Genomic DNA, 69575 nt, shown 5'->3' with positions numbered 1-69575 from the left:
GCTCAACCATTGCTCAACCATTTTTTTTTTTTTTTTTTTATAACAGAAGTACTAGAGGGTTACTTTTACGATACGTTAATGGTTGGAAGCTGTTCCTGCACTCCGCAAGATAAGGATTAAGGCCTAAGGATTAAGGCAAGTAGCGGGTAATGATTGGAGCCAAAGGTTATCTTCCTTCCAGGTTTACACGCTGTTTTGCCGGGAAAAACCATTACTGCATGCTATTTTAATGGCACCCAGTCCTTAGCTAGAGACCGATCGCCACGTCTGTCTTCATAAAAAGACATAATGAAAATAATTGATGGCCAGAGAATTGTTTAGAAATGCTATTTCAATGTGATTCATGTTGAAATTTATTAGCTTCCTTCTCCAATACTTCAATATTGAAAACTCCTTTTTTTATTATTTTTTCAGAATGCATTAGCTGGAAGACCCTAAACTAAAAGAAAGAGACAGAGATACACATAGGAGAACAAGGTGTACGTAGGTGTGCTTTCGTGGATGGTAATGGCTATTAGCCGAATACATATATTGCTGCTCTATCCGTTGACTAATTAAGCAAAAGATGCAACGAGATGTGTCGTGAAAGCCTGCAGCCTTCGGGTGGATGGAAGTGGGAACTCAGCAAAAGTGGGAGTGGGGATACAAATCAAGGGCTGTGAGGGCGAGGATTGGGGTAGGCATAGTGGTGAAGAGGAGGAGGAGCTGTGGCATTGAGAAGGCCGTGGGGAGGTAGAGGCGGAGGAGGGCATTGATAACACTTTGTGAACAGCCCAAAAGTGTCAATCTGGTGTATGAAATTTGTCATGCTTGCCCACCCTCCAAACCCAAACCCTACCACCAGCACCCACACCACCACAAACACATTCATCGTGTACGTCCCTACCCATCTCCCTACGTATTTCGGTGGCTGCTCCACTGCATTCTGCATCACAACATTTCATGACAAAACTGTTATACTATAATACAGTTCATAAATTTTCACTATCTAAAAATAAAGAATAATTATTCTGTAGCTTTACTGCACAATACTACTGTACATAATGTGTACGGTAGAGATAAGGCATCCGTAAGAGACAAGAGCTGCAGAGTTACAGTTCGAGATTTTTTTGGGTAACTCTCCTTCCCTGACATGGGGAATCAGATATGAACAGATATTCTGGATCATAGTTGCAGCACGAATCCCGTGCCAGCGTGCCTTTATACGTCGTCCAGGCTAGTATCTGTAATTTTCTTTCGTGGATTTAGTAAACAAAAGTCGAAGATAAATATGATGATTAAAGTCCCAAATTTTTTTTTCCGTTTCGGAGAATGGGCCGGGACCGATCTGCTAGACGATGATGTTACGCTACCGATCTGCGTTCCTTATTCTTTACACTTTTCGTCTCCAAATGATGATAATATTTAATGAGTTATTAACAGATAAAATCCTAAAATGTTCAGTCAAACATCTGGCACAACGCTTCCTGAAAAAATACTTTCTCAGATGTTCTAAAGTTTTGAATGTAATGTTTTGGGTGTTGTGTATATCAGCAAGAGTTATAAAGTATGGAGATATACCTCTCGGGCAGCGGCTGATTTGAAGGTGAAGATGTGGGCCAGAGCAGGGATGATATAGACTGTGAAGCTGACGAGGAGTGATCCAACGGTGGAGTTGATGGGACCAAAGAATGGGAAGACGATAGCCAGGAACCATATGGGGATGACCACAGGCAACCTTGCTGCTGCACGCTTGCACAGGCTCTTGCACTCATGCATTCCTATTGCTTTCTCCCACACAAAGTACAAGGGCGTGCATGCAAACCCAAATGTTATAAACTGCACACATCCCACAAATATTACCATTATACGTCTTTTCTATCTCAGAAAAATTAATGCACATCATCTGTAAGTAATAAATTTAGACATAACAGGACCAAATTCGATTGATTAAACATAATTAGCAGTTGATGGATAATATAATTGAAGATGTGTATGTAAAGGGGAATGTGGTGGGCAATAATACCTGATGGATAAGCATTAAAATGACAGCCATGTCTCTGGAGGGTGATCTAGGGAGCAGAGCAAAAGCGTTGGAGTGATTGAGAAGCATATCTCCAAATGCCCAATACACTGCTGCTGCGGAGGGAAGCGTCAGTGTCAGCACATACAGTGTAGCCAGCAAGTATATGGCCTTGAACTTCTGAGGCTTCCACATTGCATGCATGATTTCCCTGACCCACCAAAATTTACCAGATTCAAACTTTTTTTCTCAAATAATAATAATAATTTTCTTTTGGTGTCGTATAAACTTTATTGTTCAAGCATAAGGCTATATAGGCCTCAACAAAGTTACTACGGCTATACATGTTAAGGTAAGGATCATCTATGGAAGGGAAAGGTCCACTAGATTTAAGAATATCTCAGAGTCATCTACTTAACAGAGTTTCAAAGCCCATGAGGATAAGGGACCCTATTTCCATATAATCTGGGTGATTTTATCAAATCTCTTTAATTATTTTTGGTACAGATCTAGAAAATGCTGGTCAAGCTGGAGCCCTCTTGGCCTCTTCTGATGATAAAAGCAAAAGAAAAGGGAGAGACAGTATTAATCACAGGAAAAAGGAAGACAAGGGTTCCCAAAAATAAAATGACACTGCCTCCCACGCCTTAGAAGTTCGATTCTTTGTTCTAAATTGTTATGACAAATGCGAATATTTGGGAATTAACAAGTTTCGAGATTGCCCTCTAATTCACATGATGCCCAGATCATGTCTACAGAACGTTGGTTTAGTCACTTTCAAAATGACGTCAAGCCGTTGTTGCATATTCTAGTTTTTATCTATTTTATATCTTCGCCAATCCACGACTCGGTCAAAACAAATTGCATGGTGAGAAGCAAGATACATGAGCAGAGCAGATTCGTAAATAATTTAAAAGACACCATTTTTTCTGTTTTTATAAATCAGAGCTTGTCTTACACAGTGACAGCATGTCCCCCGAATGTGTAGAGAATGTTTGTTGCCCCCGTGAAGTATAGCACCAGCTTGGTTGGACCCGAATGCGTAACACCCTCAATCTATAGAAGAAAGCACACATGAGCTCCTAATTACTATAAAACCTTCATGCTTTTTGAGTTGATCTGCCTTCAACTATTGCAGTAAAATAATGGCATGATTGATGCAGTATGAGCTAATTGAACTTTCTTAGATTGTAAAATGGGGAATGATACCTGGCCATGGAGGAGGGAGGCAATGGTGAGGTACCAAGCAGTGTAGGTGGTCATTATGAGGCCTAAAAAGGACCAGATTCTGTAGTTGCGGAATGAAGGGATAAAGACAGTGGTAGCACAACAAGCACCGAATATGTAGGTCCAAGTCCTCTTGTCCAGATTATCATTTATGTAATAGATGTTGCTGCATATCATTAAAAAGATGGTGCGGTTGCTGAGATTGATGAGATTTTTCTGGTTCTTTTGTTTCTTTGATAAAATTAAGATACAGATAAAGCTAGGGCCAGAATTTGTACCTTGCACAGGCTATGAGTTGAATGACAGATCCAAAGAGAAGAAAAGTGCAGTTAAATGCCAATCCCACGTTCCTCCAGTGTTTTCCGAGAAGTCCATCAAGAACCTCAAACCACTACATGTTAATTAAGAACATGGAACTTGTGTGAGAAACTTGAGACCGGTGAACATAATATTGTAAAATAAGATGGAAGATTTTCTCTCTTTATGTCAAATTGTTGAAGAGTGAAACCTGGATAACATGGTTCCTGAAATCAACTTTTTCTCTTTCTTTTCTGGTCCTGTATTCTACATAGAGTACGCTAATGAGATATGCTGTCCAGCTTCCCATTAACCCGTAGAAGAGCTGAAAAATAATGCCGGACAGCATTCCCAGCTGAGAAAATGAGTATGGCAAGGTGAGCAGAACTTGAGCCACCTGACACATGCAAACAAACAGACCCCAAAAACCATTAGGAAACTAAGACAAGCACAAGAACGTATGAGTACCTATTCGCTTGCTGTTTGTACAAGGAGAAACAAAGATAATGAACCTGGTTTGAAGCACAGCTAAACCAAGCATCATATACAGAACCGCCATGCCAAAAGAACTTAGATAGCTTGGTTTTCACATCCTCGGGCTTCCCTTCAGTCTCCATTTCCACATAATTGCCTACTATCATAGTCTCCACCACCTTATCCGATGCCATATCCATCACACACAAACTCTCTTTCTCTCTCTATCTTCCACGCTTATTCTCTATTATTATACCACTGTTACTTCTTTCTCCTCTGTCTATAACGGTGAATAGTGGGAATGCAATGAGGGAGTGAGATTCGAAATGGGGAATGGAGAGGGGCTTCTACTTCTAGTGGTATATATACAAGACACGCGGGGTTCTCGAAGGGTGGGAAAGACTGTTTGAAAGGTATTTTAGAGTAGTTTTGGGAAGCGAGTGAATCCGCTTTTGTTTGTGGAGGCACTGGAGGGCTTTGACGAAATCCACTGGTTCTCGAGCCCTTTTCTGTAATTAAAATAACTTTGTTGTTCAACTTATAATAATGGAGCAATTTAATTTATAATAATTATAGCAAAATTATTAATCACTGATTTTAGTCCTTCTTAAAAAAATATGTCACACTGATTTTTAAATTAAAATAAAATTAGAATACCCAAAAAAACATTACAAAAGTTGAAACAAAAATAAAGTAAAAAAAAAAATATATATATATATATATATATTTCATGTTAACCCTGAGTTGTAAGACTCAAAACATCTTAGGAGAAGAACCCTTCCTTTGCCAAGAACTTCCGTCAACCTTGATCACCCAAGATTAGGGAAACAACCATATACCTAGAATGGCTCGGAGCATCCACAAACCTTAGCCTAGGGCTGAAAATCGAACTTAGATTTCGGTCCAAAATCAAAATCGAACCAACCAAATTTTCATTTGTATAAAACGTCGAATCGATTGACTAAGTGGGAGAAAGCGTTATCGTTTTATATAAAATTAAAATATCGTTTTATTTTTTAACTTAAGTGAGTTAAACATAATCGTTTTATATAAAATTAAAATTAAAATGCATAATATATTGATAGGTTAACTAGTTCAAACTAGAACCAAACTGGTTGATGTTGATTTCTATAAATTTAGACTACCGGCCGACTGATTCTCCACCAATTTCAACCGATTCCCAAACACAGTGGCTAGTTTCGATTGATTATGGCATAACCTGTTCAGCCCTAATAGGCTTGGCCAACTTGAGTTGGGGAGCATGTAGCCATTTTATAAGCTTAAGTTTTCATTAACGTATATAGTCTATAATTTTTTTTAAAAATAATATATAGTTTATTATTTGAGCTTTTATAACGTTTTTATTTTACTTTTGAGTTATTTTAATTTTTATATTATTAGATTTTCTTAGTTTTTACCCATGTCAGCATTGTCAGACGGAGAGAACATTTTTTTTAAACATAAACCCCAAGGATTAAAAAATATCTATAAATACAAGAGCCCTTTTTTTAAGAAGGCATGAACCAAAAACTAATGATTAATTTCCTTAATAACCAAATAGGGAGCATGAGCAGCCCGTCCGCACGAGCGGGTCTCCCGTTTCCCGAGCCGATTAAATTTACCATTTTTTTTGTCTTCCTATTTCCTAATCCATCTCCTGTTTTTTGGCCGGCATGCCTTCTCAATTTACTCAATTTGACGAGGAATGTTACGTATAATTAAGAAATTTGCAGTCGTTTTAAAAAAGAGTGAGATTTATTATTAAAAAATTAATTTATTTTTATGTAAGTCTTGTATTTATTCATTTTTTTTGAAATTAATGTTTACGCACTTACGACTGTAATTATCATTTTTCTTAACTTGAATGACTTTTTTTTTTTTTTTTTTAAGAGAGATCAATACATTACGTGAGTTCTACAACATTTAATACAATCTGCATTTGAAAAGGATCTTAATTAATTCAAACTTTAGGCACGTGTCATCTTGTATTGTGACACAAATTGGCTAAACTCCTGTAACCCCGCAGTCAGTCACCTGTAAGCCATACATTTGACAATTTCATCAACATACTCCTACATCCACTCACCTTATACGAGTATCGAAGTGAAAGATTTGACATTATTTGGAAAGTTATATGTGGGGGACATTATGGTTTTAATCGAACAGTTTGTAAAAAAAAAACAAGTTTTGTAGAAGAACAAGGTGGAAGTTAGTGGGGGGAGGAAGGATAAAAAAGAAAATGTTGAGCAAGGGAAGATGTGAAGGAAATTATAACAAAGTAGACCACATGATTACACCCAAACGGGGCGTGGTCGCTTTTACTAGAAAGAACTAAGAAGAAAGCTGCTTTTATCACATGGCCTATGTTTTCTCCCATACCCAAAACCCCCATTTCCAAGTTCTTGCACACTATATATGTTACTTTATTCACTTGAAACAGATATGTTAATCCCCAACACACACTATAACATTCATAAGAAGCTATTTAGATCATTGTTAGACCATGTGCCTTTGGAAATCGCCACCTCTCTGATCCCTTTATTTCTTTTTGTTTTGTATTTTTCTTCTTCATTGAGAATCTTTTCACCTCTTCTTGAATCTAAGGGTCATTGGAACTTCTCTGTTCTCTGGCAGAGATATGTGACCAAATCTCTTTAATTGTTAGAATTGATATTGAATGAGTAAAATAAGATCTTCTCGAAGCTTTTTAAATAAGTGATGATTTCTAGTGATTTTAAAGTAAATTCGGGTTTTCTGAGTATCGAAGATAAAGACCAAATCCATATTATCATTTTGATCAAGCTAAAATTCATGTTCTAGAAAGACTACCTCTGATTTTAACGGGGTTAGATGAGCAATATTACATGTTTTTGGTGATAAAAGTTAAAATAAAGAGTAGATGAAATAAATACATGCAAAATTAGCAAAACTCCAAACATGAGGGGCATGCATCGATGCTAGCTAATTGAAAGGCGCCTAGGATTATTCACCACTCTTTTATTGATGTCTTTTTGTCTGGGTCTTCTTTTTGAATATGAGCAAGTCACCTAGAGAGATTATTGATTATCTTTCACCTCATGATGATGATAAACCATAATGGCTTTGTCTTCTTATAAATTAAGAAAACTTTTTAGTACTGTATTAACTGATATTATGAGAAAAGCATGACTTCACCATCCAAGCAGCACTGTTTTGGTGTAGTGCAACAATACTCATGGGATTTGATCGACTCATACAGACCTTTGATAGTGATTATTACTTTAATGCTTACCGTTGGATCAACTGAGAATGTTCTTTTCAAAGTCAGGTAAAGTTTGTAGCTGCTGGATGCATTTGATCATCAACTCAATTTCCCTGTTGTGCAGGTTTGGAAGCAACTTCAAAGCAAATGATGTCTCTACTGAAATATCCATCAGTAGTTTTGATGACTGATTTTCTCATTACACCTACATCTTATTATAACACAAAATTAATGTTAATCACTTTACTGTCGGTAGAGGTGTCTCTCTTAGCAACATTGCTTAGTAGGTCACCTTGTCTGCTATTTAGTTCTGTAATAAACCAGGATTGCACACAAAGCAAGGGAAGGGTAATTTAGCTGTAACTATATTTCCGGACAAAGCATGTTAAGTGCTACATATTGTCTGTTTGATCTATATTAGGAGTACTTAAGGTGGGGAGGGACACGTTGGATTTTGATCATTTTGATTAAGAAAGAACAGGATCTTCAAAAATGTTACCACTCGCAATTATTAGGAAAACAGAGACAAGCAACTAATTAATGATCCAGCACGAAGCAAGGTAAAGGTTTTTGCACGCCAGCTCTGTTGCAGGTTGAACTGTCATAGATCACGCTGGCTAACTCATCCTGTGACTTGGGGTGGGGATTCAAGATCTCTGTTTTTGTTAACAGCTTGTTTTCTTTGGAGCAGAAGATCATCATACTGCTCATCACTCATCATCAGATTCAAATCCACACTCAATGATTTGAATACCAAATGAAACAAGACATTGAGTTTAGAAAAGCTCATTAACTTCCTCTCCTACCTTTATTTTTAGCTAAATCTGGTGAAAGACCTGCTTATAGGATTGTTTGATACAGATTACCTTGGCAATGATTAAAGCTCCATACTGGCTAGAACTTTTGCTGTTCTTTCATCTCATATCATGTTGAGTCAGTTTTTATGCATCTTTTTGGTGTTGATCAGGATCACCTTTCTCTTGTGGGACTAAAGTGGCCTGCATGGGATTGAAAACCAGCATTGACTTGAATTGCAAAAACACAAAGTGGGACCTTTGGTCTTAAGCTTTGCATCAATTCATGGTTGTCAACTCCATTAACTGAGACTTGGCTGCCTATTTTTATTGATGCAATATAATTGACTTTGGAGAAATCTATCCTCAAACACCATCATGCTGGTTTGCCTTTATGCCCCTCCATGCTGAGAGCAATTTCCTGGTCCAAAGAATCCTATTCTAAAAGGAGAAATATCTTTCTACTTTAGTACGCTTTAGATCACACCACTAAAGCTGCATTTGGACATTGCAAAACATGAAAAAGAGCATATAGTACTATAGGCATGCTTTACCCACTAAAAAGGACCCATTTCCTTGTAACAAGCAATCCATTCATGCAAATTCCATACTTACAAGTGATACAACATTCAAGGTTAAAGAAAAAAAAAAAAAAAAAAACAATATGTTGACACAATGATAAGTTATCTATGATTTCACAAACAATTTTGACAGATGAAAAGGTTTATTTAAGGATCATATATGGTAATGATAGTTGTCTATTGAATTGCAGCAACAGAAGCCAACTTAAGTTTAAACCCTGAGAAACATAATCATTTACTAAATGTGCTCAGAAATTTTGCTAAAAAACCAAATTATCACTAATGTGTGATCAAGGCAGATGAATTTTCCTAAATGTATATTTGCGGTGTCTGATGTGGCAAAGCAAGCTCGAGTGTGCCTAAGTTGCAATGATTAGTTATAAATACTAATACAAAATTCCAGAGTTGGGGAGCCTAACATTATAAATTGGGCCTGTGAGATTGTTGGGCATCGGTTTTGTGTTATGTTTGGGCTATCCAACCGAAGATTGTCCATTCTCAAGTCCCAAGTCCCAAATACCAAGTTGTATGTCACATCAAAGATCATTGAGATAGGTATGGGTGCCCTGTGCGAGGAAGCAGGCCTTAGTTTACATGAGAGGCAAGGCTCTCCATGCAGGGCTAAATTAGGCTAAAATACGTGATGGAATGACTTCTTTTCAAGCTGGATCCTCCTCACCTGCCATCCCTGAGTTTGTCTGTAAACTAAGGCCGATGAGGATGCCTAATATAAGTGGAGTAAATTGTCAATGAGTGGCAGCCCTGCATATGTGTCTACATTTAAGAAAGAAGATTAAAAAAAAAAAAAAAAAATGAGAGTCTACTGCCTTAATACATACAGCTTCTATTAGGAAGTAGCACATGACATTGGATTCATGTTAAAGTGAACTACATGTCAAGATCTGGTCGGGACATGAAGAAAGAACTTTTGTTTTTTGTTTTGTTTTTGTTTCCATCTCAACACTACTGCCAGAGAGGTGCTGGTGCAGGATTTATTTGCTAGAAAAGAAAGATGAATAGAGGGGACAAAAGAAAGAGATAAAGGAGTCTCGTTGTCTCAAAAAACAGCAGAATAGTTAAAACCTCATCCACATTTTCACTTTCCCAAACGTATTTTAGCACTTGCCATTTTTGGCTGGTAGGTTGGTGTCGGTAGTTCGATGCATTTACGTCGATCCTATCGCTTTGTGCAAGACCGGAAGAAACTCGGAAACGATGTTAGATTTGGAGATGGAGTATCTTTTGATGATATTTCATCTGTCTGATCTTTAATCAAAGTGTCACGCGCGCACAGTACTTTTCATCTGTCTATAAATAGAGCTTGGATGGACTCATGTCACAAGTATTCTCGTGGGCCTCACTCACTCACAATTTAATTTAATTAAATTGAATAAAACATAGAATCAATATTCCAATTCAAAATATATACTCTAATATTATGTGAAATTACTATTTAAGTTAAAAATAAATAAATTTAATAATTTATATTATATTATAAAAAATATGGACAATAAAACTCATTAGTTGGAGCCAGATGCCAGATACATTGATTAACTTAAAAGAAACCCATCGTCGTTTCTAAAGGGATAAGAGGAGATGTTCATGAGTGTCTTCCCCTGGGAAAGAAAACAAAAGCAAATTCACTTCACTTTTCAATCCTAATATCTAGCTTTTTAATGATCGCTAACAGATAAATCGTTCACTTTCTCTGTGAAAATCATTTTAATGGTGTCCTCAATCGTGGGGCATGGGCCATGGACCCCCTAATGATGTGAATTTCAATAATAACGATCATGCATCATTCGGCCCAAGAGGGTGGACGGAAGTGGAGCCAATTTTTCCTTTTTTTTTAAAGACTTATTGCCTATTGGCGGAAAATAATAACCCTGTTTTTTGTTTATTAAAATATATCAAATTCAAGCTTGTAAAAAAAATGCAGAAAATAAATGATGTTATTGATTTATATATATATATATATATATATATATATAGGTATCATCCTCATCATCTTACGGCTACGTTTTAATGTTGACATAAGTTGAGTTGAGTTATAAATAGTAATATTTTGTGAGTTCTATTAAAATATGTTTAACCTTTTTTTAAGTTGATACGAGAAATCCGAGTATAAGTGAGAGACGAATCTAAAAAGGATCGTGGTATTTATTATGGATTATATAATGATAAATTAATTCATAATAAAATTTTATAGAGAATTAGTATGATTTTATACTCAATAAAAAAATTAATATTTCAGCCATAGTACCTCTCTTCATCCACCATTTTCCTTTTTCTTATTTTACTAATTTGTTGACATTTATAAACATCAATAATTATGGAGTATAGATTTGATTTATTTTTTAGAAGAGTATAAATTTGATTTTGAAAGTGAAACATATGAAAGTATAAACAGACGAGTTTAGTAAAACCAAGAATAATATAATGCTTTGAAATTAAAAAACAAAAATACAAACAAAAATATTTGTGAGAATTTGATATGCAATTAAAAACAAACTTGACAAAAAATGAATCATTTTATAATGAATAATGTTACATATAATTGTGAAATACGTAAATATTATATAATTATTTTAAAAAATAATAAAAATTATTATTAAAAAATTATTATTTTTTTATATTTATTTATTTTTTTAAAAATAATTTCACGAGCCTTACATGCTCACTACAATCATCATTTTTCTTTTATAATCACCCAAAACAAAATAAATGCCATGTTTTAAACTTGACTGTTCTTGATGTAGAATGTCAAAAATCATCTACAGTGAAAATTAAGATCCGTCCAGAATCCAGATACAAAATTCAAATTATCTGCAGTGAAAAGGCTGAAAGGTTTCAATGATTAAAAATAAAGAATTATTAGGTTCAAAGTTGATAAATGAATGCATATGATGAAACTATTTTATAATAAAATAAATACAACGTAATATAATATGACATGATTAAGAAAATATTAAATTGATAAGAAAGGATATAATAGATCTCGTTTGGATTAAAAGTTAAGACGAGATGAAAGTTAAAAATTAAATAAAATATTATTTTAATATTATTATTATTTTTAAAATTTAAAATATATAAATTATTTATTATATTTTATATAATTTTTTTAAAATATAATAATAAAATAAAATGAAACTAATTGATGGCCTAAAAAAGCACGAAAATGCTAATGCATTTCTGAAAAGTTTAAGGAATAGTTCAGTAATAATATATAATCATGTTCCTACAGATGAGATCAAAAACTCAAAGGTGAACGAAACAGAGGGGAATCTATTAAAACTATTCATCTAAAATTAGAACTCAGAGGTACAATTATATTAGATTAGGCAGATCAGAGAGAGAGAGAGAGAGAGAGAGAGCGCTGCAATTACAGTATGAGGCATGCCTTCTTGGCTGCTCTCCCCAAGTATCACCCTTGTCGATTTGCGTTACAGGCATTGAATCCAAAAACCATCACTTCACTATTGCGTTACTTGTAACTGCTCTCAAGTCTCACCCTACCATCCGTGCTACCAAACTGGGATTGGCATCTGGCATTGTCCTAATCTTTTACCTTATTCCTCCTCTTTTTGGCACAATCACCGCTAAAACCACACCACATCCGGAACCATCACGCGACCCAACCACCCATCATCCTTCCTTCTTTCCTAAAGAAAAACCTACCGTATGGATCATATCTTCTGCTGCACTTCCACTCTCAATATTCTCAGTCTTCTTGTTCTGCTTTTCACCACTAGAGGTATGTTTGATGGGTTTTCTATGCAGTCATCTGGGTCTATCTCACATTTTACTCTTTTTGCTTCGTTTTTTTTTTTTTTTTTAAATGTTTTTAACGATTTTACACTTAAAAAAAATCTGTGTTTGCATGCGTGCCAGGCGTTTCAGGTGCTACATTCACGTTTGTGAACAGATGTGATTATACTGTGTGGCCGGGCATTCTCGCAAATGCAGGCAGCCCCAGGCTCGATAGCACTGGATTCGAGCTCCCAAAGGATAGTTCCCGTTCCTTCCAAGCCCCCACCGGCTGGTCCGGCCGGTTCTGGGGTCGGACGAATTGTAATTTCGACGGATCCGGGTCAGGGTCGTGCCTCACTGGCGACTGCGGCTCCGGACAAGTCGAGTGCAATGGACTCGGAGCCGCCCCTCCCGCCACTCTTGCCGAGTTTACGCTCGGGTCCGGTGGGCAGGATTTCTACGACGTCAGCTTGGTGGACGGGTACAACCTCCCCATGATCGTTGAAGGTACCGGCGGGTCGGGGGCATGCGATTCGACCGGATGCGTCTCTGATCTGAACCAACAATGCCCCTCGGAGCTGAGGGTCGGGGACGGTAGCGCCTGTAAGAGCGCGTGCGAGGCGTTCGGGAGCCCCGAGTACTGTTGCATCGGCGAGTATGGCACGCCCGCTTCTTGTAGGCCGTCAGTGTACTCGGAGATGTTCAAGGCCGCGTGTCCGAGATCGTATAGCTACGCGTACGATGATGCTACGAGTACGTTCACCTGTACCGGTGTCGATTATACGCTGACGTTTTGCCCTTCGTCTCCAAGGTAAAGGATACATACTCTTTAGTTTCCGAGTTTCAAAAGCTTTTATTTTATCAATATTCTGTATTTTCCTCGTCTGAGAGGAGTTGTTTCAATCTATCTTTCAAATACCGACGAATTTTATCTCCAAGTTTCTATTTTTAAGTTTGCTACTTCTGAAAGTAGATTGGTGTTTGTTGGCAATGCCCAAAGATCTTGCCCCTTTTTCTTTGTTTGGTTTTAGCGTGTGGGGTTGGTGGGATAGTGGCAATGCCATAATGCCAAAGATTTGCCTTTTTAATGATTCGATTTAGCATTTCTTCCTTATTATATAATCAGATCTTCAGGGCTTTAAATGAGGTTGTTTAGATGCCTTCAGTGTAAAATCTTTTCAATTCACTCTGGTCAGTCTCGACTGATATATATATTTAATTCTTCAACTGCAAGAGTAATTATTGTATCTCCTAATCTCTGCTGTGCAGTCAGAAATCTTCAAGAGATCCAACCCCAACGGCAACAACATCAGCAACCTCTCAGGGGTCCGGGTCAGGATATTACTCTGTTTCGGGTTCAGGGTCAGGTGAAGGAGGATCGGATACCGGTTCAGGGTATTCGGTTTCTGGTTCAGGTTCAGGGTCAGGAGAAGCCATGATCGCAGATGGGTCATGGTTAGCTGGTTTGGCCATGGGAGACTCACCAAGAGCACTTTCTCCTTCAACCTTCCAATCTGCTTTAATAGCCTCGGCTACTTTGTCTCTTACCCTCTCATTGCATTTTTTGTAGCCCCTCTTAAATGAGCTTGACCTCGAGTCATGGATTTTGCTATGCTGTGCTGAGTGTGTCTCAGATTTGCAGCCTTTTGCTGGGAAAGCTGACAGATTCCTCCAGATTGTAAAACATCCAATTCTACTCCGAGGGTCCCCCCAAGAAAAAAGTTCGACGTTATATATACTGGAAGTGCTTGTATTTATATCTATTTATATCTAATGCTCATTTCCTTTTCCTTTCGAACTCAAGCTTTTTAAGGACCTGCAATCATTAACAGACCCAATAGGCGAGTGCCACGTAGAGCCCACAAAAGGAAAAATATGTGCTGCGTGACAGAGGAATCCAAGCCAATGAATCTCCCTCTCTCCCCCTTCATTTTCTTGCTGCCTCTTTTATATGAATCCGAAAAAATTGAGATTAAGGGAATGAGTTGGGGATAATAAAATATTATTAAAATATTATTTTTTAATATTATTATTATTTTAAGATTTAAAAAAATTAAATTATTTATTATATTTTGTATTAAAATTTGAAAAAATTATAATGATAAGTTGAGAGTAATTAAATATCCAAACAAACCTAAGCCTCTTGGTTCCCATCATTCTCTGTGCTGATGGAGGATAATCGAAGCTTTGCTGGAGCCTTGTCGCCAGTTTGTCAACGGTGGAGTGAGATTAGAGAGTGAGAGAGATCGAGGGAAAGACTTACCCGATTCGATGAAGGCCACTTGCGGCGGTGGCATGCGACGGTGATAAACTCCAGGGCTCACGAAAATCACAGCTGCAACGGAGATGCATATATTAAAATCCATTTTCCTTAAAATCAAAACTTGTGGCCTAATGAATCTCAAAGGATTTCGGTCGAGCTCCTCTCTCTCTCTCTCTCTCCTTCGATCACTGCCAACCCCTTCCTGTCATTATAAAAAATAATCACCATAACTACAATAATCCCAAGATCCCCCCTGAAATTATATCCAGCCCCCAACTACTACCCATTTTGATTTCAAGAAGCTCCAAAAGCACAGAGAACAGAGTTTATTTTTTCACTTTATAGAGCTTTGTTTGCTTTAACGAAATCATATTCACTGACTATCTGTTTTGGTTTCAAGAAGCTGCAAGAGCACTGAGGACAGATTCTATTTTCAGTTTGAAAAGGTTTGTATGCATTAAAGAAATCATTTTTGTTTGTTTTAGTCAAGTTCGACTACAATGATTTTCTTTGTATTTAGGAATGTGCGCCTTGACAACTTTGTTGGATATTGATGTTTTATGGACCAGAAGGGGTGCGCCGGTCTGGTCGTTTTCCGTCAAAGGAAGGGAGGGGGCAAGGGTGGGTGTTTCCTGGGATATATATCTGCCCAAAATACCCTTACTATGGTGTGAGCAGATGTAGACTCTATTTTTGTGAAATGCTAAAGTGGCAGTTTCTTATTGGTGTCCGTTAAACTGATGGACCTGCACAAAGAGGAACTGAAACAAAAAATAAAAAACAAAACAAATCAGAGAGGTTGGCTGTTTTTTGGTTGTGAATCTTTGTCGTAAAGAGAGGAAAGAAAAAGGTGTTTGACTATTGAAAGTGTGTCATGTGAATTCATGAGTAGGAGAGATAACTGTGTGGCCTTGCGGGCGTTGCAAGTTTTATTTTGCTTTGGCTTTTTGTCTTTAAGCCGTTGAAGAAGGGAATTTCTTGAGGACTATTGTGTCAGCTTATCATTTCAGCTTGGCTTTTTGGTCTGGTTAATCGATTGCTATAATTCGTGTCATCTCTCTCTTCCTCTCCCTAACCCATGCCCAAAGTAGCAAACACGCCTCTATCTATAGTTTTTTTCAAAAGAAAAATACTACATTTCTCTGCGTATTTTGGGGATGTTGGGAATTGCTTCACCCGTTTATTAGCATATACTTGAGGAACTTGGATACAGTTTGGGTCAAATTGAAACCACAGACACAATGTCTGTCGATTTACTTTGCTGGAGGTAGACGATTATGCCTTTTGTTTTTAGGGGAATATATGCATATTTACTATTCTAAAATATACTTCTCTTGTGTGTAAAATGTCTTGTTTCTACCTTACTGAGTCCAAGCAAGAGTAAAGAAGGGTTTTATTGATTTACATAGATCAGGAGTGGTTAGATTGTGTTGGTGTAATAAGAAATCTTAATTCACATTTTAGCACAAGACATAGATCAAACAAAAGTTTCGGATTCTCAATCACATCGAAATCATAATTTCAAAGACTAATCAGTTTTCGTGAATCGTGATCTATATTTATTAGGATATTTATTAGGCTGGATTCCATTATCCCACTACCAATATATTTATTAATATAATAAATAGTAATTTTCACAAGAATCACCATGATAGCATGTTTTTCATTTCATCAGAAACCACAAGTTTTCTAACCCAATTTCTATTGCAAATACCGTATTGGTGCGTGTATATAATAGGCTTTAACAGAAATTTTATTGTTTTCATGCCAAACATACTGATCAATACTATTTTTTTGGTTTACAATCGAATGTTATAGTGCTTAGTTTCATCTGCTCGACCAAGCGAGATCGTTGAATTTGCACTTCTGTTTCCATATCTAACACTTATTTCGTACTCTCCTAAGAAGCCATAAAAGCTATAAGAACCATGCTCATCTGTCTCACCCTCAATCTTCCCAGTTTGCCACTCTTTCAGGAGCTTGTCAACCACGTCTCCAGCCGGCAGATTTTGAAAATTATGGTCAGTCAAGCACATTTGGTAACACCCATAGGGATGGAGCGCAGTCCAAAGCATTATCCCATTCACTGAAGGATGCGAAAAACCTTCTCTCAATACTTCTTCTAAGTAAATGGCCTGCACTCAGAAAGATCAATATTATATCAGTGGCAGAGACGTTAGTTGATGCATATCAATATCTCCTCAAGTTCTTGCCCGAACACGAGAGAATCTTTTCCCCCGGGCCCTTATGGGTAATGCTATAACAGCTACCGTGCGTAGTTTAACATGAGAGAGTAACAAGAGGCTAGTTCACCTGTTGTTCTTTATCAAGTGCATTGCTAATATCCACCTCAGTAAGCCATATGGGAAGCCCTAGCGTGGCCAACTTGTCCAAAATAGCTCTCATTAGTGGAGGGTTTGGTACCGTAAAGTGGCTCTCTAGACCAATTCCATTCATCGAAACACCACCTTGTTTGAGTTCTCTCAGCCTTGAGATGTAGGTATCAACAGTGGAATTCACATCGCTGCAGCCCTCGACCACATTAAACTCGTTCATAAACAGTGTTGCCAAAGGGTCAGACTGGTGTGCTATCTCATAGAAATGCAATGTGGCATTAGTGCCAAGGCGTTGCTCGTAGAAATCGAAGTGCAGCATCTCATTGCTGACATCCCAGTGAATGAATTCTTCACTGTATTTGTTCAGCAGACTCTGTATGCGTGAGTTGACAGCTGATTGTAATTCAGGACCCGTGAGGTTAAGAACCCATGCTGGAGTGTATTTTGGGTCCTCCCAGAATATGTTGTGGCCTCTAGCCATGATTTGGTTAGCTCGAACAAATCCCACCATTTGGTCTGCAATGGTGTAGTTGACCTTCCCTTGCTTTGGCTCTGTGGCATACCACTTGAGTTCATTTTCAAACACTGCTGCATTGAATCGCTTAGTAAACCAATTCTGGAAAAACATGAAGGATTTCTGTTAGAGGAAAGAATTGGATCTAATCAGTTTTAAATACAAGAACTTTGCATATAATATAGTTTATGAATCATACTTGATATGGCAGATTTCCGAGAATGGTCTTAGCTATTGCAGATCCAAAAGGGAAATCTTTTGATACTTGTTCTATGTTAATAGCTGCCCCTTGCAACCGTTCTCCGTGTTCATCTGAGACATGGACTGTCACGGCACGCTTCCTTTGCTGGAAAACAGATGTTGCCCTTAAAGGTTGATAGAATAATTCATTCCATCAATGAGAACCATTTTTATTGTCAAAACTCCATCGGCTCATTTTATTCTTCAACATATATGCTATCACTAAGTCAGTCCATTAAAATCACTTTATCAATTGGAATGTGCTATGCTTACACTGTTAATCATATATTGCTGATTTGTACTCCATTGCTCCCTGGTAAATGGCTGTATTGAATTGCTTGCAATTGCTATGTTGATATCCCTATTGTCCGAACTCTGCAGAACCAAAACAAATAAAAAGTTTCATTTCATGAAGTACTAAAGCAGGGCGACAACTTGTTCAATAGCCATTTACCTGAAGGAACAGGATAGATAATTGAGATGTTGAACTCAGAACAAATCCACCCTTGAGAAATGACCAGCATCCACACTTGGCCAAAACAGTCCCTATACAGTCATAGCTCGTGTCTTCTGTCTTCAGGCTTGCCCTTAAGAGAGCTGACTCTGCACCTTCTATCTTGACCCAACCTATTAAGCAACAAACAAAGCAAATAAACTGGTGTGACATGCAAGTAATTTCCAACCCACCAAAAAAACCTTTAGGTGATGACTTAAATAACAGCCATTCCATGACTTACTATACTAGCCGTGAGACTGGGACTGCAATTTGACATTTGTCAAGACCTTAACTCGTGAATGTGCGTGGAATAGGTGTGGTAATGAATCATGATGGGCTGAGTTTTGCCGGGTGATGAAAATGTGTGCAATACTGCTTAGGAAATTAAGCTAGCCCAGTTTAACCTAGAGCTATAAACTCATAAACCAGATTTCAAAAGTCACAGCCCATCTTGAGTGTTGACACGGCAACTAAAAGTTATATATAAAATCGTCTAGGCCTTGTGTCTATCAAATCCGTTGTAGTCTAGTTGGTTAGGATACTCGGCTCTCACCCGAGAGACCCGGGTTCGAGTCCCGGCAACGGAACCTTTTATCCCAAAAAAACTTTGTATTTTTTTTTTTTTTAAATAGTGCTCTAAAGTTTAAAAAAAAATAACAAAAAGGGATGAAAAACTCAACTGGAGAAGCAATAAATGGTGCCCTGGGTAAGATTGTACAATATCAAGGCCGGCGAATTCGCACTGGCACTAATTGCAGAAACGCTAATCCGGCTCACAGACTGATTGCTGAGAATCCCTCCCTTGTAAAGTGCCGCCTCCGGCTGTTTTTTACACTGTCAAACAAACATGTGAAACAGCGTGAGAAGAAACACCACCGAAATCATAAACGCAACCCGACATAAAAATTACCCAAGTTGTTTTTCAATCGACACTGCTGTTATAAGTTTAGAACATCTTGTCCATCCAACAGTTTTAACAATGCCCATGTTAAAACTTCACTAATTATACATACCTCGGTGTAAGCAGTGTAATCATACGAAGGCCCAGCTGCGGTACAGAAGAGTAGAGAAAGGTAAGTGCTTTGAGAACCTGAATCCCATTAAAAATCTAATATTTCAAACCAATGAAAGATGGGTTGTGATGAGAGAAAGAACCATATGAGGCGACCAAGGGAGGAACCATGACGAGGAAGAAAGCCCAGAGGCTAAAAGCAAGAGGGTCCCGCATACTGTGTCTGCTTAGAAATCGGAGCGTTCTGACTGTATTGATTATGGAATATTGTAAATGGGAGTAGTTTAGGTAGGTATGGAAAAGCTTGCTCCTTGTCCTTCAGGTACCATCCTAAATAATGGAGGTTACAATTTTACAGGAAATGGGCAGAGGAAGGGCGTGTTCTGAAGGTTGGGGGGGAGAGTTGGGGATATTCACAAGGGAACAGTGGCAGGTCTGAGTAGTCCCGTGCCGAGCTCACATGTTATGTGAGAGCTCTTCTTGTGAACATAATTGAGGGCCAAACATGGCGAGAGCTTTTTAACTCGTCGTTTTATGGCAGTTTGGCATGTTTGGCGACTCCTTGCTCCCTAATGCTGCTGAATTCAAGTTGTCTACGATTTGGATAGCGATAGTCTGTAGATGATTCTACGTCATTAAATGTTGTCTACGACCAGTATAGACTGAAACAGCGTATAACAGAACATAGAAGACTCGCACTGTGTTTATGTCTCTCTAAATTATAAAAAATCCCGACCATAATTCATCAACAATGAAACTCATTCACGTTTTCAGTACGTGTTCCTTTCTATTTGAAGCATAGTAACTTCTTCACGGTTCCTTCGGATTTATCGATGTTTACCAAATCCAAAGCAGTGAAGGCACCCCATATATAGGGACATTAAGTGCTAGCTATGTTATCTAGATCGTCCGTTAATGTAAAATAGGGGTGCAACTACAATAGGCAACCAAAGCAGACCTGTTTGTCTGTATCTTTACATTGGGTGGAGTGGGTCTAAAAGCTGCACAATTTTTTTTTGTGTTATATAATTGTACTGACAACCAAAGAAACTCAAAGATGGAAGGTGAATTGTGGAGATGCCTTCGAACTAGGCACGGTCACGCATGGGTCACGGCTTAATTCTTAAGGGAAGGAAAGGTGATTGCTTTGCTTTCAAGTCCAACCCTCCATAGCTTGTGCGCATTGCCTTCCTTGGCTGAGTGTCCGATCTCACGCGTGCATGATAATATGGGGTGGAATTATAATGGAAATGTAGGGGACCAGGGTTAGAATGCGCCGACATTCATGAATTTCGGCCTTCCTTGCTTTACATTCTGCAAATATTAGCAAGAAAAAACCTATTTACAAGCCTGCCATATCAAAGACATCAATGATGTAAACGCCTGTCACGTCAGTCAAAATAGAAAAAATATGTTCTTATTTTTTTTATTGACTATCTCTGAGTCTTGTAAATAGCAGAACTCAATACTTGTTAGGCCTGTCCCAAAAGTTGATGATTTACCTACCCTTGTCAGCTTGTTGAATCATGCTAAAAGGGTACTTTTTTTCATTTTTTCAAATTGTCGGGGATCATATCAACTTATTATTATAATTTTTTTAAATTTTAATATAAAATATAATAAAAAATTTAATTTTTTTAAATCTTAAAATAATAATAATAATAATAAATAATATTCTAACAATATGTTATTATCTCAACTCAATTCATGTAGCGCCCCCAATCCTCCTAATAAAAATATACAGGGATCGAGGCACCAGGATGGTGACAACACGGTCACACATCCCAACGAAGTGCCAGTGTGTGTAAATGCAACAGTGTTCAAATAAAATAACGCAGCGGATAGTCAACTAAGTACCAGAATTTAATTACAATCAAACATCAGTAAAGATTTAAATAGCAATTATACAGTCATCCATAAAATAATTTACAATAGTTTAAAAGCTACAAACGAGTGATCCCAGATCACTCCTCAGGCAGAGCCGTCTCCTCAGGCTCGCCCTCCTCCTCCTCATCAGCATCAAAATCTGCGACACCACAAAATGGTCTCGCAGGTAAGTATAACCCAAACAACGACGTAATACAAAATGCATTAAATGCAACTAACATGCATGCACATGAAAACATGCATTTTTCCACAAAACATCATTTTTCCGAAAATGATAAATTTTCCAACACACACCAAAATCTCATTTTGGTCCGAATTATCCGTAAAACATTTTCCCAGAAAATGATTTACCCAAAAATCAACTCGCACTATTTTTCCAGAAAATAGTGCATTAATACCAAATGCACCATGCATTATTTCCATATGCACCATGGTCTCCCCTATGGACCATCCGCATGTCCTGGCTTCGCAGCAGTGCTCAGTTCCGCGCCCAGCGCGTACGTGGCCAAGCACTCACACTACGCAACGAGCGATGCCCAGTTCCGCGCCCAGCGCGTACGTGGCCAGACATCTCTAGTCCCCGCCAGTAGAAGGACCACGGAGTCGGCACGAGACCATCTCGTCCGATTCCATTGTCGCCCGGCGACAATCCAGGGACGTTACTCAGTATATTCCGCTCCCGAGTAACCAGAGGAGCTCCACCGAGTTAATGCCCCATCTCGGCTTGGGGTCGTGATACACACGCACCAAAAATATTAACACATAAAATCATAGCTTTTCAAAGCACATGAACATGAATGCAATACACGAAAACCCAGTTTTCTTTTATAAACATGATCATGCATGAAATGATAAAATGCACATGTACCAACACAACATCCAAACCAACAAATACCAGTCCAATCAAAACCAACCAAACAACTCCAATCACAAATCCATCCGACCGCCGAACTCCTCGGACTCAGTCCGGCATGCTAAAAAATACAGTGAAATGGGTTAGTGCAAATATACATTTAAATTACGAAAATTCTTTGGAGAAATACTTACAGTGCAATATAATAATTTTTCGAGGATCGCGAAGTTGAAAAAAGCGACGTTTGAGCAACACCACAGTGTAAAATACACTGTGGCCGTGGGTCACAATTACCAACTTCTCAACGAGGACAAACGAAGACCCAAGATTGATAGAGTAGGGCCTAGGGAGGTCGGTGAAGCTAGTGGTGGTGGTGGTTTGCCGTGGGTGGCGGCGCAAGGGGCGGTTTTAGGCCAAAAAAGTGCAAATCGGAGATGGACTTGGTGGGGCTTCACCGGTGACGGATCGGAGCTGGGGTTGGGTCCAATGGGTTGCCAAGAGGACGGGGATGAAGTGGTAGGAAGATGGTGGCCGGAGGTGGCGCGACGGCGGCGCAATGGAGGAAAATGTGCCGCGGCGTCGTGGGTTTCGTGGGCTTCGTGGAGGCTAACGGCGGCACGAACGGCGGTGATACTGGTGGGGTAGGACGGCCGGCGGCTGGGGAGTCAAATGGGCTGGGCGGTGACGACCACCGCCGGCGGACGGCGGCGCTGGGAGTGGACGAGGGAAACGGGCGGAGGAGAGGGGAGGAGAGAGAGAGATCGCGCGGGAGGAAAAGAATAAGGAGAAAAGAAAAAAAAGAAAAAAAAGAGGAAAAGAAAAGGAGAGGAAAGAAAAAGAGGGGAAAAGAAATGAGGTCCAATCCTCATAACTTGGGTCACAAAAATGATCCAACGGAAACGATTTTAAGACCACAAGTTAAATAAAATAATTTAAACGTAATGGTAAAGTCAAATTGAAATAATTAAATCCCACGGTAATTAATTTAAATATTAAAAGCAATTTAAATGCATAATAATAAATAAATATTTGGAAAGCACAAAAAAATAATTTTCACCAAATAAAAATCATAGAAATAAACTCACTAAAATCCAACCAATTTTAAAATAAGAGAAATTATTTTAATTACATAAAAATAATTCCTTCAGTAAAAATACACTAAAATACGGGGTGTTACATCCTCCCCCCTTAAAAAAATTTCGTCCACGAAATTGGCAAGGTCAAATATTGCACCATGACAAGATCAAGATTCAACCAAGAGAATACTTAGAACATACCGTCAAAATCAATCAAACAAGTATGGATATTGCTCCCTCATGTCGGCCTCTCTCTCCCAAGAGAAATCTTGAGCCAACGGATCACCCCACGCCACTTTCACCATAGGTATTACCTTGGACCTTAACTCTTGCTCTTTCCAATCTACGATCTGGGTCGGGGCAACTTCATAAGTAAGATTGGGCCGCAGTTGAATGCGTTCGGGATCCACAAAACGTGGCTCTTGCTGTCCAAAACTCTTCTTCAATGAGGACACATGAAACACATCATGAACATCTCCAAAATAATCTGGCAAGGCAACTCTATAAGCAACAAGCCCAACCTTTTCTACGATCTGAAAATGGCCAATATATCTTGGACTAAGCTTTCCTTTCTTACCAAAGCGCTTAACCCCTTTCATAGGAGAGACTTTAAGATAAACCCAATCTCCTTCTTCAAAGGATAAGTCTCTTCTTCTTGTATCTGCATAACTTTTCTGGCGACTTTGCGCTTCAGTCATCTTCTTCCTGATAAACTGAACTTGATCCTTCATTTCTTGAATTAACTCAGGCCCAAGCAATTTGTTCTCGCCAACTTCATCCCAACATAAAGGCGATCTGCACTTCCGTCCATATAAGGCTTCATACGGGGCCATCTGGATGGAGGAATGAAAACTGTTATTATAAGAGAACTCAATAAGTGGTAAGTGATTCTCCCAACTTCCCTGGAATTTCATGACACAAGACCGCAACATATCCTCCAGAGTCTGAATAGTACGCTCTGATTGGCCGTCTGTTTAGGGGTGATACGCCGAACTAAACTTCAATTTAGTGCCTAATGCCGCCTGCAAACTCTTCCAAAAATGGGACGTGAATCGCGGGTCCCGATCTGACACAATACTCTTGGGTATTCCATGCAAACGCACTATCTCCTTGACATATAACCGAGTCAACTTACCCAACGAGTCAGTATTATTAACAGGCAAGAAATGGGCACTCTTGGTCAACCGATCCACAATCACCCAAATGGAATTCTTCCCACTAGGAGTCCTTGGCAACCCTACCACAAAATCCATAGAAATATCATCCCACTTCCATTCCGGAATAGGGAGAGGTTGGAGTCTACCAGCAGGTCTCTGATGTTCAGCCTTCACCTGTCGGCATGTGTCACATTTCTCAATAAACAGGGCGATGTCCGACTTCATTCCTTCCCACCAGAAATTCTTCTTTAAATCCCTATACATCTTTGTGCTTCCTGGATGAACCGAATAAGGAGCTGCATGAGCTTCTGCTAAAATTCGCTCTTTAAATTCAGAGTCTCGGGGAATCACTCTACGATCCCGAAACCTAAGAATGCCATCCTTATCCAAGCTGTAATGCAAGGGTCCTCTAGACTTTCTGACTCTTTTCCTGATAGCCAACAGATTAGGGTCCTTTCTTTGGAGAGTCTTTAATTCATCAAAATCCACTACTCGGACATCCAAGACTGAAGATAATAATTCTTCTTGCTGTGAACTCTCGATAAGAAGTCTCCTCATTCCACAAAGGAGAGAGTCCACATCTGAAGATTCCGCTTCATCCACTTGTTGTGACTTCCTACTCAAGGCATCAGCGACTAAATTTGCTTTTCCTGGATGATACTTGATTTCACACTGATAGTCGCTAATTAGCTCTAACCATCGTCTCTGCCTCATGTTTAGATTCTTCTGAGTAAATAGATGCTTCAAGCTCTTGTGATCAGTATAAACTTCACAGGCTTCGCCATACAGATAATGCCGCCAGATCTTAAGCGCAAAGACTATTGCCGCCAACTCCAAATCATGCGTGGGATAATTCCTTTCATGAATCTTCAGCTGACGAGATGCATAAGCAACAACCCGTCCCTCTTGCATAAGAACGCATCCTAACCCGAATTTGGATGCATCACTGAAAATCACAAATGGCTTGTGTGGCTCCGGAAGTGCCAAAATAGGTGCCGTTGTCAATCTTCTCTTCAACTCTTGAAAACTTCTCTCACATTTGTCAGACCATACAAACTCAGTATTCTTCCTAGTCAAGGCAGTGAGAGGTCCTGATAGCCGAGAAAAACCTTCCACAAATCTTCGATAGTAACCGGCAAGTCCCAAGAAACTTCGTATCTCACGAACTGTTGAAGGGCGAGGCCACGACAAAACAGCTTCTATTTTACTGGGATCTACAGCCACCCCTTCTTGAGAAATCACATGTCCAAGAAACTTAACTTCTTCTAACCAGAATTCACACTTGCTCAGCTTAGCGTACAATTGATGATCTCTTAATTTCCCAAGTGCCAGGCGAAGGTGACAAGCATGCTCTTCCAAATCTCGAGAATAAATCAAAATGTCGTCGAGAAACACCACCACAAAAGAATCCAAGAAAGGCCGAAACACCCTATTCATTAAATCCATAAAAGCAGCAGGGGCATTAGCTAACCCAAAAGACATCACCTTAAATTCATAATGCCCATACCTCGTCCTGAAAGCAGTCTTGGGCACGTCCTTATCTCTTATTCTCAACTGATAGTACCCTGACCTCAAATCAATCTTCGAAAAGATAGCCGCTCCCTGAAGTTGGTCAAATAAATCATCAATTCTTGGTAGAGGATACTTGTTCTTAATAGTCACTTTGTTAAGCTCCCGATAATCAATACACATTCGGAGAGTACCATCTTTCTTCTTGACAAACAATACGGGCGCTCCCCACGGTGAAGTACTAGGCCGAATAAATCCCTTGTCGACCAGTTCTTGCAATTGAGTCTTCAACTCTTTTAATTCAGCCGGTGCCATGCGATAAGGTGCTTTATGCACAGGAGCCGCACCAGGTTCCAAATCAATAACAAATTCCATATCGCGAACGGGAGGCAATCCGGGCAAATCATCTACAAACACATCAGGAAACTCGCCCACAACTGGAATATCTACTAACGACTTCTTCTCAGATGACGTAGACTCAACTTGGACCAAAAAAGCATCTGCTCCACGAGCTATATCTCTCCTAGCTTGAATTGCTGATATAATTGTTGGTTTTGCCTTCAACTTACTTCCCGTGAATTCCACATAATCATCATCCGAGAGTTGAAAACCAATTACCCGACTTCTACAATCAATATTTGCTGAATATCGATATAGCCAGTCCATTCCCAGAATTATATCAAATCCCAGCAACTTGAATACAATCAAATCTGCATCCAGCGTCCCCCCTCCAAAATCCAAAGGACAGCCCAAAGCAACTTTAGAGCATCACACCATCTCACCATTTGGAAGTGCCACTACTAGAGTTTGCGATAAAGGCTCCGTGACCAGATTACACATCCGTGCAAAAGTGGCAGACACAAAAGATCGAGACGCCCAGAATCAAACAAAGTACATGCATAGAAATCATATAGGCGAACTCTACCTGAAGCAAACACATCCACCAGACAATCCCAAATAATCCAACCATAACAAATATTAAATCAAATTAAAATAATTAAATGCATACCAGTAATAACCCCAGCATCGTGGGTCTCTGGAGCTCCGTAATCCACATCACCAGGGGTCACTGCATAAACCCGAGCTTGTACCAACTGTCTCTGGTTGCCCCTTCCTCCTCGTCGACCTCCTCGCGCTCCTCGCGCTTCTTGTCCTCCTTGAACTTGACCAGGACACTCCCGAGCAAAGTGACCCGGCTGGCCACATCTAAAACACTGAATTCCTCTCTGGCCACACTCACCCTCATGGGCTCTATTGCACCTGTTACAAACTGGAGCTCGACCTCCAGCACGAGCACCGGTGGTCGTCTGCGGACGGGCACTAGTCCTTTGCACGAACTTATGAGGTGACCCAGAACTACTCCCTTCGCCAAGGTAACTCCGCCTTTTTTGACCCGGAGGGGAACCTGCTCCAAAACTGTTTTCCCGCTCTGCAATGCTGGCTAAATCCACTAACTCTTGAAAGTCCTTAATCCGAAGGCAGGCCACTTGTTTACGTACCTCATGGCGCAAACCCTCCAGGAAGCGCTCGACCCGCAACTCCTCCGTAGTAATGAGGTGAGGAGCGAACCATCCAAGCTCCATAAACTTTCTTGCATATTGCTCCACAGTCATGCCACCTTGGACCAAATTATTGAACTCCCGAGCCTTTTGCCTTCTCACTGAAGCAGGAAAGAACCGGTCATCGAACTCTTTCTTGAAACGCTGCCAAGACACAGCAGCCAAGGAACCCAACTCCATTTCTAATAATATCCGCTTGGTCTCCCACCAATTTGCCGCTTCACCTTGCAGCATATAGCTTCCATATAATACCATCTGAGCCTCCGTGCATCCACAAACTTCAAATGTTCTTTCCAAATCTTGAATCCACCTCCTAGCACGCATTGGGTCCTCCTCCCCAATGAAGGTAGGGGTCCTATGCGTTAGGAAGCGCTCATAGGGACACCCCACTTGGGCTCCTCTACTTGAATCTCCCTGCGGCGGTCGGAAATTCTGTTGAAGAAATTCTGTCATTCTATTTAATGCTCTTGCCATAGCATAATTTCCATCACCTCTAGGTAACTCATCTTCAGGCACCTCAGCTTGCCTTCTTGGTCTCACCATAATCCTGTCATAGAACATTCTCCAACCCCGCTTAAATCCATATAATTTATACTCAACCAAAAATAAACAATAATTAAAGCGATAAATAAAATAATTTAAATAACAACAATTAACATAAAATGACATAGCAACAAACTCATAATATAAAATAAATAACTTAACTTACATAACTTAAAATTTTTTTTTTTTTTAAATAAAAATAAAAATAATAAAAATAATTTTCTAGTACTATCCTAAAGGACATGTGGTTTTACCCAGAGCCGAACTGCTCTGATACCACCTGTGGCGCCCCCAATCCCCCTAATAAAAATACACAGGGATCGAGGCGCCAGGATGGTGACAACACGGTCACACATCCCAACGAAGTGCCAGTGTGTGTAAATGCAACAGTGTTCAAATAAAATAACGCAGCGGATAGTCAACTAAGTACCAGAATTTAATTACAATCAAACATCAGTAAAGATTTAAATAGCAGTTATACAGTCATCCATAAAATAATTTACAATAGTTTAAAAGCTACAAACGAGTGATCCCAGATCACTCCTCAGGCGGAGCCGTCTCCTCAGGCTCGCCCTCCTCCTCCTCATCAGCATCAAAATCTGCGACACCACAAAATGGTCTCGCAGGTAAGTATAACCCAAACAACGACGTAATACAAAATGCATTAAATGCAACTAACATGCATGCACATGAAAACATGCATTTTTCCACAAAACATCATTTTTCCGAAAATGATAAATTTTCCAACACACACCAAAATCTCATTTTGGTCCGAATTATCCGTAAAACATTTTCCCAGAAAATGATTTACCCAAAAATCAACTCGCACTATTTTCCCAGAAAATAGTGCATTAATACCAAATGCACCATGCATTATTTCCATATGCACCATGGTCTCCCCTATGGACCATCCGCACGTCCTGGCTTCGCAGCGGTGCTCAGTTCCGCGCCCAGCGCGTACGTGGCCAAGCACTCACACTACGCAACGAGCGATGCCCAGTTCCATGCCCAGCGCGTACGTGGCCAGACATCCTCTAGTCCCCGCCAGCAGAAGGACCACGGAGTCGGCACGAGACCATCTCGTCCGATTCCATTGTCGCCCGGCGACAATCCAGGGGACGTTACTCAGTATATTCCGCTCCCGAGTAACCAGAGGAGCTCCACCGAGTTAATGCCCCATCTCGGCTTGGGGTCGTGATACACACGCACCAAAAATATTAACACATAAAATCATAGCTTTTCAAAGCACATGAACATGAATGCAATACACGAAAACCCAGTTTTCTTTTACAAACATGATCATGCATGAAATGATAAAATGCACATGTACCAACACAACATCCAAACCAACAAATACCAGTCCAATCAAAACCAACCAAACAACTCCAATCACAAATCCATCCGACCGCCGAACTCCTCGGACTCAGTCCGGCATGCTAAAAAATACAGTGAAATGGGTTAGTGCAAAAATACATTTAAATTACGAAAATTCTTTGGAGAAATACTTACAGTGCAATATAATAATTTTTCGAGGATCGCGAAGTTGAAAAAAGCGACGTTTGAGCAACACCACAGTGTAAAATACACTGTGGCCGTGGGTCACAATTACCAACTTCTCAACGAGGACAAACGAAGACCCAAGATTGATAGAGTAGGGCCTAGGGAGGTCGGTGAAGCTAGTGGTGGTGGTGGTTTGCCGTGGGTGGCGGCGCAAGGGGCGGTTTTAGGCCAAAAAAGTGCAAATCGGAGATGGACTTGGTGGGGCTTCACCGGTGACGGATCGGAGCTGGGGTTGGGTCCAATGGGTTGCCAAGAGGCCGGGGATGAAGTGGTAGGAAGATGGTGGCTGGAGGTGGCGCGACGGCGGCGCAATGGAGGAAAATGTGCCGCGGCGTCGTGGGTTTCGTGGGCTTCGTGGAGGCTAACGGCGGCACGAACGGCGGTGATACTGGTGGGGTAGGACGGCCGGCGGCTGGGGAGTCAAATGGGCTGGGCGGTGACGACCACCGCCGGCGGACGGCAGCGCTGGGAGTGGACGAGGGAAACGGGCGGAGGAGAGGGGAGGAGAGAGAGAGATCGCGCGGGAGGAAAAGAATAAGGAGAAAAGAAAAAAAAGAAAAAAAAAAGAGGAAAAGAAAATGAGAGGAAAGAAAAAGAGGGGAAAAGAAATGAGATCCAATCCTCATAACTTGGGTCACAAAAATGATCCAACGGAAACGATTTTAAAACCACAAGTTAAATAAAATAATTTAAACGTAATGGTAAAGTCAAATTGAAATAATTAAATCCCACGGTAATTAATTTAAATATTAAAAGCAATTTAAATGCATAATAATAAATAAATATTTGGAAAGCACAAAAAAATAATTTTCACCAAATAAAAATCATAGAAATAAACTCACTAAAATCCAACCAATTTTAAAATAAGAGAAATTATTTTAATTACATAAAAATAATTCCTTCAGTAAAAATACACTAAAATACGGGGTGTTACAATTCAACTCAATTCAATTTAACATCCGAACGCACTCTTAATGTTGTTGGTCAGGGGTGGTGCTACTATGCCACCTGCAAGTGACCGCTCCATGTGTGGTCTAGTGCAAATTACACTTTTCTATTTTGCTTTTTATTTCAAACAATTTTTAAATATATTTAAAAAATAAAAAAATAATAAAAATATACTAATAGTCACTTCTTTAAATATTAAAAAAAAATTTAAATACTTAAACGGTCAAAATGAAGAGATAAATTGAGGAGTCATATGAGCATCATTCTTATGTACACCTTGACCTTCCTCTTGATATTTTAAATGAAATTAAGTTCTTGATTTTCTTGCCCCGATTAAGGTACAATTCTTATATCTGATGCGCTCCACAATGAGCATTAAAATCTAAGGAAATTTTGACAAATTCTTAGAAGGTAGAAAAGTCTGAATTCAAGAATCCAAATTCAGAAAATGCTCCCAATTATAATCTCCCCATGCAAGAAGTATCAAAGAGCTTTTTGAAGTTGCATGCGCACGAGATTGTAAGAAATCCTCTCGCATCCCAACCATTGGATATTAGAAATTGCAGACAAGCCTAGTTTGTTTTTACAGATGAGATAGGATAAAACGAGATGATATAAGTTAAGATGAAAGTTAAAAATAAAATAAAATATTATTAGAATATATTTTTTTAATATTATTTTTATTTTAAAATTTTAAAATTTGAGTTATGTATTTAATTTAGTATAAAAATTTTAAAAAATTATAATAATTAGATAAAATAAAATGAGATAAAATAAATTGAGAAGTATTTTCAAAACAAATTAGGCCACAACGAGCGCAAACTAACTATAGCCCAACACATCAACTTACCGCACTTTATCAATTTGAAATTTTGAAAAAAAATGTTGACTTGATTTGATTTTAATGCACGAGACCCAATAATATTAGAATATAAACTAAACAATTATGTTTACCTGTTCTTATAAATGATAACTTAACACTACTTCAAGATGTAAAATGAGAAGATATAAAATTTAATATGGAATACATATATATATATATATCAAATAAATTGGAAGAAAAATGATATTTACAGTATTAGAGTGTGTAAAATAATCTCGTTTGTTTTTGTAAATAAGATGAATTAAGATTAAAGTTAAAAATTTAAATAAAATATTATTAGAATATATTTTTTAATATTATTTTTATTTTAAAATTTGAAAAAGTTAAATTATTTATTTTATTGTGTGTGAGAATTTGGAAAAATTGTAATGATGAGATGAGATGAGTTTATATAAACTGTGAAAACAAACGAAGCTAAATTTTGCATACTTAATTTGAAAAAAGTGGCTAAATATATAGGATCACATAATAAATTAATTTTTTTAATAATAAACCTCATTATTTTTTAAAGAAATGCGACAACATACATACCTTAAAACAATATATAACAGCTGAAAAGAAAAATATATATAACGTCTGGAAACCTTTTAACTATCGTTATTTTATTATTTTAGAAGTAGTTAACGATGAAAGAACGAAGGTTAAAAAATTTACAAATAAAGAAAGGAAATGACAAGCAAGACCATCAATCCTCAAAATTCCGATCCTTCAGATCCTTGCATTCTTCAGTGCTGGTCATCTTCATCGATGTTCGGTCATTCGATGGCAACGATTTATTTGATTTCTTGCTGGCAAAAATTTTGGCATAAACATCCTTGGATCTGATTGACAACACAATGTCTAAACCAAACCCAACAATGCAGGCAACAGCCATGACCACAAACACTAGCCTGTAACAGTGTGCTCCAACGCAGGTGTCGCCACCTCCAGCAGTGGTAGTAGCCTCCATGTCGTATAAAATGCCGGCGAGAAGGCCGGAAAAGAGGAAGGACCCTATGGGAAGGTTGAGGATTAGAATGTTGTAGATGAGACCATAGTATTTTAGACCAAACAGTTCGGAGGCAGTGGGGACAGTAATGGCCAGACGGATGCCATAGCAAATCCCAACAACAATTGAACCAATGTAGAGGGAACCAGGCACAGCCAAGGCCATAAGAATGTATCCAACAGCCATTACAACCTGAGCAGCTGCATTCCAAAGAGGTCTTGGTGTTCCAGCTTTCCTATAGGCATTAAAGAATAATAATACACTTACGACTCTTTTGTAATTATTTTACAATTCATTTTCAAACAACTAATAAAAAAAATCACGCGACTCCATTAAAAATAAATTTTGATATTACAAAACTACTCTCTATTTGTTGTAAAGTTGTAAAACAATTGTAAGGTACTTATCATTTTCCTATACTAGGGCGTCTAGGAGAGTCTCAAGATCAAGTTGCCATGCATAATCCAGATGTAGCCTATCCTAACATGCATACATGGAAAAGGCCCAATCTCAAAAAACAAAACATTTATCTTGGGAACAAAGAACAAAATTTCTTGATAAAGAACAAGGGCTGAGTTGGTTGGAATGCCAAGTATACTATAAAAAATTACCTATATATATATATAAAAAAAACAGAGAGAGAGGGAGAGATTCATGCAACCCAGATCCTTTTTCTTTGTTCTCTTTCAGAGCAACTCGGATCCGGCCATGAGCATTAAACAATAAGGAAATAGATAAGAAACTTCTGCAAGTGCATGACCACCAATACCGAGGTAGCAGCTCATTTAAGGCCGTGGTATAGTGACAAGAAGGACGATCCAACCACCCTGAGCAGCTAATTAATTAAACTGTATAAAGATATTATTATATATATATTTGAAGTTGAAGAAGAGTTAAAGAAAGGAGCTAGGAATCTTTCTGAATATAGTATAAAGTGGCCGGGATACAAAAATTAGCAGCAGCCAACACGAAAGAAAGGATTTTATAGTTAGCTGCTGCCTGCTGGGATACTTCCCGCTGTGGAACCTTTAGGGGATCATAGAAGGAAACAGCAGGCTAGCCTAGGGATCGGGGAGATGAGAATTAAGAAAAATTTTACTTATTATTCATACGATACACACCATACATAATTTTTTATTTTTTTTATTATTTTCTCTTACAAAATATGTCAAATAGAAATAATGAGTATAATAACTCAATTAATTTATAATGAATAAAATCAATATATATATATATAAATAAATATGACATGCAGTATGTGAAATAATTAGTAAAATTTGAGAATTAATGCCTACACTTAGAGCCAGGAGACTGGAGATCAAGATGTATGCCCACTATATCTTTGGGTCAAATGCGAGCTTCAATAAAGAAATGATATATACAACTTTAACGGCACAAGCTCGTACAAATTTTTTATAAAAAATTGAATTCCATTATACAAAAATATGAAAAATTCATCCCTTTTTTCAATAGATTTTATATTTTATAAAGAGAAATAATAATTATAGTCGTAAATGTATAAGTTCTGCGTAACTATTTTGAAAAAATAAATAAATACAAAATTTATATGAAAAAAATAATAATTTTTTAATAATAAATTATATTTTTTTCAAAACAATTGTACGAGCAATTACAATTATATGTAATAATACACTTTTATAAAATTTTTATATTTAAAATTTGTAATTAATATTACTCGCTTCAATATTGTACCATTGGCGCGCCCACCCAACCTTATTAATTGACACGCTCACCCAAGAGGCATGCCAGAGTGGATATTATTTAACACTTTAATCTCTAATTATTAAGAAAAAATTTAATTATAAACAATTATGTGTACTAATATGTGTATCTATTCAATATGATTGACAGAAAGTAAATTTTATTAAAAATAATATTAATTTAAATTTAAAATACGAAGATAACAATATTAATATGCAGATTGATATGCAAACTTATTTATATATAACAAAACTCATTTATAATTCGGTATGGACAATATATATATTAAAATATTTAAATGACATAATTTAATTTTAAAAATTAATATTTAAATTTTACCAGTTAAATAATGTGTTAATAAGTTGTACACACCATTTTATTTTTATTTTAAGGGTAACTCTTCTTTTAGTAGCGTCTAGATTTGGTATGTAGGTGACTTGAAAATTAATGACCTGCCACTTTATTAATTAATAATTGAGTTTTGTTATGTACAAACAAGTTTATATATCAATTTATGTATTAATGTTATTGTTTTTATATTTTAAATTTAAATTATTACTGTTTTTAATAAAATTTACTTTCTGTCAATTATATTAAATAAGTATGCATATTAATACACATAATCGCTTACAATTAAATTTTTTCGTTATAAATGACTTCTTTAAAAAGAGAACCACCGGTGCAAATTATATGGTCATGAAAAACACGAGTACTAAAGAAAAATATTACATTTTAAATCTTTTTGCAGTATGCCTAATAAATTCCCAAAATTGAAAAACATTTCGACACTTTACGTATTGGATATTCTCATCCATGGATATGATTTAAAATTATAAGTCTTAATAAAAAAAATAAAAAATCTAAATTAATTGCCCATAGTTCAAATCATAATTTTTCTTAATAATACAGATAACAATGATATTAAGGAGATTAAAAAAAGATTAACTTACTTGATGAAGTATTCCGAGACAATACCCGAAATGATGCGGCCGAAAAACCCCCAGATGCTAGTCAGCGAAACGAAGATGGACACGTCAGAGTAGCCTAGGGCCAGCCCTATCTGCCCCATATTGTTCATTACAGTCAATCCGGTCCCCACCCCACAAAGAAACGAAACAAACAAGATCCAGAAATCAACCGTCCTTAACGCCTCCATTATCGTGTGCTCCTCTCCGATCACCGGCTTCTTCTTCAACCCCGCCACTTCCTCCTCGGTCGCCAAGTCATCCTCCTTTCCCCGACTCTCCGTCGCATTCTCCTCCTCCTCCTCCTCCACCAGCAGCAGCGGTTCACGAACCTGCCCCTCTACGTCCCCACCAGTTCCGATCCGGTTCTTGAAAAAATAGTAAACCGGGACTGCTAGTGGGGAGGCCAAGAGAACTAACAGTATGGCCGCGAATACTAGAGAGAAAACGGTGCTGGGGCTGGGTATGAAGTCATAGGCTAAGAGGTAGACCGCGACGACTACGGCCAAGGCGTTGAAGACCCAGAAGTAGCGGGACTCCTCTTGTTCCTCGGCGGATGTGGCCGCGGGAGGAGATTCGTGGAGGAAAAAGGCGGCAATGACGCATACTCCTAAGGGGATGACGGCGAGCATGAACAGGAAGGAGGCTGCGTCATCGGAGAAGAGGGCTGTACATAGGTCGGTGAATATGGCGGTGCTCAGCCCCACATAGCCTTTGAGTATCCCCGAGACCGGGCCCCGGTTCGTGCGGAAGTTCCTTATGCAGGTCACTAGCACCGCCGTGTTCATCCATGTCGTGCTGTTGCCTCCCATGCACATGAATATGCACATCTGTCGTTGTGTAAAAACATTATCAGCATCAGTTTGATGATCAAGGTGTCAGTCTTTATGAATTTTCCAACTCTTTTGGCTTTTGTATTATTTTTCTTGGAAATTTCCTGGCTTTGTTTGTTTACTGAGAAACGCGAGCTGAAGTAAAAAAAATCAGAGAAAAAAAAAAAAAAAGTAACGTACAGCTGTGTTTTAACATATATTTGATGTTTATTGTTGAACAAAATAGCAATAAATATGTCAATATCCGATTGACAGACATAGAATGTGAATTCTTGCACGTATGAGACAGCAAAAAAAAAAAATTATATATTTTTGCGCTTGGTTTCTCATGAGCGGTACAGTTGCATGCACCAGGCTCTGCTTCAAAAAAATTCATTCGAAATTGAGTTTGTATTTTGGTATTATGTTTATAATTTTACCTTCCAATAAGAAAGAGTGATCTTCTCACTGACAACAAGCCACTGAGCACCATACCCGACGAGCCCTTCGACCGACCCAATAAGCAGAATAAGCCAGGTGGGTAATCTATCGGAGGCAAGGCCGGCAAGAAGCCCAAAAGCCTTGCCGACATCCTTGGCTACCGAAAGATTGTTGAGCTGGACCTGGGTGAGATTCATGAGCGACTTGAGGGCATCGGAGTAGTCGGAGAAGGTATAGTTGTTGCCGGAGATGCATTGGACCCAAACGGCAGTCACAAAGCCTAGCCATTTTAGGGTCGTGGCGATGGTGGTGGAGGAAGCAGACGGGGAAGAGCGCTCGAATAATCCCATGTAGCTACCGACGTTCTCACAGCTTCTCACAGAGAGAGAGAGAGAGAGAGTATAAAGAGATGGAGGAAGAAGAAGAGTGGAAAGTGGGTAGTATTGCATGTGGAGTGGTTTGAAACTGAGGCAGTGCGATTAAAATTGTTAATTAGGAATAAAATAGTTGGAGCAATTGGAAGTTGGCCGGATCATCAAAGTCGCAGCACCAACGTCGAGATTTGTTGCGTACGGAACGGAGTATGTCTCTTGTGGGTGTCTATGCTTTTGCATATATATATATATATATATTGTTTTCAATTCAGAATGAGCTTTTCCATCACCGATACTGTGGATTTCGCAGCAGAACGGAGTCAACGGACCTTAAATTTCTTACTAGATTTAGGTCGAGGATAACATATAATGCTGCATTTTATAGTTTTGATTAATGAATATTTATTGTAATAGAATATTTAGTACTCGGATTCTCACAATTTATTGAAGTAAATTATCTCATAATTAAATGATATTTATCCTCCCTTTAACATGAATAAATTATATGAAATTTTGAGCTCCCAATTAATTAGCATACTGCCTGTCTTATTGATTTATCTATGAATGCATTGGAATTGGTCCTATTGGATTGGACCATCAATTTATTTTGATTGGGTGTAAAATAAATCTTACAAAATCATAGAGAAATCTTACGAAAATGGAAGACAAAGATTTTTTTTTAAAAAACGATTGCATGCTCGTCTGGGAAATATTATAAATACTATATTTTGAGAAATGTTTTAGTCATAAACTGATATACCTTGATATGTTACGTCAGATTAAAAAATATTTTTATTATAAAATAGATTTAAATGTATAATATAAAATTATATTAATTTATAATATTATTTTATGAAATCTGTTTGTCTTTTTTTAAAAATATATAGAACCTTAAACGGACCGTATATGCCTTATTATTTCATTATCACGAAGATTGTGTCTTTAGAATGAACATATATGGCCCCAATTGAATCCTTGACGTGTGATGGTTAAGGTAAGTAGTTTTGTTTTTATGTGAACGAGTCAAAGACGAACAGAAAAAGGCAAATGACTTGAACATTTTTGTTTCTTCACGTGGAAATGATTGAGGCAGTCTGAGCAATATTTTGAATACCGTATTGGATTTTTAACGGTCAAAGTACTGAAATGAAATATTTCGATACAGATACTGTTTCGGGATAGCGTTTCGAGATAACGTTTCGGGATAGTTGATATATGAATAAATTATATATATAAATATATATAAAAATTATATTCTAAAATAATAGTCTATATATAAATAAATTATATATAAATACATATATATATAAATTATAAATAGTCTAGTCTAAATTGGAGGTTAAAAAATAAGCTTGTGGTTTGAAAAAATGAAAAAAAAAAAAAACACAGTCCGAAATATAGGCCGGTACAGGCCGAAATTCAGGTCGGTACGACCGGTACCGGCCGATACGGCCAGTATTTTGGCAGGTACAGTACGAAATTTAAAATGGTCCTGAGTGTATATTACTATATAATTATTTTAAAAAAATAAATACATACAATATTTATATAAAAAAATTAATTTTTTAATAATAGACTCAACTCTATTTTCAAAATAACTATACAACACTTTACACACTTTATAACTATACCTAACATTACTCTTCTTCGTATCATACCAGCCTCTTATCCTTGTTTTGAAGAATGAATGCCCAATTCATTCCATTAATTTGGTTTCAATAAGATGTTAGTGGGCCGGAATTTCCTAAAAAAGCCTTGTTCAGTATCTCTTCCAGTCTAGGCCCACAGTCTGTTTAGAGGCTCTTTTGTTAATTAAAATACAAAGGGTAAATTCCTCCCTGCACTAGTTTGCAGCAGCAGCAACCGGGTCCGAGGCGGAGATCCCAGTGCCCAGTGAGAGGCAACTGAACTGAGAGTGGTGCATTTTGGTTGGTACCTTCTAGTCTAGAGAGATATAGCGAACTTTGTGTTTATAATTCATGGAGGACCAAGAAACCAGTGGACATCGTTGTTGATCTGAGTTACTGAGACCGAGAATCCCAAAACGATGCCTCGAGTGATCTCGGTTTTGGTCCAGCCGCGGTGCCTCCTCGTCCTTTTCCTGGTCCTCTTTATTTTCTTATTCTTTGCGTACTCGAACCCCAAAAAGGTACCTTTTTCTTCTCTCTCTCTCTCTCTCTCTCTGTCAATGTGCACGGATCCGATTGTGGGAGTAAAATCGAGTCTTGAGCTGTTTCTGGTTTCGAAATTGTCCTAGGGTTGGATTTGATAAGATGCTTTTGATGGGTTTTATGTTTGGTTTTGGTTTACGTGGTCTGAATTCTATGGATGAGATGGTTTTAAGTTTTTGTTATTGGTTGGGCACTTAATTGGAGTTTAGCACTTGGATTCTGTCCGAGGAGTGCCTAATTAGGTGCTATTGCGAAAATTAATAATAATAAAAAAAAAAAACCGAAACCTTTTCATTGTGCTAATCTCGTTAAATGGTTACATATTTGAATCAACATATTCGATATGCTTAAATTTCGTTAAGAGGAATTAGAAAGCAGAGTGACCTGCATTTGGGTTTAGGTGGAATAGTTCAGGTGGGTGATTTCAATATTTAGAACTGGTATAAATGAGTAAGATATTCTCTAAGTTGAGTTACGGAAGATTGAGGATAAGTAAGGGGAATTAGTGGAGAGTTACTAAAAAAGAAAAAGAAAAAGAAAGTATTAAGTTCTCGTGCAGTTTGGCAATTTAAAATGTTTAGGAAGGGTTTTCCATAACCTTCAACTGTTGTAGCTATTGTATGGGGTGCATTTCCATACTGCAGCATAAGTTGGAATCAGGGCTACGAAGCTTCTATTGCGTTTGGATTAGACATGTGTCCATGTGCTCTTTTTTTTTTCCCTCTCAATTTAGCACGTTAACCTTGATTGATTGCTTTTGGCTATGCACCCAGGAATTAAAGATGCATTGCCGAGGCGTTTAATTAGGATGTTAGTGGGATAATAATTTTAATAGTAACCATTGGACCTGCTTTTCTTTCCAAACATACGGAGATTATGATTCTGTATGGAGAGTGTTATATGGATATGTGAAATATGAGTACTAGTAATCCTTCTATCTGTGGAAATATATATATATATATATTTATATATATCAATGTGCTAATTTCTTGCTTCTGCCATGTAGGTTGAAGAGAAAGCAGAGGAGGTGCCTGAAATTACCCACAGAGTTTACATGGATGTTGATATTGATGGACAACGTCAAGGTACAGTTTTCACATTAATACTCTTATTTGAGCTGTAGCATCAAAGACTTGGCTGCTCTCAATGCTTCTTCTAGAGATGAATAATACCTACCATCTTATCAACGTTATCATTGTTATAACTGAAAGGAAAGGAGCAATGTCAACTTTTTGTTCTAGAAGTTCTATCCCAAACCTTTGCTTGTGGTCATGAACACATTCCATAATGGATCCTGCCACGTTATTATGTGGTTGGATCATCATGTTTTTTCTTTCCTTTTCAAGAATGTTTCCTTTTCTTTTATTTATTTTTTCCCACTTCTTCAAATGATGCTTAGTGAATCAAAATACGGAGTTGTTTTTGGTTGATGCTTAGAGTTTTCAGAGCGGTAGTTCCAAGGTCATTCTTTTTTATTTGGTTGTCTGGATAAACCAAAATGTTTTGAGTATGTGCAATCTTTCTAAGGAATCACGGTGCAGATTCATTTGGGCATACTGAAGTCATCAGTGGCAAAAACTATCGTCACCCACTTATTGTAAAGAAGGCTATCATTAATCACTGTCCAACTCTAATTATTTACTTATCAAAAAGAAGGTGAAAAAAAAAAAAGAAAGTTCGTCAGAACTAGCACTTGCTGCTTTCATCAGTAAAATCTAAATCTTGTTACAGTTTGATTGGAAATATAATCAATGTTACATTATTTGGACCAATCCAGGTTTTGACTATGAGCCATTAGATAGAAAAGATCAGTGGTCTAAACTACAGACCATACAGCATTGGCAGTGCCAGTTATATAATAGCTCAATGCCTTGATATTTTCCCATTTTTATGTGTTCAGCTGCCAATTTACACCTGGATTTGTGCAGGTAGGATTGTGATTGGATTATATGGCCAAGTTGTACCAAAAACTGTTGGTATGTTCTTGAGCTTGCGTTTGCATTCTTTATGTACGTTTAGAGACCTAAAATCATCTCAAGTAGTGACTGATTGGTGAATCACTATAATTTTTGGTAATCCTTTAAATGATATGACATGTTTTCTTAATTGAAGCCGTTGAGTTCATTGCAAACTGAAATGAAGTAGTGTACTCAAACGCTCAAATGTATTTGTTCTCATGCCTTGTAAGCTGCCTAATACTTGATTTGTTTGTTCTTCTGGCAGAAAATTTTAGGGCTTTGTGCACAGGTATTTTTGGTCTTCTTGCTTGTGTCACGTGTTTGTTTGTAGTTATTATCAATTTTCTGTTCATAATAACTCGCCTTTAATGCCAGGGGAGAAAGGCAAGGGTGCCAGTGGAAAAAGACTCCACTATAAAGGAACACCATTTCATCGAATAGTCTCTGGGTTCATGATTCAAGGTGGAGATATTGTTTATGGTGATGGTCGGGGGTATGAATCTATATATGGTGTCACCTTTCCAGACGAGAATTTCAAGATAAAACATTCGCATGCAGGTTTAAATTTCAAACCTTTTTAGTGGTTGAGATTTGTGTAATAACTGATGGAAGAATTGGGGAAGCTTCCTTCTTACTATCATTTCTCTGGAACCGTGTTTATTGTTTTAGGTGTTGTTTCCATGGTGAATTCAGGGCCTGATTCCAATGGGTCTCAGTTTTTCATCACTACAGTTAAAGCCAGCTGGTAAGCTATTCTCCAGGCAATGCAGATTGCGGTGTTAAAAGACCACGACTTTTAGGGTCCAAATACCTCGAAGTTCTGATTGACATGTTCTTATTGGCTGATTATTTAATTCTTAAATGATATAGTCTTCTCCTGCCCACTCATTAAACAATAATCATGCATACATATTTTCTAGGACCATCAAAGCAGATTCGTAAAATTTAGGTTCACTATTATATTATATACGTGCATCCAGGTTGGATGGGGAGCATGTAGTCTTTGGCAAGGTTATTCAAGGCATGGACACGGTGTTTGCAATTGAAGGTGGGGCAGGAACGTACAGTGGGAAGCCTCGAAAGAAGGTTGTTATTGCCGACTCTGGAGAGATACCCAAGAGCCGGTGGGATGAAGAAAGATAAGTAGACGACTGCAAGTTTTTCCCTTTTGGAGTTTGCAATTCTGATTTACATAATTGATTCACATTCTCTTCCCTTTGTAACATGTCTGTGAAATTTTACCAGTCTTCCCAGATCTGACCGCCTTCTTGGAAATCTTGTATTTGACCAAATTTTATTAACACAAGCATGTTTGTTGTAGAGGAAATGGATTCGTTTCCATTTTACTCTTCTTTGTACATCACGCTGCTGTTTTGAGTGAGTTGAAAAGCAAAGTTTTTTAGAGAAATGTCTTTTACATGCATGCCGGGGAAGAAGGGAAGAGACAGAGCAAAAGGAAATGAAATTTTGGATTCTGTTGTTGAAAAATCCTATTTATATCTTTTTAATCATTATCAAAGATGTGACTTCATTACTCGTACACAATAAGCAAAGCCACTGTCAGTCATGCCGAGTAACCCCCTCCCATATTATTTGCATGCGCACAGCCCTGCTTCCTCACACTACAAAGGTGAGTAAAACTGAGGGACAATGCAAGGGGGCCGTACATGCTGGCAGTGCTTATGGTGTATTTGAATTTTTTTTCCAATCATTTTTTTAATATTCTTAACCGTTGGAAAACTAACACAATTTCACTAATAGGCATTTTATTAAGAAATGTTACGTGCAATCGTGGAGTGTATAATTATCGTGTAATTGTTTTGAAAAAGAGTTAAATTTATTATTAAAAAATTAATTTTTTTTATGTGAGTTCGTATTTATTTAATTTTTTTAAAATGATTGTACAACGTTGCACACTCACGATTATAATTATAATTTCTCTTTTATTAATAATTTAAAATACTCCAGCATGACTTTAATATTAAGGGGTCGAATATCATAGTAACAGGCAGTCTAGAGTTAGATTACATGGCGCGCCGCTTAATTGTACAGTTAACAATTGCGTAAGCCGACCGACCAGCCGACCGAAACAAGTAAACAACCTCATAAAATAATGTTTTAATAAAAAAGCCTAAACCGCAAGTTGATATGATTAGCTGTTTAATGAGTTGTCACGATGTGCGTCTGAGTTGGGCTTTGACTTATCGGATTAATTGAGTTACACAAGCAAGTAATTGGATTAATGCAATCATTTGTCATGAAACCTATTTCAATTATTTAAAAATATAAAAGTGTAATGAAATATGTCAATAAATAAATTTATAAATGAATTTTTTCAATGCCATAAATCATGCTTAGGTTCACTTGATCTTTTGGATCACAGCTTAAGTAAAATCAACTAAAAGACTGATTAGGATTGCCAATTTTTTTATATAACATAATTATTTTCTTATATATTGAAATTTACTATATAATATTTATCTTCAAGAGAAATTTATATATATGTCTATTTTTAACATGTTATAATATAATTTGTAAATTCAATTTTTTAATAAATCAAATCTTAGCATGGTAGTAGTGCGAGAATATCCTCTACTACTGTGCAAGTTGACCGATTCTATTTCTAAATTCACAAAAACAAACCTAAATCTGAATTATATATATATATTTTTAAGAAATAAGATTTTAATATTTCTTTTAGATGGAAAAGTTTACGAATTTTTTAAAAATCTGAAAAGCATTAAAGATAGATTAAAGAAAAACCAAGTCTAAGAAATTCGAAACTTGGGAAAATAAAAAAGAAGACCAACCCTGAAAAACTATAAGATTCGTTTGCTTTATAATTTTATCTCAAATCATCTAAATTTATGGTTATAATTTTTTTAAATTTTAATAGAAAATATTATAAATAATTTAATTTTTTTAAATTTAAAATAATAATAATATTAAAAAATAATATTTTAAAAATATTTTATCATCTCAATTCAAACTCAATTCAACATCTAAACTTTATTTTAAACTTTTAGTCTGATACGGTACTGTTTTACGCACCAGGCGGCAGCCAAACCCAACAGAGTTTCTGATCACCGCCGGCTAATCTCAGGTACACAAGTCGAATACGACAGCGTCCCTTCATACCCATTTCTCTGTTCTGTGTGCATGTGTAATGGGTAGCCCAGAGGAATCCAACAAACCCATATTCCTCTCCTCCTCCTCCTCCTCCTCCTCCCCCACCCATCCCCTCCTCTCCAAGCCTCCCTTGCCTTCTTCTCCTCCCGATCCCGATCCCGATCCCGAACCGGACCCGAACCAGTTCCTCCATATCTCCTACAACTACGGTCCCAGGCCCTTCAAGGACCTCCCCTTCCTCTTTCTGTTGCTCCTCTTCGTACTCTTAACCTTTTCCTTCGGCATCTTCTCCATCTTCCACCGCAATACCTACTACTCCGACCTCTCTTCCTTCTCTTACGACTCCAATTCCACCTCTTGTGCCGAAAGCTCACTCTCTGAGCTCTCGCCCGCCAGCTGGGTTCGCTTCTATTCCTTTTCTTCGTCGAATATTTTGTACAGTTTGATATGGACCCTCGTGATTACCTTCATTTTGAGCATACCCATTTGCTTCCTTTTGCTTTTCTTACTCAAGAATTACACCAAACAAATCGTCTACGCGTCCCTTCCCTTCTTCATTGTCCTTCCCATCTTCTTCAATGTCTACTGGTTCGTCGCCTGCACCGTTAGCTCCTCTTGCAGCGACGTCTTCCCTTTGGTCTATCGGATTCTAGTCCTTGTCTTCGTGTTCCTGGTCATCGGCGTGATTGTCTGGATCTTCGTGGTCAACTGGCACCGAATCGAGCTTACCGTCAGCATAATTGGGGTAGCCTCGGACGCGTTGTTGAGGAATTTGGGCTTGTTCGGAGTGCTTCCCTGTTTGACACTCGGCTTAGTGGTCTACTACGCGCCGATCGTGGTGTTCTTAGTGTTTGCGAGGCAGAACGGGAAGGTTGTGCCCAGGGAAACCGACGGGGAGTATACATGCGTGTGGAAGCAAGATGGCTGGGTACCCGCGTACTATGCGCTGGCGATACTTACGATGATGTGGTCTGCGGCGGCAATGGTGGAAGCTCAGGCTTATGTGATCAGTGGGACAATTGCGCAGTGGTATTTCTCCAAGGAGGATGGGACTCCTCGGCGTAGTATAAGAAGTTCTTTGAGGTGAATTCCATTGCTATATTTTGCTTTTGGGTATATCAGTCATTGCTTTTTCATATATAGCGTTTCGTTGGTTTTGGAAGAGTAATGGATGCATATGATATACGTACTGGGATGGCTTTGCTTCGAAGTGTACTTGCGGGTGTTGTGTGTACCTATTGGACTTAATTGTATTTGAGGGTAAATGTACCTGGAGGATTAGTTGTTGTAACTTTTAATGAAATCAAGATATAACACATTCATAGAACTGCTACGATCAAATTTCTTACGGAGATAATTTTTTTCATGGAAGGCGTAAATAATATCAATGTGTGCTGTGTTCATGATTGGTTACTTTTTGCCACGGGGTATCAATAGTTCAGACTCTAACTTTTGCCCTTTGTTTGTGAGATGCACACCCCTTATAATTGCCCTTATAGGATCTGCCTAGAGTGTCCACCTACCTCTGGCAAAGGCTTTCCATTGGAGACAAGGTTTTTATTGCTTTAGGAATTGTTATTGTGTAGTCCTAGAACCTCCTTTGTTTTGTAGTTTAAGTTTTAAGATTACCATGTTTTGGAAGCAGCACTTGTGGGCACGTGTGTGGTGCTATCTAGTGATCCATTCAATTCTGATTTGCAACCTTCAATCGGGATTCTAGCGGGCTTGCGTATCGAGTACAGTATATAGCATATGATGAGAAAAAGGAGATGAAATATCTGCATTCCATTGTGTTACGGGATTACAAAATTGATGTCTTCTTCTTATGGTCTTCCATCATACTATATATAATTTCGATGTTATTGGTGATATGTTCCTAGATGTTGGTCCACTTGGTAGTGTCAGTTCCCTATGAACTCCACTTACATTGCTGCACCCAGCGTATATGTCTAGCTTTGGCCCTGATGTTGAACATTGAAATCTCATTGTATCTATTGAACTTTACATCAGCGTAACATGTGCTTTTGATGAGCTCAATCTCAGTTTGATTTCTGTTTTGTTTATCATGCGGTCAATCTCAATCTGTGTATGTATTAATAATATTAATGTTGAAATCTGTTTTAACATCTGTGTATATATTAAAAGACAGCCATTACTTTGCATGTCTTTCATTTTTTTCCTCATTTAGTCTTTCCCTCTAGTTGTATGGCCAAACCTTTCAACACACTTCCAGGCTTGCCAGTGCAAGGAAAAGGAGAAGATGAACCAAAAAAAAAAAGTAGAGCTAGATGAATGCTTTTCAAATCAGAGAAATGTCAACAGTGATCGAGATATGCTTTTCTTCTCATGCTTTTTAATTGTATGCAGAAATGCGTTCGGCCCCTCCGCCGGCACAATATGTTTGTCTGGTCTACTTATTTGTGTCGTGCGTATGGTGCGTGCTGCTGTTGATACTGCAAGACGAGAGAATGCTCCAGGGATAGTGAACCTTATACTACGTTGCTGTGTCAATGCTTTTCTGGCTGTCATTGATTTTCTTAACAAGTTTACCATGAACTTTGCGGCAATAACTGGTGAAGCTTACTGCACATCTGCAAGAATGACATATGAGCTTCTGAAACGTAATCTTCTCTCAGCTGTATTTGTGGAGACCATCTCCACACGACTATTGGCTGGAATTGTTTTTGTTCTCTCTGCTGTTTATGCAATTGTGGTACGTTTTCCTACCTACTCTCAAATCATTTCACTTTCCATCATTACTAGTCCAAGTGAATTTTATCATGAGTTGGTGATGAGAGGAGCCATCCCTATTCTGCACATGTTGTGTCTTTACTAGCCAGGTGACCCTGTTTATGTAGCAATTGCAACAAGATGACAATAATCATTACAAGTATAACCTTCTATTTTGATATGTGTGTGTCTGGCTCCAAAAACATGGAAAGTAGGAGAATTTGGTAGTGGTTGTACCCTACTCTAATGCTTTAGGAGCTTGTATGTAGTCTTTGTTTGGAAAGAAGAATACAGTTGAAGAAAAGGGAAGAATAGGGGTGGGGGCGGTTGCTGAGTTCTGTTGGTTTACAGCAGTATACATAGGATATCATCAGAGATGCAACACCGGCTCTGCCTTACTAAAAAATACACGCTAGGTTGAGTTGCCAACTTCGAACACTAATCATTTGAGAAGGCATCATTAGACCAGGACCAATAATTAATTACCTTTGATTATTTGATCTTCATCTCTTGCTGAACTTTTTCATTTTTTTTTTTTTTGAACCATTTTTACTTTTCTGCTCTCCTTTCTGTTTCTTACGTATGATGTTAATGGATGTGCATAAGCAGGCCTGTGCTATACTAAAGGCTGTGAGCAATCTTGGAGTTGATTCATATGTTGTGGCTGCTCTGGCATGGGTGCTGCTGATTGTGGTGCTGGGTTTTTTCATTCATGTGCTGGACAACGTGATAGATTCGGTGTATGTTTGTTATGCCATAGACAGAGACAGAGGAGAGGTTTGTAAACAGGAGGTTCATGAGGTTTATTTTCACCTGCCCATTAGTAGAAACCATAGACCATCTGTTGCCTCCACAACTCTGGTTGTGTAAATAGTCCTTGCAACTCAAAAAAAATAACGTTTCGTTGTTGATCAATCATTTGTTCCTTAAACTTGCCAGTCGGCAATTTTGCATACCCGTGAGTGTTGTTCTTGTACAAATCTTGAGATTTCTTCAATAAAGAGGAAGATTTTTCTGGCTACTTGAACAGAGAATCCATGGATGGAGTTTTGATATGTACAAACAAGTTTGCGTATCAATTTGTATTTTAATATTGTTGTTTTCGTATTCTAAATTTTAATTAGTATTGTTTTCAATAAAATCTATTTTCTGACCAATCATATTGAATGAGTACGCGTATTAGTGCGCAGAATCGCTTACAATTAGACTAATACGCAGAATCGCTTACAATTAAATTTTTTCGTGCGTTCATTTTTCAAGCTGGGCTTTTACATTTTAACCAGATTTTTTGGCTGTGAGATGTCTCTCTCGTCTAGTTTGGATTCTTATTTGTATTTACTAGTTTGATATTTGGTACGAAAATAAAAACTTACATGAAATTTATAAATAATCTCATATGAAAGCAAGCGATTATAATATAATATTTTATTATGTGTTCGTCAGCGCAGCTAGATGTGTGGAAAATAATAAATTTTTAATAAAATTGCACAAGTGTATTGATTGATTACATGATAATTATAAGTGTATCATTACTTAAAAAAAAAAAAAAAAAAAAGAAGGTTGAGCTTTTGAAATTCAATTTTGACCGCACTCAAAGAAACAAGATGGTAATGCTGCACATTAAAGTTATTATTATCCCAATGGTACTGAGAAATGGATCTTTTGGATTAACTTTATGAGATCGATTATACCGGTCAATCTGCACCACCAAACAGACTACTTCCGTCAGAAAGAAGCTAGGAGCTACCGACGGACAGGATTTCTCGGTATTGATCCAAGAACAGAATACATATCATCCACCGACAACATTTTCTAGCCACCACTTTTGATTTTGCAGATTCTAGACTCAGATTTTAGCAAGTAACTAAGCCATGCCAACAAGTTACGACTCTCAAGTACTGCGTATTTTGTCAAGGGGCGAGCCACCCACACGAGGGACAATACTCCCCATGCACCTGCTTACATTTTGTTGCTTGCTATTTTGTTGGATTTTAGTGTTATTGCTCTCTCTCTCTCTCTCTCTCTCTCTCTCTCTCTCTGACGTTTATATCCAACCACGTACTCATGCTTATCTTGCAACAATGCACGGTTAGGTATTACTACTAATTATTTTTATGATATTAAGTGTCGGGATGCTGCCCCTATGCACTACAGTTTCTTAGACAATTTGGTGGGAAAGCTCAACCTTTAGGAGTATGAAATCTAGAAAGTTATATCTGCTAATGATTCTTTTGTGTATTTTAAAAAGAAAGTGATAAAACAAGATGGCAAAAGGACCGAAATGCACTGGTGGGTACATATATTGACTTCTTTTTACCGAGGAATTTTTTCTTCTTTTTGATCTTTTTCATGCTTATGCAAGTTCAGTTTCTCATTCTCTTCTCTTTGGTTAGCTGTTTTACGTAACTTAAAAGACTTTTGAGGAACACAGATAGAGATGAAGAGTCGTGGAGCTGCGGGAGTGTAATCCAAGATGGGACCATCTCATGAATCGCATCTGTTTAATTTACACTGCTTATGCTGGTGCATGTCATTTTTAATTAGCTAGCTTGTATGCAAGTCAAAAAAGGGTATTTTGTGGTTGGGAAGGTGAATGAATGAATGATGCAGCCCTTTGCTTTTCTGGCAGTGCACCATTACCCTTTTTTGTTTTTACTTTTCTACATACCATTACTTTCTTTGACATGCACTATTTTCTGCTGCTCTATAATACGCTTATTTACCATAGGAATAGTTGGCACCACACAGGTTGGGCCTTGTAGGTATATTAAGCCAATTCATTTTGCCATTGCCACTTGTTGGGTTTTGTGGAGCCTGACTAAGTCCGCTCGAGCCATCCGTCAGCTTGAACCTAGCTTGACAAATGGCTTGAGCAGAGATATTATAGAGAATTCGCTCGCTACTCGCTCGATAGATGGCTCAAGCGGAGTTCAGACAAAAAGTTTGTTTGTGAGCCGCTCGATAGGTGGCTTGAGCAAAAGGCCAGACAGATAGTTTGCTTAATGCGTGCTTGATAAACCGCTCGAGCAAGTATTACAGAATACTGAAAATTAAGATTTTCACCGTATATCCCTATAAATATGTATTTTTAATACTGTGGTCGTACATTGAGCAAAGTAATTCGCCCCAAAATACTATACCGTGTGATTCCTTAAGTTAATAAAATCCTCTGCAGTTCCGTAGACGTAGGTAAGTTGTCGAATCACATAAATTTGTGTCGTGTAATTAATTACTTGATTATATATCGTTTATACTTTCTTTATTGTCATTGTTATCACAACACGACTTTGGTAAATCCACTGCATACTCCAAGGACAGCCCAAATTATGCACACAATCCAGGGCAACTTTGTCATTGCCCTCATCAGCTATATACATCGTTGAATCGACCTAGCATATGGTCAAAGTTGTAATATATATGAATATTGATGTCATTCCAATGACTCAAATCTTTATATAAGACCGACCAAGTGCCACACCCTCAACATCAGAGAACTTTTACTCATAGTCACCATGGCAATGGCATTCAAGATGGTATATTTTATTCAGTTGTATGCTGTTTGTTCTCTTTTCATTTTCTTCCCCACTTGGGAATTCGTACGTTTTTACAGCTGATTTTTGTGGTACTGGGTGTATGATAATGGCAGGCCACGACTGGAATGTGGGTGGCTGAGGAGTGCAAGAACTCTTTCATGGAGATGAAATGGAAGAAGGTGTATAGGTACATAGTGTTCAAGATCGATGAGGGATCGAGGCTGGTCACCGTCGATAAGGTCGGTGGGCCAGGCGAAGGCTACGATGAGCTCACCGCATCATTGCCGGAGGATGATTGTCGATACGCAGTGTTTGATTTCGACTTTGTCACCGTTGATAATTGCCGGAAGAGCAAGATCTTCTTCATAGCATGGTCTGTCACCTTATTTTCTCATTCTATATACTATGCTCTAGATCATACTAGGTGTGATTTTAGTTATATTGTACTTGAATACGAGATTAATATGATAATTAATGGTATCCCAGGAACTTTACAGTGTTGAGCACAGATCAATTGTGATAGCATGCGCAGCTCCTACTGATCATTGTTTTCTGCAAATAGATATATTTCATCTCAATTACCTAAATATAGTTCAAGTAGAACCAACGGAAAACCTTGGAAGAAGCCTAAGGGCTAGATTGACAACCCAAAACCACCTCCCCCACGTTTTGCTCATTTTGGGTTTATTTATTTTGCATTAGAATCTGGTATATAAGCTTACAAACGCTAAGTTTTAATGAAATTAGGGTTAACATTAGACCATATTGTTAATGAAAAGTGTCAATTTTGGGTTTTTTTTTTTAGGTCCCCAACAGCATCAAGAATAAGGGCAAAAATTCTGTATGCAACATCCAAAGCTGGGTTGAGGAGAGTGCTGGAAGGCATCCACTATGAACTGCAAGCAACCGACCCAACCGAGATGGGGATAGATGTCATCAAGGACAGGGCCAAATAGATCGATGTGATCAGAATATAGCTAAAACCATGTAATGTACATGCATGGCATCTTGCTTTTATTTAATGACACCAACCACAAGAACTTTTCTTGTTATTTTCCACATTTTCTAGATAACTAGCACTAATGTGACCTAAATACCTAATCTTTTAATTTGTAATGATAATTATGTCCGGCCCCCTTGTTATAATTTAATGAGGAAGGACCTTTTGATGTGATCCTTTTCATCATGAAAGGTAGAAAAAGCAAAATAATCAATGTGGTATTTGAATGTTGTTCGGCCTCTTTCGGTAGGATTCCTTTTCAAAGCCACGATTGTGATGTGAAAAGATGTTTAGGCTAAGATAAAATGCAAAAAATAAACAATTGATATATAAGAGAAAGGGAAACGTTATAAAAGCTAAATGGGTATTATTTTAGAAAACTAGCCTTTGCAGTGAAGTTTTTGGGTCGTTTACGAATAAAAAGAAAGTGTTTTAAGTCCTAGCAAAGATGAATAGAAAGGGTTCTCAGAAACATGCACAAACAAAGTTCTGGTGAATGTTGTTTACTTCTAATTTCAGGGTAGCAAACAGTACGATAAAGTATATGAACCGTGTTAAATATCATAAACCGTGAGGGCGAAAGAAAGTGCAGGAACAGAGAGATTAAAGATTCAATATCATGGACGACCTTACAATTTAATCATGTTTCGGCACTAGGATTCTTATGCATAACATCATGCCTATCAGAGATGCTGTCGTGATGTTACCGTACTCTTTGAAATTCTAGTCTTTCCTGTAGTACTCGGTGCTGATAATAATAATGTCTTGGGTGTAACAATTCACATCCTTTTTTCACCACTTTTGTGATAAATTCCAAAATCAGTCTCTTCTTTCACTTCTCGGGGGAAAAGAAAAGCACATCTACAGACACCATTTACCATTACGATGATGACACACCCAAGTCAACTATAGCACAGAGAGGCAGGCCTTACTGCTACCTGCTAGCTGCAATGATCTTTATGCAGAAGAGTAAGTAACGTAGAGTTAAACATGATGGGGAAAATTTCTATCTAAAGTTATTATTCAAACTTTATAGAGCATCAGATGAGAGAAAAATATAAATGTAGCAGGTCTTAGTGCTGCCGGCTGCCTTTTAGTGCTTGTAGCAGTATTGCGAGCCAGAGTCCGCTGAATGTGCTAGGTGGGGTGGGCTTACAATGTGACTCAGCTACATGACAAACTACAGTTGACTAACCCCAATGAGCCCGAAGCTGCAGTTCCATAGGTGGATCAGATGGCCGTGCTTTGTAGCAAGGATAGGCCTAGCCCAAACCCCAAAATGCAAAACCCTAAGCTTCTTTCGCATGTCTGAAGGCACAGTTCATAATTTCAAGCTACCCAGTTCAGCACAGGGAGGGTGGTGTTTTGGATCTGGAACTAGAAAATATCTTAAGAGCTTTTTGTCACTTTTGGCTCATTGTGTTCAGGATTTTCCTTGTTTAGAGTGCATATCCTTTTAGTGATTACTTTATATTCTTCCTAATGAATTTTAGTTGTATTCGGGTGTCTATGTCTCTGACTTTAAATTCTAAAATTGGTCAAAAACTTTAAAGAATCCTAAGAAACGATACCAATATCAAAGAGAGAATGATACTTGAGCAGTAGTTTGGTTTGAGAACAAGCAGCAAAAGTGCAGAAGGAGGGGCTTGACAGGAGAACATGCTATTGGTACCTCTCTGTGTTCAAGAATCAAGATGCCAAGCCCCTTAATATCCGTTAGCCATTTGTATTAATTTGTTCTTAAGTATGTAAATATATTTTAATGGATGTTTAGTGATATAGCTTTTGTCAGATAATTTCTGCAATTTGGTTAGTGCCACCAAAATGTACAGTTCGTTTGCAGGTTTATTGATCCAAATGCCGGGGTATCAAAGGCATGCAAAAGCCATCAAGGTTAATCTTTCATGTCTGCGTGGACGTAGACTTGGAGAAAAATAAAATATATGTAATTTGGCCATATAGAAGGAAAAAAAAAAACATATCAAAGACTTGATTATTAAAGATGAACATGATCTTGAAACTTCATAACTCAAGTCCAGGTTGCTTTGAATCGAGATCTGTATCCAAGCACCCTGGTCTGGTGACACAGCATAAAGCAGACTTTTACCAGGAATTGTACAATAATTGTATAGTGGGGGTTTCAAGCTAGTTTGGGTTTATTCCTTACTAGAACCCCCAAATCTAATCCAAGTAACTATGAATATTTCTTAATAACTAGTTCTGAATGGCTTGTAAGTCTTGAGATCCAGAGCAACTCCAGCGAAGGAGCCGACTGCAGCGGCTACAGAAATGGCTAGACATGTCATACTCATTATCTGAAGCCCAATCCACCTGTTTGACCAGCGTGCAATCTTCTTTTGAGAAATGTACATCTCAATGGGAAAGAAAACTGTCAATGGCCAGAATCCAAAGGCTCCAAGTATTCCAACAACATCGTTGAAGAAAGGCATGAGCATGGATATGACGGTTGTCGTAATAACAAAGATTGTCCTCCATATAAGGCGGAAGAAGTTGAGCTGATACAGACCAATGAAGGGGATCGGTATGTCGTATTCCGCTGTTACAAAATCACTCTTGGACCACTTCTTCGCACTCCATTTTTCTATAAATGCAAACAAAGGCTGGCAAAAGACCTGCAGTTTATACGAATATTTTGCTTTTGAGATGTCTCACCCAAGCCAAAGGTGTACAACAATTTGTAAATTCTAATTGCAGCTTGGGTTATACCTGATATGCACCAACGAGATGGACAACAATGGCTACATTGGCTATGTCCAGAAGCCAGTAGGGGTTGTAGAATCCGAAGCCAGTTAAAAGATTTCCGGGGGCTTCATCACCAAAGGCTGCATATCCCATGGCTCCACAGAGTAAGTAGAACACTGTAGTTACAGCGACGCTGAATAAAGTAGCCTTCTTCATGGTCTTGTGTTCTGCTGGAGGAGTTCTTATTGTGTCCTGCACAGGCAAGCAATTTATGTAAATTGTTCGATATGTTGAAATAGAAAGTTGACCCTGGGATTCACAAGATATATGATCAAATTTTTGAGAAAGTACCTGGATTTCAATGAGGATGATGGAAAAGGAATATGCAAAGGCAATAGCTCCAAGAGCTTGCATACTCCTCCACATCTTCTGCGTTTCAGTGACTGTTCCAGCACGTGTTACCGTCCCTATACTAATACCCAATAGGCTTCCTTTGAATGTCCCATTTTCTGCCAAATTTAAAAAAATAGTGGTGTTCCATAGATATTGACATTAGTTGCTGGTTTGGTGTTATGAAAGAACCAGTTTAATTTAGTTCTAAAGAATTTATTTGTCTGTACCTGCAACTTTGGCTACGCCAAGACCAAGACCAACACTGGAGTATGTGAATGACATGATTGCTGCGACTATAGAGAGCCACCAAACTTGATCAAAGTCCGGAATCTGAGAGAATATCACCTCTATGATTCCAAATGTTATCATGTATCCATTGCTTGACATGTGACACGGATCTTTCCCACCACTCTTATGGAAACAGTTCGACCTCTTTATTGCCCTGAAGTGATCTCAACACGAATATATATAGGAGTGAATATATTTGGAAATTAAGATGCAAAAAGAGACAGAATCATGAATATGCAGCTTGGGAAACTCACATCATGCTGACTGATGCTGCAATTGTATACCCTATGGCAATTCCAAACAGATTAATGTACTGAATCAACCCACATAACATGACCTTTTTTCCTCCTGCAATACCATTTGGATATGACTTTTAGAATCATAAACATAAAGACTATCCTGTCTTGAAAACGAAAGAAACCATGATCACTCACCCAAGTTAGCCTTGACAGCTTCCATATAGGTGTAATTTCTCTGTCCGGTAACTGGATCGCCGGACCTGTAGCACTGTGCTAGGAGGGCCGATGTATAGACGTTGACAAGGGCAAAGAGGATCATGATGACAGGGCCTGCAACCCAACCAAGCTGCCCTATGGCCCATGCTAATGACAGGACTCCGGACCCGATAACCGCGGTAATGATGTGAGCAGTTGCAGTCCAAAAAGTCCCTGCTCCATCATACATGTAATTAATTATAAGTAGTCCCTCGTAATAGATTTTTTTTTTTTTTAAATTATTAGATATGCAATTTATAGAAGTAAATTTACCAAGGAATATGTGTAACAGACCGAAACAGTGCACCGAAAGAGTTACCATCTGCATTCCATTTTGTATTCCATTTTTTTAAGTATTGAAAGAAAAATGAAATGCACTGTCAATACACTCTTTCAGTGCATTTAATAGTGTCCATTTACAAATTGATGTGGTTCAATATGAGATGTCAAATATATTCTATAATGGTATGACGTATCATATCAAGTCACATCAATTTATAATTTTACTTTTATAAACTTTGTTAAAAAATAAACATTTCTCTCTTTATTTTCTTTTACATGATAATAGAGGGGATTAGGTTTTGCATCATGAATTACTGCAATTTTTTTTTTTTTTGTTTTTATAAATTGAACTCGACAAGTGAGATTAATGAGAAATAAGATGAGTGTTGCTACTATGCCAGTTATATGCTCACTTTGTCTCATTGATGTGACATCGTCATATAATGTCACGTGCCTTATTAAGAAAATAAAGAAATTATATCCAAAATAAAGTGGTGTTTGAAAACACAAAAAGAAAAAGATTGAAACTCTAAGGTCCCTCTACTCTTTTTATATTTATATTTTTTATTTTTTAATAAGTTATGTGCATGGCATTACATGGTGGTGTTACCACGTTAATAGAGCTAAGTGAACGGTAGAGCGGCATATATGGTAGCATTTCTTAAATAAAATATATGATGCAATTTAATGATCATTACATTTTAACTGAACGGATTGTAGGGTGTGATTAATTAATGTCAATCTCGATAATTTAGTTTTTTAATTGTAAAAAGCAGTATTTCAAAATGAAAAAAAAAAAAAAAAATCTAGTTCCAAATCATTTGTTTATTGACATATCATTACACACCAAAGTGAAGTAATGCCAAATTATGTAAGTAGGGTGTACCTGTTCTCTTCAAGCGGCCATCATCGTCGAAGCACTTGGAATAGTTGGACTGAGGGTTTATGGCTTCAGTCTCACCCGGGGCTTTAGGTTGGACTTCCACTTGCAAGTAATGCCTGATGTCATGCCTCTCTTCCACCTGATCATCACAGATCGAGACATGTTGGACATTAATATAGGAATAAGAAGAGAACCAATTATCTGAAATACCAGATGGTGCGGATTAGTTTGCAGATCTTACGGCGCCATGGTGGATTCTGGATGGAAGTGTACGACTCCTTGGCAACATGGTTCTGAAATTGTGGAAAAACGATGAGAGAGAGAGAGAGAGGATGAAGACGATCAAGGATACTTGAGACAATATGCACGTGGGGTTTTATATACAGGACAGGAGATAAAGATAATGAGTTGAATAGAACTACTATTATGGAGGAGATGGTGCGAGGTGTTTGTTCACACTATCATGTAAAACACGACCTCATGATCATCTCTAGTTAGTGCCGTTAATTCCCAAATCTACTAGTCCCAACTTTTAGTCAAGGTGCAAATGATAGCATCTTATAAATTAATTAAATGTAGCAAAAAGAAATTCAGTTCTTACTTGATTTGCACTTAAAATAAAAGATAGTTAATAAATAAATGAAGACAGTTTAATTATGTATGTGGTTTCTATTGTTTCGGGAGAAATGATTTATATAAGTGTCAAATAGACAAGTTTCATACAAGTACTTGTAAAAAAGTGGACCACACCTAAAATTAAAATTATAAAAAAAACTATTCTTTATTAGTGGAACTCATTTTTTTACAAAAGACTTGTATGAATCGAATTTATCTATTTGAAACTTATACCTAACATTGCTAAGTCTTGTTTCATCGGACCTTGTAGACATGTTGTAGATGACATGATGCCACTATGTACCAATCTTATCATGAAGACAGCACCATGAGATTAGCTAAGGTAGTACTAGAACAATAAGTTCAATTTTCATAAAAAAAATATTTCTTAAAATTCAACAAGTATATATATATATATATATACATATATAGGTCATGTATATATTAGCGAGGCATCATGACGTTGATCAACGGTTAGAAAACCCTAATCATTTGATTTTAATTATCAAACTATATTCTTAGTTTTCTCGTAATAATATATGACTTTAGAGGTAGAAAAAGTGGAGAAATCTTCTTGGAATGGCCAAAAAAGACAACTACATATATATATATATATATATATATATATATAATGCCTCTTTATAGGCTACATTAATTTCCAATCACATGAATTCCTCGATCAATCTGATGGACTAAAGTAAATCATCTCTTAATTATGATGGCTCCCTCCTTCCCTAGGCTAAGAAAAAACGAACTGCATGGGACCTTTGACCTATTGTTTGTAACGTTCCTTTTAATGCATTTTGATTGGAAATGGATTTTTATCTATATACTTTTCTCTTTTTCTTTTTACTCTTTTAATATGCAACTAAAAATACGGATTGTCTCTAATTAGTACTGTAATCCTAATCCCCCTTATATATATAGATATATATATATACACGTGTGCGCGCGCGCGGCTTCTGCCATTAATTAGTAAGATGACTCATTCACGCGCGCTCGATAGCTCGAATATCCCACTTTGTACGTACAGCTAGCTAGCTCCACGCTGACGTACCCATTTTTGTTTCAGGATCGAACAATACACCATCACAACTAAGCATGTCACTGCAGTCATGAACAAGTACTAGCGCCTGCATGCATTCTGCATATTGGTTCTTCCCACGATCATTTTGGCCTTTATAGGGAGCATCTCGAATTTGCTTATATATATGTATAGATATTGATATATAAGGAAGGATAAGTAGTTGCCAATGTATTTTGGATACCAAGAACAATAAACAGATCATACACGACATGAACAACCTTAGACGAGATACTTCTCCGTTTTGTACCATTTCGAGGTAGTACATACGTACAATTAAATTAATTGGTCACCATTCCTTGCATGTGGCAGAACCGGAACCGCACAAGAACCACAACCTATATATATATATATATCTATATATAAAAATTGGGAGGGGTATATATCTTAGATCGCACCCAAAACAAGTCATTTTTTCCCAAGTGGCCGGACGGGACAGCAGTGTGGTTAAGTTTCCACTGCGTAGGATCAGAGAGACATGGCACATGAGTACTCAAAATTATTACATCCCAATTAGTTATATTTTATAACAATTTTTTGTTACCTTTTTTCCCATTTGAGGGCATGGTGGCCCTAGTATTAATACATAAGGCATTAGTTTCATTCCAAGTTTACTTCACACGGAAAGTGGAGGGTCCTCATCATCTTGGTCATGTCAACGATCGACTAGACGTTTCCGGCCGGGGAATCGAATATTAGTTTTATATCATCATGTGTAGCTCTACCTGCCTTTCACCTTTCGTGGAGGGGTTTTCTTTAATTTGTCTTCCCAAAATGAATGCTTGCTGACTGATCTCCCACCTCATAATTCAATGTTATCACTTCATGATGTCATGTATTGAAAACATGCACTCGCCATCCTTGAAAAATCCAATGCCACCTTAAATATCTGATCAACCTCATCATGATCATCAATATCGAATATCGTTATTCACGGTATGTTGATCAGTAGTCAATTATATTGTTCAAAAAACTAACTAAATGCATATATAATAACAATTAAGTGGTGATATTAATCACTTAAAATATTATGATCTTAATTAACTCTTTCTCATGTGCAACCTATGCTCTTTTTTAGTGAGTCTACACTAAAAAATTAAGAAAATCCGAATCCAAGCTAAAAAGAAATATTATATATATTTTAAAGTCAAATTAAATTAATTGCCACCTGCCAATTTTATTTGAGACGTACATAAAAGATGGAGTTTAATAACCTAAAAATCAATATTTTATGATATATGGTACTGCTAATTAATATTAAATCTTGGGCATGCAATTTAATTGGCTTGTTCATGACATGATCAGATCATGATAAACGTGCACGTACGATATATTTTTTTTCATCGTTCCAAATCATGTCCTCTACCATCAATATATATACAATTTTCAGCTCGATAGTACTGATTAACAAAGCTTACTCCATCTCAATATACTATTATATAAATTCTGTTATATATAGTCATTTTTATGTACTTTTTACATATTTCATTAATGTAATTGGCTAAATGAATTATTTTATATTAAAAAAATAACGCAATCAATCATATTAATAAAGTACATAAAGAATATATAAAAATGATTATACGTAAAATTTTTGATACTATAATGTATACAGCTGGTGTTGGTCCATAAAAAGAAAAAAGTCAGTCAAATTATAAATTATAATCTGGAAATTAAAGCTTGAGGGTTTACTGGGTCTTATACTTTTACCAAACTTTTTGTGGACACGTGAGGCACAAACGTGTATTGTAGATATGCAGCACAAGGAATCTGCTTAGTGCTTTTGGCACTGAATCAATTAAATAATAATAATGGTGACAACTTTCTGCAATATGCTAATCGATAGATACATATAGAGATCATTCAGGATCGGAATAATTGGTTTTGTGAAAAGGAAACGTACAACACCTCCTAATTAAATTAAAAAGAGTCTATCATATATAAATTAAGTTGTAGTCATGATCCTGATCCTGATCCTGATCCCTCCTGCCCGGCCAACATAAATATGTATAACGTATTAGCATCAAACTTGCTGTTGCACGAGGGCTGACCTGACCCTGATCCATCAGGACCATGCACGAACCCAAAGGCACACCACCTCCTCCGAGGCTCCATCTATGTATGGTCCTACCACTCACTCGTCTCTCGTATTGGAGATGCAAATGAAAATGTTTTACTGTTCCGGGTTTTTGCATATGGTAAGTTGTAAAGTCGCCGCAAAAACTTACCTTTTTGGATGAAAATATATGGTGGCAAATAATAGCGCCACAAATAAATTTTATTTTTATTCCCGGCGACACAAGAACGCCGCTAAAGATTTTTTGATTTTTGTCGCGACACGTAACTTGTTAGAGCATTGGCATTAGCCTCATTAAAATTATCTCTAAAATTTGATAAAAAATATATAATTTCTATAAATCTAAAACTTCTCTAGTCATAACTCCACATTGAATTAGCTATTGAATTCATCAAAATAATAATATAATATTATTTTTTTAATAAAAATATTTTTATTTTTTTTTCATATTTTACAATTACACTAATTATATGTTGATTAATGATTTAATTTGATTCTTACATTATTATTACAAGACGGTTAGAAATAAAATGTGAATAAAAAAGATATTTAGAGATTAAAAGTAAATAAAAAATAGATTTAATGAATGAATAATAGACTTTCAAATTTGAAGAAACTTATAGATTTATTGTAGCTTAAAGTTTCACATTTATCTATTTGACTAATCTAAACAGTCATATTTTGATAAAATTTATCAAATTTTATATTTAACTAGACTTTTGATGAAGCCAATATCAATGCTCTTATGGCCTGTGCTGAGTGCTGACCCATCCCCTTCACCATAAAAAATATATATATATATATATATATATATATATATATATATATATATGTGGGATGTCTAAAACACCCTATGAACGGCTTGAATATTTAACTATTATATATGTCTATCTCATAATCCTTTTTTTTTTTTTTTTATGAGTGAAAAGGGCATAAGATCTTATTTTCCACTTTTGCCCTTGGGCGTTGGGTGCAGGCTGCTTGTATTTTCTCTTCTTGAGCCACCCCCTTTTCAAATGGACTGTGCATCAGTTTTCATGTTTGTAATTGAAAGCATTAATATTAGAGACGATTCGCAGGATCTCATCATAGTCTTCTCCTTAGTATATGTTGATTGATTCAATGGTAAGGGCTAAAATAGTAAGCAACAAAGTAGTCTTAGCTTAAAATATTTTTAATGTTTTTATTTTACCATCTATATTGTCTTTGAAAGTGCTAAATCATGGAATAAAAAGAACTTTTGGAAATTATGGCAAGACCATACTCTTAAAAATTATTTGCTGAGGCATATTGTGGAATTTATTTATAAGTGAATGCCAGATAAGAAAATAGTGATGGAATGATGATTAAGAGGATGATGGATATTTGTTTTTCTTAAAGTATTTGTTGAAATTTTAAAAGTCTAGATTTCAAGAAAAAATAGATATATAAAAAAGTAATTATTAAACTTTTTAAAATATATAAATATGATATATCATACTTTATTATTATTAAAAAGATTAATTATACAAAAATAATTCTAATAATATGATCATACGCAAAAATACCTTTTTGTGTTAATAAATTTTTAGTAATTTTAGATGCAACTCTTTGTGCTTCATTTAAAAAAAAGAGTAAAATTTATTATTAAAAATACACTTTTTTTTATTATATAAATCTCAATTTTACTCATTTTCTTTTGAAAAAAATGTAAATTTACGTAATTTTTTTTTTACTTAAATTAAGGAAGTAATTTTAAATATATTAATATATTTTTTATTTTTTAAAAATATTTAAATATATTAAAAAAAAAAAAAAAAAAAGAAGAAGAAGAAGAAGAAGAAGAAAGAAGAAGAAGAAGAAGAAGACTGGACGGTAAGTCCAGCCGTAAATGTGGGGCGACAGAGTATCCCCACCCATATCAAATACACCGAACTTAACGATCTTGGTCACTCGCACCGTGCCCTGTCGCAGACTCGCATAAGAAGTCGGTAGTGGTATTTCCCACGATGCTTTCCCCCCACTCTCAGGCCGCACACAGAAAAGCGTAAAAGTTGAAAGCAAAAGCTAAATCAATAGCAGAAGAAAGAAGAAGATGGCGAGGTACGACCGGGCGATAACGGGCCTGTTCTCTTCGGACTGGCATTTGGTCCAGGTGGAGTACGCCCTCGAAGCCGTCCGCAAAGGAAACGCGCTCCACCATCGGAGTTCGCGCCTCGAGCGTCGTCGTTCTCGGCTTCGAAAAGAAGTTCACCCCCAAACTCCAGGACTGTAGGTGCTCCAAGCCTCCAACACGTACATATATAGACACATACATGAAAAACGAATTCCATTAAAAAAAGAAAAAGAACAAAAAGAATGAAGGAGACGAAGAAAGTTTGCGTTTTTTGGTTTTGTCTAAATTTGGTCCAGAGTTTAGCTTGATTTTTAATTTACGGATTTGTCAGTAATGGGATTTTTTTCCAGTTTGATTAGATATCTAAATTAATGCGCTAGATTCTAATCCCAGGTTTGTTGTAATTCGAGATTATGATAAACTTGACCTTGACTGACTAATATGTTGTCGGACACTGAAACTTAAAAAAAAAAAAGGTAGATTTCTATGAATATGAGCGCTAATTCGTTGTCTCTTCAACTAATGAAAATGATGATACCTGTATTTAAAGCTTGACAGTTGACCTGGCTTTCTGTGGGGATCAAATGGGCCAATGCCTTTCTCTTGCAAACTTTCAAGACATAAGCTTTGAACTTTTGATGCTTTTGGATTGATTTATGCGAGGAGCTAAACTTAATTTTCTAATGTATGATACTAATTCTCTTGTTGCATTTTGTTCCTGCACTGTATATTAGCAATTGGTCATATTACTGCATCAACCTTTTCCCATGTCCATGAGGGGTATAAAAAATCTGAAGCTATTGCATTGCCCTAGTCTGGCATACTTGCCCACTTCATGTTCATCATCTTTTTCTGTTCCCAGATCGGTTAGACAGATGGTTGATTGGATGATCATGTTGTGCTGGCCTATGCCGGATTGAAAGCAGATGCCTGTGTCTTAATAAACAGGGCATGCATCGAGTGTCAGAGCCGTAGGCTTAAGGTTGAAGATCTGGTAGCTGTAGAATAGATATCACCTTACATAGCGGGTTTACCACAGAATTTTAAACAAAGTAGGGGCGTAAGACCATTTGGGCTTTGACAGGTTTCAACCCTTGCACTTCCATCCTGTTTATCAGCAAGCATTGAAAGTCCCATGTGACAGGAGAGAAACTCGAATTCCATGAGGAACTTTCTGTAAAAGAATTATAAAGAAACTTTTGGATAAGAAACTGAAAAGTTGGCGATCCATAAGTTCTGTTGAAGTCCGAGGCCATGCCCCTGAGCAGTCAACAACTGCTGCTCAGCCCTCAACGGTCAGCAGTCCACTATTAAATGCAAATTAAATGCATTCATACTGCTGCTCAGCTCAACGGTCAGCAGTCCACTATTAAATGCAAATTAAATGCATTCATACTGCTGCTCAGCGCTCAACGGTTAGCAGTCCACTATTAAATACAAATTAAATGCATTCATACGTGAGTTCATATTGATATTTCTCTATAAATTGAGGAGAGCCTCAGACACAAGAAGAAAGAAAAGAGAGAGCGCTGAAAAAAAAGAGTTAGTGAAGTATGATTTTTGTCTTGTGTAATATTTTTTTACGTTCTATTATTTATTAATGAAATTCTTTTTTATAGATGTAGGTAGTTGTTAAACTACATTAAATTCCTGGTGTCTATTTCCCTTTTTATTTATCTCTGTGTTAATTTTTCTAACAAATAGTATAGCGATTGTTTAGAGAAGTTTTTTACATAAAAATTTGTTTTTAGCGCGTTGCTCAGTTTGTAAATTTGAGTATATCACTATGTTCGTCTCATCGAGACAAGAAAAGTGGTTAAAACCAGAAGTTGAAAAACGACTGCCGCCGCCTGAAGATTGGAGAGTGGGCACCCACTCTCGGCACGCTTTACACGCGCTCAAAGAGAGTCGAGCGCGTGAAACCCACTCTCTCGCTCGCGCCACACGCCCTCCAAGGTGCTACCGCGTGAAACCCACACTCATCCACGCGTAACAAACGCTCCAGAGGTGCTAGCGCGTGAAAATCACGCGCACCACAAAGCGCACGCGCCAGAGGTTCCTAGCGTGTGAAACCCACGCGCCAAAGAGAGTTTTCGCGCGTAACTTACACGCGCCGATGCGATAGTTCAAGTTTTGGTTATTTTGCTCATTCCTTGTGCTATCTGAGTCTGATTTTAATGAAACAAGACTCGTTTCTAACAAAATCAGGTGTTCCAGACACAAAGGTGTTGTCTGTTTTGCAATATTCCACCTTGAAGATCCTATACTTTCATTTTGTATTTAGAATTAGTCTAAATCTATGGAGGATTCAGCATCGGGCACCATGATAAAGCTTACTACCTCTAACTACAGTCTTTGGAGATCTCGGATGGTGGATTTCTTGAACTATAAAGATCTGTCTGATCCATTGGAAAATGAAGGGAAGAAGCCAGATGAATTTACGGATCAAGTGTGGAATAAGATGCACAAGAAGACTACCGATCAAATCAGGCAATGGATTGACCATAGTGTCTTTCACCTCGTGGTCCAAGAGACAGATGCATATAACCTCTGGAAAAAGTTGGAGGATATGTATCAAGTTAAGACTGTTCGAAACAAGGTTCTATTGATGAGACGACTTGTTAACTTGAAGTTGAAGAGCGATACCTCTGTTGCCGAGCACACTAGTGAGTTTCAAAACCTAGTTAACCAACTCGGGTCTGTCAAGCTGAATCTTGGCGATGAAGAACAAGCTCTGCTACTTCTCAGTTCATTACCAGACAGTTGGGAGACGCTAGTGGTCTCCTTAAGTAACTCTACTCCAGATGGTAAACTTACCATGACGATGGTTAAGCATGCCTTGTTCAATGAGGAAGCCAGACGAAAAGAGACGAGCATGAATCAAACTCATGTCTTTGTCACCGAGAGTAAAGAAAGGCCTCAAGGTAATGATAGAGGGAGAAGTAGAAGCAGAAACAGAAGGAAGTCTCAACCATGTGGAAGGTCCAGAAATAGCAGGAACCAGCAGATGGGTAACATGGAAGTGTTACCATTGTGGCAAACAAGGCTACATGAGGAAAAACTGCCATAAGTTTTTAAGGGAGCAAGGTCAAAGCAGTAAGCTGAAGAAAGAAGATAGTGAAACTCTTGTCACTCTTTCTGGAGATGTGGCAATATTCTCCACCAGTGACGAGACATGTCTGCACGTTGCAAACCACGATGTTGAGTAGGTGGTAGACACAACAGCATTATACCACGCCACTTCCTATAGTAAATTTTTCACTACATACAAAGTAGAAAACTTTGGTACGGTAAGAATGGGGAATGCCAGTCCCTCAAAGATCGTGGGAGTAGGCGAAGTGCAGATTAAATGCATTCATACGTGAGGCGATACTGATATTTGCCTATAAATTGAGGCTCCCAGCAAGAGCCTCAGACATGAAAGAAAAAAACAAAAGAGAGAGAGCCCGGAGAGCTCTGAGAAAAAATAAAAGAGTTGAGTTGAGTGGAGTGTGATCCTCTTCCTCTGTAATATTTTCTTGTGTTCCACTATTTATTAGTGAAACTCTTTTCTGTGGATATAGGTAGTTGCCGAACCACATTAAATTCTTGGTGTCACTGAGTAAGTGGGTGTGCTCTTTTATTTTCGCTTTTATTTCTTCCACTATGTTGATTTCCCCAACAAGTTACTCCCCCTATCTTGCAATTGAGTGCATGTGTATGAGTTGTGTGCACGCGATCCCTACAACCAATATTACTGGCCTTTCCTCTTGAACTCAGTTTAATTTGGCTATGGATGTTACTTAATAAAAAAAGAGTTTCAAACTCTATACAAGGTGATGAAACATTTAAATAAGATCATGTCTGTCTATGCTTAAACTCATGAACAGAAGAAAACATATCTCCTCTATGGTTAGAAAATGAGCTTGCCATCACCTTCGTGCATCCCAAAATAATCTGGTGTTTGTGTGTTGAGGAGACTTTTACTCTCTTCCCTTTATAACATAGAAATGGTTCTCATGGAGTCTAATAGGCCAACTCCATTTATATATATATATATATATATATATATATATATATATATATGTATAGGGTGAGAGTAAGAGCTTCCTCAAGTGCTCACTAAATAGCCCAACACATTATGACTATGTTGGTACACACATAAAAATACAACAAACTCCTACTTGGACAACAAAGTCATCCACACATAAATTGAATACGAACTTGCATTCAAAGAACACAATCTGGATCATGTGCATTTGCAAGCAACAAGTTATGAGTACACCGATAGGATGCACAACATAAAACAAGTACCTATAATCACGATATCTAGACAAATAATATGTAAGTACAACACACATATCAACACAAAAGTAATTACTAGATTCTCAAATGAAGCCCAACGAGACTATTTAAATAGGATCATGTCTGTCTATTATCATAGCATGCTTAAACTCATGAATAGAAGAAAACATACCTCCTCCATGGTTAGAAGATGAGCTTACCATCACCTTCGTGTGTCTCAAAATAATCTGGTGTTTGTGTGTTGAGGAGACTTTTACTTTGCATTTTATATTATTGTGAGATTGATTTGCAGTTTCTTGATAACCGGATAAAATGAAAGCTTTCAATTAATTTGTGTATATTAAATTTTGAATCTCGACCCATTCAAAATCATGCCATTCTGGATACCTTTCTGTATCAAAGTTCCAAATTCTCATAGCCGTAGGCACCCCTGGGAATTCTGTCTAGAGACTGTTGAGAAAATTTAATGGATTCTGATTAATAAAACGATTGATTACCTGTCAACAAATATAAATTTTGAATCCAACAGCTGAGCAAGATTGTGGTGCGGCACGCTCATAATGGTTTATCTAGTGATTTTGTCATCCTGACTAGTTGGCTCGTAACATGTTATGTAGTTCTCTTTTGTTAAATGGCTATCACAATCAATCTTGCTCGAATCTTTGTTGATGGATAATTGTCTGTGCATTAGTTTAAAAGTGCTCGAATCTTTGGGTGCATAAAAGTGGTTGTTTGTTCTCCTGTAGAATCAAGTTGTTCCTTTCTTTAAGCCATGAAGGATTGGAATATAAATGTGGAAGAGGATTCCTCTGAAGAAGAGAGTGTAATGGAAGGAAAAAAACATATAAACAACTTCCCCCTTTTATGGAATGCTTTTGGTCACTCCAAAGCAAAGGTTATATTTGATGCTTGCAATTTAAACCAACCCAGTCTTCCTTTCGTGGTGGTCAACCCATTTGATTAGGATTGTGCTGAATTTTTGTTGTCGGGTTAGCATAGAGGAAGAATAGATTTGGTATAGGGTACAAGGTTGGGTACTAATATATCTCATTTACTCTTTTCTTTTCCGAAACAAAGTAATTTTTAGTTGTTTTTTTTTTCTCTTTTGTTTATTTTATTGATTAGGTTGTATATAGTGGAGGGAAGAACATAGAAACTGCCACGATGACAATTGATAAAGGAGCATGAACTGCACTAGCTTGAAGAAGCTGAAATTGATGCCATTTTTTGCTGACATTGAAGCGGAGAAGGCAGCAGCAGGGGCCAAAGGCTGCAGTAGGGGCCAGAGGCTGCAAAGAAAGTCCCTGCAAAAGAGACCCAGCTCTGTTGCATTCTCATGTTTCGTCTGCACCTTCCTGGTGAATTTATCTTTTGTCTGTAACTGAGATCTGATTTCTAGGTTTATCATGACTTGAGTTAGATACTTCTCTTCAAATCTCTCTCTCCCCCCCACCCCACTGCCTAGTGTCTAGTGAAATTATTGAACAGTAGTTAGGAGATGCTGAAGAGTAGTTAATTCTGGGGGCGAGCTATATTGCCTAGAAAAGAAAAATGGAAGGGACCACAAAGGCTAGCATGCAGTGACAGTCCTGTAAAATTGCATTTACATAAACACAAAATTCCCAAGCAATGGATAGTGCTTTTGTTCTATTTGAAAGTCGGGGTACACCCTGTTATGCTCCTATACTACTCTTGAATCTGAAACATGAAGTAGGTGTTGTATCCAATCACTAGAAACAACATCAGTTTAGGAATTATCAAAGCCGCTCTCCAAAGTCCAGAGAAGTCTACCTCAAGTTGTGTCTGCTAGAAATTTTCACCCAACATCCGGTGCAAGTTCTCATCATTGGCCTACAATCTGTTCATATCAAAATCCAACTAGTGATGCCCCAAATAATATACGATCTCTATCAAATTGCTTGACACTGCCGGAAGGTATCAAATTTGGCAAGGCGCAAGTTGCTTCTTTCTTTTTTTCTTCACAAGGCTGGCTATCTTAGAAAATTTATGGCCATTATTCATCTCCTATGATTTCTCTTTTAGCCAATACTTAAAGGTTGCATTTAAATATTGAGTTTAATTAAGTTCTTTATAAATAATAATGAGTTGAGATTGTAGAGTAAGTTTTGTAGAGCCTACTTAAAATAAATTTAGATGTATTTAAATGTTAAAATGAGTTTAAATAGTGGGTCTCACGTATAAAAAAAAATTTAGTTAAGATGAATTTAATAATTTGAGAGTTTAGTATTTAGATGTTAGATTTAATTTAAAATTAGAATAAATTAAGTTGATCTCAGTGCAATCTATCAACTAATCTGGCCTTAATTTTTAAGAAGTTTTAATTTTAAATTTTTTTATAAGTCAAATCTTATAGGATGGACTTGCAAGCAGTAGCCTGGTGACATCTGCACCCATTTTGTGTGGTGCCATGTTGTGGGTCGATGCGCATGACATTCAAAAGTTACATCAAAAGGGTAGGTTTGCCGTCGTATTCATTTGCTACCCAACCCCTCTTTCTAGAACACATAAAAAAATTAAGCAGTTAGCAGTTAGCTCGTGACTTAAATATATACTAAAAAAAGGTCGAAGTGGTCATCCAAATTTCCAGGTTAGCTCTTCATTATTCCAACAAACATCATGCAACCACCAAACAAATGTTCAACCCAATTAAGATTGTGGTCACAAAAGACGACCAGAATGAAATTCTTAATAGCTGAATTACCTGTCTTCAAGCCTTCAACTGCTCTTTAAATGCATGTGCTTTGTTTTGACTTTTCTGAAATACAGGAAGCAATCACAGAGTAAACTTCTCAAGCAAGAAAGAAAGAGTCTTTGAAAATTACACTAAAATCTCATCCTACGACGTGCATGGCTATGACTACTGCGTATTTAATTAATCAAAGATTACCCAATAAGAATATAATTTACTAAGCACTACGTATCAGCAAGACTTTTCTCAGCCTTTCCCTAACTATTACGTTTGTTCATTCGTTGTTCCAATAATACTTCAAGAAATTTACGTACGTTGAAATCTTCAAACATAACCAGCTAGCCGCGTGCGTGACTATATGTGCTCTTGTATTGGTTAATTAAAGTCTAATGCAGCATGATGAGGTAGAATGCCTCCATTTTTTTTTTTTTTTTTGTTGATATCTTTCAAGCAAAGAAGATCTTAATTTGGTCACTTGATCTACTTGGCTTCCTTCTTTTTCATGAAATCAAACACAGTAGTCAAGGGCATGCAGCTTGTGGCAATTGGAGATCACCTTTTTGGGTTTTCTTTTTGGATTGGACATTTTAAATCTAACATACTACTGTTTAGATTAGATGGTTAATTTTCAACTCAAGTACT

The 69575-nt window shown here is 37.5% G+C and overlaps 8 protein-coding genes and 1 non-coding gene across 11 annotated transcripts; 5 read left to right on the top strand and 4 right to left on the bottom strand.

Annotated features, from left to right (window-relative positions):
- Nucleotides 1-376: 376 nt before the first annotated feature.
- On the bottom strand, nt 377-4387 carry LOC121258572 (auxin transporter-like protein 5). The gene is made up of 8 exons (XM_041160109.1): nt 4039-4387; nt 3738-3923; nt 3508-3620; nt 3212-3395; nt 2961-3058; nt 2006-2213; nt 1561-1818; nt 377-925 (listed from the first exon to the last, which is right to left on the bottom strand). Exons 1-8 carry the CDS (start codon nt 4198-4200, stop codon nt 650-652), a joined length of 1485 nt encoding a protein of 494 aa, XP_041016043.1. The 5' UTR covers nt 4201-4387; the 3' UTR covers nt 377-649.
- A 7491-nt stretch (nt 4388-11878) lies between these two features.
- Nucleotides 11879-14157, top strand: LOC121258259 (thaumatin-like protein 1). Its single transcript, XM_041159713.1, has 3 exons — nt 11879-12370; nt 12508-13177; nt 13636-14157. The coding sequence occupies exons 1-3, from the start codon at nt 12298-12300 to the stop codon at nt 13934-13936; spliced, it is 1044 nt and encodes a 347-aa protein (XP_041015647.1). The 5' UTR covers nt 11879-12297; the 3' UTR covers nt 13937-14157.
- A 2207-nt stretch (nt 14158-16364) lies between these two features.
- LOC121258549 (endo-1,4-beta-xylanase 5-like) lies at nt 16365-19779 on the bottom strand. Its single transcript, XM_041160085.1, has 8 exons — nt 19371-19779; nt 19229-19263; nt 18896-19049; nt 18174-18346; nt 17993-18094; nt 17679-17825; nt 16943-17581; nt 16365-16764 (listed from the first exon to the last, which is right to left on the bottom strand). Exons 1-8 carry the CDS (start codon nt 19441-19443, stop codon nt 16429-16431), a joined length of 1659 nt encoding a protein of 552 aa, XP_041016019.1. The 5' UTR covers nt 19444-19779; the 3' UTR covers nt 16365-16428.
- On the top strand, nt 18730-18802 carry TRNAE-CUC. Its single transcript has one exon. It is a non-coding gene; the product is annotated as a tRNA-Glu (tRNA).
- Nucleotides 19780-31771: 11992 nt separating the features above from the next.
- On the bottom strand, nt 31772-36690 carry LOC121257045 (protein NUCLEAR FUSION DEFECTIVE 4-like). The gene is made up of 3 exons (XM_041157907.1): nt 36130-36690; nt 34863-35707; nt 31772-32425 (listed from the first exon to the last, which is right to left on the bottom strand). Exons 1-3 carry the CDS (start codon nt 36577-36579, stop codon nt 31888-31890), a joined length of 1833 nt encoding a protein of 610 aa, XP_041013841.1. The 5' UTR covers nt 36580-36690; the 3' UTR covers nt 31772-31887.
- Nucleotides 36691-38330: 1640 nt separating this feature from the next.
- Nucleotides 38331-41960, top strand: LOC121258200 (peptidyl-prolyl cis-trans isomerase CYP21-1-like). Of its 3 annotated transcripts, XM_041159598.1 has the most exons (7): nt 38331-38653; nt 39682-39760; nt 40604-40651; nt 40899-40922; nt 41009-41191; nt 41303-41378; nt 41614-41960. In XM_041159598.1, exons 1-7 carry the CDS (start codon nt 38552-38554, stop codon nt 41774-41776), a joined length of 675 nt encoding a protein of 224 aa, XP_041015532.1. In that variant the 5' UTR covers nt 38331-38551; the 3' UTR covers nt 41777-41960. The 3 variants fall into 3 exon arrangements, with proteins under 3 accessions (XP_041015532.1, XP_041015533.1, XP_041015534.1); XM_041159599.1 differs by lacking the exon at nt 40604-40651; XM_041159600.1 differs by lacking the exons at nt 40604-40651; nt 40899-40922.
- A 1686-nt stretch (nt 41961-43646) lies between these two features.
- Nucleotides 43647-47513, top strand: LOC121257897 (CTL-like protein DDB_G0274487). The gene is made up of 3 exons (XM_041159162.1): nt 43647-44845; nt 46130-46475; nt 47102-47513. The coding sequence occupies exons 1-3, from the start codon at nt 43800-43802 to the stop codon at nt 47360-47362; spliced, it is 1653 nt and encodes a 550-aa protein (XP_041015096.1). The 5' UTR covers nt 43647-43799; the 3' UTR covers nt 47363-47513.
- Nucleotides 47514-49872: 2359 nt separating this feature from the next.
- On the top strand, nt 49873-51154 carry LOC121258560 (actin-depolymerizing factor 5-like). The gene is made up of 3 exons (XM_041160095.1): nt 49873-50025; nt 50139-50398; nt 50831-51154. The coding sequence occupies exons 1-3, from the start codon at nt 50005-50007 to the stop codon at nt 50979-50981; spliced, it is 432 nt and encodes a 143-aa protein (XP_041016029.1). The 5' UTR covers nt 49873-50004; the 3' UTR covers nt 50982-51154.
- Nucleotides 51155-52994: 1840 nt separating this feature from the next.
- On the bottom strand, nt 52995-56454 carry LOC121258557 (amino acid permease 3-like). Its single transcript, XM_041160091.1, has 8 exons — nt 56310-56454; nt 56072-56207; nt 54844-55077; nt 54664-54757; nt 54349-54563; nt 54080-54237; nt 53753-53980; nt 52995-53658 (listed from the first exon to the last, which is right to left on the bottom strand). The coding sequence occupies exons 1-8, from the start codon at nt 56355-56357 to the stop codon at nt 53233-53235; spliced, it is 1539 nt and encodes a 512-aa protein (XP_041016025.1). The 5' UTR covers nt 56358-56454; the 3' UTR covers nt 52995-53232.
- Between the last annotated feature and the right edge of the window lie 13121 nt (nt 56455-69575).

Source organism: Juglans microcarpa x Juglans regia, chromosome 3S (genome assembly GCF_004785595.1).
Source record: "Juglans microcarpa x Juglans regia isolate MS1-56 chromosome 3S, Jm3101_v1.0, whole genome shotgun sequence".
NCBI lineage: Eukaryota > Viridiplantae > Streptophyta > Magnoliopsida > Fagales > Juglandaceae > Juglans > Juglans microcarpa x Juglans regia.
This window is presented reverse-complemented; position numbering and strand designations above follow the sequence as displayed.

What these genes read in the sequence shown, in the direction of transcription:
- LOC121258200 (XM_041159598.1), top strand. Translation starts at nt 38,552, where the DNA reads ATGCCTCGAGTGATCTCGGTTTTGGTCCAGCCGCGGTGCCTCCTCGTC. An exon ending in AGTTGTACCAAAAACTGTTG is followed by an intron (nt 40,652 to 40,898) that starts GTATGTTCTTGA and finishes TTCTTCTGGCAG; the next exon opens with AAAATTTTAGGGCTTTGTGC. An exon ending in TTTTAGGGCTTTGTGCACAG is followed by an intron (nt 40,923 to 41,008) that starts GTATTTTTGGTC and finishes CTTTAATGCCAG; the next exon opens with GGGAGAAAGGCAAGGGTGCC.
- LOC121258560 (XM_041160095.1), top strand. Translation starts at nt 50,005, where the DNA reads ATGGCAATGGCATTCAAGATG. An exon ending in TGGCAATGGCATTCAAGATG is followed by an intron (nt 50,026 to 50,138) that starts GTATATTTTATT and finishes TGATAATGGCAG; the next exon opens with GCCACGACTGGAATGTGGGT. An exon ending in AAGATCTTCTTCATAGCATG is followed by an intron (nt 50,399 to 50,830) that starts GTCTGTCACCTT and finishes TTTTTTTTTTAG; the next exon opens with GTCCCCAACAGCATCAAGAA.
- LOC121258549 (XM_041160085.1), bottom strand. Translation starts at nt 19,443, where the DNA reads ATGCGGGACCCTCTTGCTTTTAGCCTCTGGGCTTTCTTCCTCGTCATG. An exon ending in TCCCTTGGTCGCCTCATATG is followed by an intron (nt 19,264 to 19,370) that starts GTTCTTTCTCTC and finishes TCTGTACCGCAG; the next exon opens with CTGGGCCTTCGTATGATTAC. An exon ending in AGCAATATATGATTAACAGT is followed by an intron (nt 17,826 to 17,992) that starts GTAAGCATAGCA and finishes TCTGTTTTCCAG; the next exon opens with CAAAGGAAGCGTGCCGTGAC.
- LOC121257897 (XM_041159162.1), top strand. Translation starts at nt 43,800, where the DNA reads ATGGGTAGCCCAGAGGAATCCAACAAACCCATATTCCTCTCCTCCTCC. An exon ending in AGTATAAGAAGTTCTTTGAG is followed by an intron (nt 44,846 to 46,129) that starts GTGAATTCCATT and finishes AATTGTATGCAG; the next exon opens with AAATGCGTTCGGCCCCTCCG. An exon ending in CTGCTGTTTATGCAATTGTG is followed by an intron (nt 46,476 to 47,101) that starts GTACGTTTTCCT and finishes GTGCATAAGCAG; the next exon opens with GCCTGTGCTATACTAAAGGC.
- LOC121258572 (XM_041160109.1), bottom strand. Translation starts at nt 4,200, where the DNA reads ATGGATATGGCATCGGATAAGGTGGTGGAGACTATGATAGTAGGCAAT. An exon ending in TCAGGAACCATGTTATCCAG is followed by an intron (nt 3,621 to 3,737) that starts GTTTCACTCTTC and finishes ATTAACATGTAG; the next exon opens with TGGTTTGAGGTTCTTGATGG. An exon ending in CAACTCATAGCCTGTGCAAG is followed by an intron (nt 3,396 to 3,507) that starts GTACAAATTCTG and finishes AATGATATGCAG; the next exon opens with CAACATCTATTACATAAATG.
- LOC121257045 (XM_041157907.1), bottom strand. Translation starts at nt 36,579, where the DNA reads ATGCAATACTACCCACTTTCCACTCTTCTTCTTCCTCCATCTCTTTAT. An exon ending in TCACTCTTTCTTATTGGAAG is followed by an intron (nt 35,708 to 36,129) that starts GTAAAATTATAA and finishes ACACAACGACAG; the next exon opens with ATGTGCATATTCATGTGCAT. An exon ending in GTCTCGGAATACTTCATCAA is followed by an intron (nt 32,426 to 34,862) that starts GTAAGTTAATCT and finishes TAATGCCTATAG; the next exon opens with GAAAGCTGGAACACCAAGAC.
- LOC121258557 (XM_041160091.1), bottom strand. Translation starts at nt 56,357, where the DNA reads ATGTTGCCAAGGAGTCGTACACTTCCATCCAGAATCCACCATGGCGCC. An exon ending in CCAGAATCCACCATGGCGCC is followed by an intron (nt 56,208 to 56,309) that starts GTAAGATCTGCA and finishes TGTGATGATCAG; the next exon opens with GTGGAAGAGAGGCATGACAT. An exon ending in TGGCCGCTTGAAGAGAACAG is followed by an intron (nt 55,078 to 56,071) that starts GTACACCCTACT and finishes ATGATGGAGCAG; the next exon opens with GGACTTTTTGGACTGCAACT.
- LOC121258259 (XM_041159713.1), top strand. Translation starts at nt 12,298, where the DNA reads ATGGATCATATCTTCTGCTGCACTTCCACTCTCAATATTCTCAGTCTT. An exon ending in TCTGCTTTTCACCACTAGAG is followed by an intron (nt 12,371 to 12,507) that starts GTATGTTTGATG and finishes CATGCGTGCCAG; the next exon opens with GCGTTTCAGGTGCTACATTC. An exon ending in TTTTGCCCTTCGTCTCCAAG is followed by an intron (nt 13,178 to 13,635) that starts GTAAAGGATACA and finishes TCTGCTGTGCAG; the next exon opens with TCAGAAATCTTCAAGAGATC.